We start from the raw sequence: 72,089 nt of genomic DNA on the forward strand, positions 1-72,089 counted from the left end.
GGTTAATTCTAATACCATGCCTGTGGCTCAACAACCAGTGCCTAATCGAATTGTTAGGCCAATGAAACGACAGGGTAATGACCAGGCCTATGAGTCGAGTGCTTCCAATGTTCTTGGCGAGGTTAAGGACATGATGAAGCATTATACCAACATGATTACGGAGCAGTATCGACAAATAGCCGTTGATGTCAACTTCCTTAAAAAACAACAAAATTTGATAGGAAGTAGATACCCAGATGAGGGTGCACCTTCGAGGTTTAGTTGCAAATGGTGTGGTGGGCAGCACTATCCAAGAAATTGCCCAAATGTTAAGTGCGACATTTGTGGAAAATCTGGCCATTTAGCAGCTACTTGCTGGAGTAAGATCAGTTCCCTCCAGCGAGGAAGTCGGCAACCAGGGCCTGTTAATCATCGTGCCCAAGGAAATGATTCCCAGCGAGAGGACGGGCCTAAACAAATACTTCAACGACCAAAGACTACAGTGGAGGAGCTACCAAGTGGTAGTGGGGTTAGTTTGATTGAGTCTATACACGTTAACAATGCTGAAACCTCTAATTTGCGGGCTGTACTTACAAGAGGTCAAAAGGGTAGAGAAGCCGACAAGGATAAGCCTGTCGACGGAAACCCTAAACAAGGCGACAAAGGAACGCAAGTTTTGGATCCTGCCATGGAAGGGGGACCTTTGAAGCCCGTAGAAAGTAAAGCCGATAAGGAACCACCAAAGAAGAAGGTGAAAGTTAAGAAAGAGGCAATAAAGCCAGTTCAGCGACCTAAAGAGCGGATGGTTTGGCGTGAAAAGCGAGCTCTATCAAACTATCATGAATTCAATTTGGCGAGCTCTCTTTGCGAAGTCAAGCCGGATGTGAATCTTTTACAGCTTATTAAGCTTTCCCTAGGAGTACGCAAGGAATTTAGGAAGATTCTACGTACCGGGTATATCGTAGAACCTTTGGGTATTGCGCGAGTTGGTGATGACTGGTTCGAGCATGCTGAGAAGCATTACCCAAGGGTTGCAGCCTATGTCGATGGGATATTAGTAGATTATGCCATTGTCGACACGGGATCATCTGTTAACATTATGAGTTCTGAACTGATGGAAAGGTTGGGTCTTGCGATCCAGAAAGATACCTCCACAATTCTCAGAATGGCAGATGATAGTTTGAGACAGCCAGAAGGCTGCATTACTAAGGTCCATGTCACTGTTGCAAATGTAGAATGCCTGTTGGACTTTAGGGTGATTCGTTTTGCAAGCCGTCCAAGTTACCAAGTATTACTCGGACGACCTTGGATCTTGCAAGCGGATTGCCAAGTGGATATACCTGCCGGTCGACTGATATTCGGCAGAGGTGCCCAGCGTGTGGTAGTTGATGCTTATCTTGAGTCCCCGTAGAGTGAGAGAGCTCCTCTATCTTCTACAGAATTGGAGACATTAGAAGATTTATCTGCCAGTGAGACATCATCGAGTGATGAGTCCAAAGAGGGATCCACCACAGAGGACATCTATCAGATCACTTTGAATGAGCCGATAGAGGGCCAAGATCGTATAAGAGATGCAGATGTTATTGAGCTAGACCTTGGTACGTCTGATGATTCATGGCCAATCAAATTAGGTTCTATGCTCAGTACAGCAGAAAGGGAGGACTATGTGGCCTTGATCCAGGAATTCCGTGATATCTTTGCCTAGAGTTATGATGAGTTGAGAGGCATCCCTCCTAGTCTTGCTGTTCATACAATTCCGTTGAAAGAGGGCAATCATCCTGTACGGCAGAAAGTAAGGTGTATGCCTTTCGAACTGAGGGACGGGTTGTTTGAAGAGTTACAGAAGCTTCGGAAAGCAGGTTTGATTTTTCCTGTGCAACACACGGAATGGTGTTCGCCAGTTGTGATTAGAAAGAAGAAGAATAATCAAATCCGTTTATGTGTAGACTTTAGAGAACTGAATAAGCAGACAGTTAAGGACTACTACCCATTGCCATTTATTGACAAGATTTTGGATCAATTAACGGGTAGGGAGATATATTTGTTTATGGATTGCTTTGCAGGATACAACCAAATGGCAATTGCAAAAGAGGATAAGTTGAAAACAACTTTTATTACTGTATTTGGTACTTTTGCGTACCATGTGATGGCCTTTGGTTTATGCAATGCGCCTGGTTCGTGGCAACGAACAGCAGATAAGACATTCGGTGACATATCCCTTGAAGAGTTGAAGGTGTTTATTGACGACTTAGGGGCTGCCACCGTGAGAGAGAGGCAGTTGAGCATTCTAAGAAAATGCTTTGAGCGCTGTAGACAATTCTGTATCGCCTTAAACCCACGGAAGTGTGTTTTTGGAGTACCTTATGGGCTATTGTTGGGTCATGTGGTCAGTTCGGTAGGAATTGCGACAGACCCCGAGAAGGTCAAAGTTATAGTTGCCATGGGTCCACCACCCACTCCGAAGGAAGTTCATAGCTTTCTGTCTTCGGTTGGTTATTACCGTAGATTCATAAACGCCTTGGCAGAAAGAACGTTGGCGCTTACAAATTTATTGTCCTTTAGCTGTTCGTTTGTATGACCCTTGTAAGGTAGCATTCGAGGATGTGAAACAAGAGCTAGCAAGAGCGCCCGTTTTAAAAGCACCTAAAAGAGGTGAGGTGTTCTATATATTTTCAGCAGCCACCATGTATAGTATCAGCTGCTGTTTAGCCCAAATTTGGGAAGAGAAGTGGTACCACCCGATTGCTTTTGCTAGTCGGAAGCTAGGGGTATTCGAAATCAATTATACCTACATGGAGAAGCTGTGTCTAGCGATGAACTTTGGGACCAAGAAATTTAGGCATTACATTTCTCTATGAGAAAGTCGTGCTTTATACGAAGGTGGAGGGGCTTCGATTATTGATGAATAAGCTACAACCGCCTGATCGTCTTAGCGAAGTGGTTAATCACTTTGCAGGAATTTGATTATGAAATGAGGAGTAAGCCACCAAGGTTGCAAGGCATCGTGGAATGTCTAGTGGACTTTGGGGAGCCGAAAGAATCTGTGGCTGAAGGTAGTGACATGGAGTAGTTATTTAAAATAGATACGGCATCTATTCCCTCCTGGTATGCTGCAATAACGCATTATTTATCAACGGGAGAGGCGGGATCCGAATTATCTAAGGCTGAGAAAAGGAAAATTAAGCAGCAAGCGTTAAAGTTTGCTTTGATCGCAGGTACATTATATCGGCAAGGGGTTGATGACATCTATCGCCGATGCGTGATGCCTGACGAGGTGCCATTCATTTTGGAAGAGTGCCATGATTCTGCTTGCAGTGGCCATTTTGCTAGACAGCTTACAGCACAAAAGGCTTTAAGAGCAGGTTATTGGTGGCCTGCCATCTTCCAGGATGCGTTTGCGTATGTTAAGCGATGCGATATTTGCCAACGACATGATAGTCGAGAGAATAGGAAACGACCACTCACCCCTATTATGGCGATACTTCCATTTGAGAAGTGGGGAATAGACTTTGTGGGTCCTATTACTCCGTCGTCGACTATGCAAAAGAGGTACATCATTATCGCAACTGACTACTTCACAAAGTGGACAGAAGCACGTGCAACAAGGAAAGATGATGCTAAAGAAACTGCTAGTTTCCTTTTAGAGCAGATAATATGCCGGTTTGGTCCGCTGAAAGAGTTAGTGTCGGACTGCGGAACCCATTTCCTGAATAAGGTGATCAAAGGTTTGACAGAGATGTGGCAAAGCAAGTATAACAAGACAACCCCCTATAACCCGCAAGCCAATGGGCAAGTTGAAAGCACCAACAAGCAGCTTGTGGGCATCCTGTCCAAAATTGTGTCGGAAAAGAAACGGGATTGGGAAAAAAAGTTATACGTGGCAGTGTGGGCTTATAATACGACCTTCAAACGAGCCACTGGCCATACCCTATTCAAGTTAGTATATGGGGAGGAGTGTGTCTTGCCTTTAGAGATTGAGCTGCCGACTATTCGGTTTGCCATCAATCATTCTTTGAGCGATGAAGACACACTTTTTGAGCGCTTGACGACACTGGCACATTTAGATGAGCTTAAGTTGCAGAGCTTATTGCACCAAGAAGTGGCGAAGCGCCGAATGAAGCAGTTATACGACATCAAAGCCAAGAAATGCACCTTCAAGAAAGGACAGCTTGTTCTGTATTATGATGCACGACGTGAATTATTTCCAGGCAAGCTAGAGCCCAAATGGGATGGGCCCTATAGGATCGTTAGGATGGGAAAGAATAAATCCACAGTCTTGTTAGCTGACCTTGAGGGGATAGAATTTAAAAATAAGGTTAATCTTAATAATATTAAACCTTATTATTTCTGATTGCACTAAAGCTATGATTGCCTTGTAGGTCTAGGCGAGATCGATCAAACATCTACAAGGAAATCGTGATAGAGGTTGATGGGTCGTCTGATCCCTTATTTAGAACACCCATATTTAGAACAGAGATATCATCAGGGAAAGCTCATTTGGTGGAGCAAAGGATACAAGGTGATTGAGTAAGAAGGCGGGACATTTATTTGGGAAATCAAGGTCTTCTGCCATCACTGCCTACAAATTTTGACGAGCATCCCTGTTGAATTCAATGATGATGGAGGGATGGAGCCTACAGTCCACCCGTTGAATATGCTGAATTTCGATTACCATAATTACGAGTAGAGTTCCGGATGGCGGGATATGTAAACCCTTTATGGACGTACACCTTGTACTTTGATGGGGCGTCCAGGGGTCCATGCAAAAAAGGAAGTGTAGGAGTTGTCATCCGAGACCCCCGCCGACGCATTGTCATGAAGTTAGCTGCTTATCTCGAGGTGAATTTTACCAATAATATGGCAGAATACAAAGCCCTGATTATGGGTTTGAATATTGCGAAGAAGGGTGGTATCCGCCAGTTGTTGGTGAAAGGGGACTCTCAGTTGGTTTTAAATCAACTCAATGGGACATACATGGTACGGAACCCCATCCTTTGTATGTACCATCATACTGCCATAGCCCTGCTAGACGAATTCGATAGAGTGTCTTTTCAGCTGATTCCAAGGAATTGGAATCAGTTTGCCGATTCTTTGGCTAATTTTGCGTATGAAGAAGACCTCTTCTTTAATTGTTGCCCTTGTCCCGATATATCTATTGACGAGGAGACATGACCTGGTCGCTTGTGGGGTATACTTTCTGAACATGCCCTCTTTGGCAAACGATGGTTGATCTGGGTGATACAGAGGGTAAGCGAGACTCATCTGCCTTTATTATCTTGGACCCACAGACTGGTTAGACGACATGTGATGCGAACACCTCTTGCGATATACGCAGGAGGGATAGGTCATAATCTAATGCATCTAGTTTAGGGCTATGAGCCTTTGTTCCCCTGGGAATAGTATGCTTTGATGTCTATCATAGTTGTTTCCAGGAGGATGTTTGCATAGTATTGTTTGATTTCATTAGGCCAAGAGGGCCGATTCAGTTTTGTAGCAAAGTCATGTCTGATTTCATTAGGCCAAGAGGGCCATTTCCCTGTCTAGTGCGGGTGCGTTTAATTGGGTTTTTGTTTTAGTGTTGTGCTGGACAGATTTCGTGGTTAGTGGAATTTGGTGGAGCCTGGAGGAGCCTTTGCTACGATGGAAGCTTCTTGTGGCCAATCCAGGTGATATTTCTCCTTTACGAGTACTTTTCTTTCCTGTTTTATGTGTATTTGTACTTGTCGAGGGGATACATTTTTGTTGGGGACCGGCAACCAAGGCATGAAGTCCCAGGTTTAGGCTAAGTATGTTTGAGGGAGGTCGGAGTAGTCATTGCCTCCTGTAAAGACATTGTCAGGCATTGAAAGATCTGTTTTAGAAGGACATCCTAGTGGCCCTGTTCTGCTAACCTGCTAGGCAGTCGTGCTAGGAGTTCTTGTTAGTAGTGAGGCAGTTAGAGAAGCCTGCCAGAAGATAATAATGATGATGCCATGAAACTCTGTACATCCTAAAAGATGAATATCGATACGAAGGTGTGTAAAAAGGGGTTCTAACCCCTATCAAAGAAAAGAAAAGAAATGGAAATGTATAGGCAGTTGCTAATTGCCTTGCGAAGGCCTGGTTGGTTCCTGGGGACGAGTCAGACCCGGGGCCGATACCTTGTCTTCCTAGGGGTGGCTTCTTGCTGGAAAAAAAATTGACAAAATAAGGACGGTTGGAGCGAAAATAAAAGTGAGCGGTAGAAAAGGATTAAGTGTCGCCTTGCGAGGGCTTGGTAGGTTCTTGGGTGCCGAGACAGGTCCTGAGGCCGATGCCCTGTTCTCCTTGGGTCACTACGCTCAGCTCCCTCCTTTTTACATGCCCAAGTATGTTCATCCAATAACAACCCTAAAAGAAGAAATGTACTGAAAGAAAATACTCTTTGATCAGGCTATAGGAGTCCTCGCCTTGCAGGAGCTCCTAGTGGTGTTGTCTTTAGTTGGTAAGTAGTGCAGACTACCACTTAGGGCAACCTCTTTGATAGGTTTTTTTTAGTTTGGCTGTGTTGGAGCAGCTGGTTAGTGACTCACTTCGGATCTTCTATTAGATAATGCTAGGCCTATTCCTTGTGGATGTCATGCCTTGGTTCTCTCTAGGGGTAGGGGGAGCATTGTGCTGAGTTTTATTATATATTTGTTTTGTATCAGTTTGATGCTTCTTTGGTTGTTTATGTGCAGATATGTTCGTGGATTCGACGGGCTGAGTCGCCCTATCCCGTGGTCGCCAATGAGAGCGGAATTTAGGTGACGAAAAGTGCTTAAAAATAGCAAAAAATTATGAATATCAAGGGAAAAATAATTATGAATATCAAGGGAAAAATATTCACTGTCAAAGGCGGCGGCTCGATCTAGGACGATTTTAAGCGCCAAAGTGCTTTAAAGGTGCCCGAGCAACACTTGTTGATTTTTCATAATTTTTCAGACAGTCGTGCGGGTTGGCAAGAGTTACTGGCCAATGCAGGATGCCAAGCCGGACGCCCAGGATTTTTCAGAGCTCAATTCAGAGTCCGGATGGGGAAATGGCCAAGGAAACGGTCAAGATATGAAAAGGTGGACACTTGGGAGGCCAAATTTGAGCATGCCTTTTGAGTTTGGACCCCCCCCCCCCCCCCCCCCCCCCCAAAAAATTTTATGCACCTTATGAAGCGAAAAACGTGGAGAGAGAATGAAGAGGAATGAAAAAATGTGATCAACAGAGGGCGCCGTTTTTTTCGCCATGAATGGAGAGAGGGCATCATGGATGTTACAAACACCCTGCCTAATGGATTATGGGGCTTCATTCCCTCCTGTTTGTGGATCTTATCGCCGTCCTTCGCTCCTCAATTGATGGCCTGAATGCTGAGATAGAAATCTAGTCTTTCTCTCTCCTCCCTCTCTCTCTTCTAAGGGGGAATTCATGTGGGAAGGAGGAAGAAGAAAGAATGGTGGAGGCTTGTCCAGCATGGATCGGATTGCTCCATGGGCTGGAAATGGTGATTTGTGATTGTGCTGGACATGAAGTGCTGCTGATTTTCAGATTTGCAGCCATGGACATGGAACCCGAAACACGCAAATAAGCGGTAATTCAAAATTTTCAAAGGAAATTTGAGATTTTATGGCTTTGGATTGATAAAATGTTGTTCATGTGGGTTAAAAATTGTGTATGTTGCTATTTTTCATGAGTTCTTGCTGGTCATAATAAGAAAATCAGAAAAATATGCATCTTGTGGTTCAAAATAATACATTAAAACACGTAAAACATGAAAAATCAAGGAAAAATGATGGTTTTTTGGCATAAAAATGGGAAAGTAAATAGGAACACCAACTAAACTTTCACTTTTCTGCAAGAAGGAACTAAGGGCCACAACCCATAACCTGTTTTGAATTTTCAATAATTAAATAACGCAGAAAATAAGGGAAAATACAAGAAAAGGGTGGAAAAATCCTTAAAAATAGGGGAAAAATATATTTTGGGTTTCGAAAAATAAGGATAAATAAGAGCAATGTTTGTGAATGTTTGTGGGGACTGAAGCATGAGGATTTGCCTCAGTTCAACCCCACCTTCTTGTTCTAGTGTGTCTTTTTCCGTTTTTTTTCACATAAAATGATGGTAAAATACCCTATAAATCTATCCAACGATGCAATATTTAAACGGGGAAGGGTAGAGGAGTTGAAATATGTCTAAATGCCGTGTTAGATGATGGGAAATTTACTAATTTCTATGCATAGCATTTAGGACGCATGATAATTAAAATTAAGAGCTTAGTAGCACGAGGATCACCTCGGTGCTAGGCCCATGCAACGAAGCACGAACGGTAGTTGGAAACCATTAAAAAAAATGTTTTTTCACTTGTGCACGATACTGTTTTGCTAAATGTTTGAGCACTAGGCATCCATTAAATGCATAGAGCATGAAAAAGAATTTAAAAATATCAGTGACCAGCTCCTGGACATGCATTGCAATTGGTTTATTAGAACATGACCTACGTTGAGAGGCAGTGAGATACCCATGCTGTAGGTAGACGCAGGTCCAAAAGGGGAGATCAAGTAAGGACAATGGTACATTCCTGGACACGCTTATGTGGTACCTTGAGCGACTTTTGTGCGAAATGTTTAGATGTTGAGCGACGCATCGAGGGGCCAATCCCCAAGGTGTAGGAGAGTCGCAGAGGGTTGACGGCATTTAGCCATAGGAGGAACCCCATGTGTATGTGACTCGAGCCTTTCGGCTATGTGAAAGGGACTCCCTCTGAGGAGTAATATTGGGTTAGGATCAGTTGGACTACAACGTATTACAAACGCAATGTTTAGGAAGGCAGAGATTTTGATAGACGCTCCTGGCCGCGAGGCCGAGGGGTTGTCTTGTGCGTAGTGACGAGGCCCGGCTAGTGCATGAGCCAGTGCCGACCCGTTTTTAGGTCCATCAGTTGGGGACCGGCAACCAAGGCATGAAGTCCCAGGTTTAGGCTAAGTATGATTGAGGGAGGTCGGAGTAGTCATTGCCTCCTGTAAAGACATTGTCAGGCATCGAAAGACCTGTTTTAGAAGGACGTCCTAGTGGCCCTGTTCTGCTAGCCTGCTAGGCAGCCATTCTAGGAGTTCTTGTTAGTAGTGAGGCAGTTAGAGAAGCCTGCCCGAAGATAATAATGATGATGCCCAGAAACTTTGTACATCCTAAAAGATGAATATAAATACGAAGGTGTGTAAAAAGGGGTTCTAACCCCTATCAAAGAAAAGAAAAGAAATGGAAATGTATAGGTAGTTGCTCATTGCCTTGCGACGGCCTGGTAGGTTCCTGGGGACGAGTCAGACCCGGGGCCGATACCTTATCTTCCTAGGGGTGGCTTCTTGCTGGAAAAATAATACCAAAACAAGGACGGTTGGAGCGAAAATAAAAGTGAGCGTTAGAAAAGGATTAAGTGTCGCCTTGCGAGGGCTTGGTAGGTTCTTGGGTACCGAGACAGGTCCTGAGGCCGATGCCCTGTTCTCCTTGGGTCACTACGCTCAGCTCCCTCCTTTTTACATGCCCAAGTATATTGATCAAATAAAAACCCTAAACGAAGACATGTACTGAAAGGAAAATACTCTTCGATCAGGCTATAGGAGTCCTTGCCTAGTAGGAGCTCCTAGTTGTGTTGTCTTTAGTTGGTAAGTAGTGCAGACTACCACTTAGGGCAACCTCTTTGATAGGTCTTTTTAGTTTGGCTGTGTTGGAGCAGCTGGTTAGTGCCTCACTTCGGATCTTCTATTAGATGATGCTAGGCCTACTCCTTGTGGATGTCATGCCTTGGTTCTGTCCAAGGGTAGAGGGAGCATTGTGCTGAGTTTTATTATATATTTGTTTTGTATCAGTTTGATGCTTCTTTGGTTGTTTATGTGCAGATATGTTCGTGGATTCGACGGGCTGAGTCGCCCTATCCCGTGGTCGCCAATGAGAGCGGAATTTAGGTGACGGAAAGTGCTTAAAAATAGCTAAAAATCATGAATATCAAGGGAAAAATATTCACCGTCAAAGGCGGCGGCTCGATCTAGGACGATTTTAACCGCCAAAGTGGTTTAAAGGCGCCCGAGCGACACTCGTTGATTTTTCATAATTTTTCAGACAGTCGTGCGGGTTGACACGAGCTACTGGCCAATGCGGGATGCTAAGCCAGACGCCCAGGATTTTTCAGAGCTCGATTCCGAGACCGGACGGGGGAATAGCCACAAAGTGGTCAAGATTTGAAAAAGGTGGACCAAAGTTTGGCCAAATGGGTAAGTGACCCTTGGGGCCCAAAATGAAATGCCACATGAAATGCAACAACCAAATCGTGGAGAGAGAAGAGATGAGGAAACGTGATCAACATGGCGCCGAAAATTGCGCCCCATTGTTGATCAATGGAGATCCCTGCCTGCAAACAACCCCCCACAATGATTATGGGGCTTCATTTCCCTCTGAACCCTGACTCTATCGCCGCCCTTCGCTCGCGCAATGATGCCCTCTTTGAAGATCTCTGATTTCAGTCTTTCTCTCTCCTCCCTCTCTCTCTTCTAAAGGCAAGTTCATGTGGGAAGAAGAAGGAAGAAGAAAGAATGATGGAGGCTTGTCCGGCATGGATCGGATTGCTCCACGGGCTAGAAATGGTGATTGGTGATTGTGCTGGACATGAAGTGCTGCTGATTTCCAAATTTGCAGCCATGGACATGAAACCCGAAACACGCAAATAAGCGGTAATTTAAAATTTTCAAAGGAAATCTGAGCTTTTATGGCTTTTGATTGATGAAATGCTGTTCATGTGGGGTAAAAATTGTTCATGTTGCTGTTTTCTATGAGTTCTTGCTGGTCATAATCAAAAAATCAGAAAAATATGCATCTTGTGATTCAAAATAATATGCTAAAACACGAAAAACATGGAAAAACAAGGGAAAATGATGGTTTTTGGCATAAAAATGGGAAAGTAAATAGGAACATCAACTAAACTTTCATTTTTCTGCAAGAAGGAACTAAGGGCCATAGCCCATAACCTATCTTGAATTTTCAATAATTAAATAATGCAGGAAAATAAGGAAAAATACAAGAAAAGGGGGAAAAACCCTAAAAAATAGGGGAAAAATACATTTTGGGTTTCGAAAAATAAGGATAAATAAGAGCAATGTTTGTGAATGTTTGTGGGGACTGAAGCATGAGGATTTGCCTCAGTTCAACCCCACCTTCTTGTTCTAGTGTGTCTTTTTCCGGTTTTTTCACATAAAATGATGGTAAAATACCCTATAAATCTATCCAATGATGCAATATTTAAATGGGGAAGGGTAGAGAAGTTGAAATATGTCTAAATGCCGTGTGAGATGATGGGAAAGTTGTTGATTTCTATGCATAGCATTTAGGACGGATGATAATTAAAATTAAGAGCTTAGTAGCACGAGGGTCACCTCGGTGCTAGGCCCATGCAACGAAGCACGAACGGTAGTTGGAAACCATTAAAAGAATGTTTTTGCACTTGTGCACGATACTGTTTTGCTAAATGTTTGAGCACTAGGCATCCACCAAATGCATAGAGCATGGAAAGAATTTAAGAAGTATCAGTGATCAGCTCCTGGACATGCATTGCAATTGGTTTATTGGAACCTGACCTACGATGAGAGGTAGTGAGGTACCCATGCTGTAGGCTAGTCGTGGGGCCAGGGGAAAGAGAAGTAAGGACAATGGTACATTCCTGGACACGTTTATTTGGTACCTTGAGCGGATTTTGTGCGAAATGTCTATATGTTGAGCGACGCATGGAGGGGCCAATCCCCAAGGTGTAGGAGAGTCGCAGAGGGTTGACGGCATTCAGCCGTAGGAGGAACCCCATGTGTATGTGATTCGAGCCTTTTGGCTATGTGAAAGGGACTCCCTCTGAGGAGTAATATTGGGTTAGGATCAGTTGGACTACAACGTATTACAAACGCAATGTTTAGGAAGGCAGAGATTTTGATAGACGCTCCTGGCCGCGAGGCCAAGGGGTTGTCTTGTGCGTAGTGACGAGGCCCGGCTAGTGCATGAGCCAGTGCCGGCATGTTTTTAGGTACATCACACATCATATATCTCATGCTCACATACACATCTCTGTAACATGCCATCTTATCCTAACCTATAGAGTTGTTGATAGGGTTGGATCTTAAGGATAAGGTGCCTTAGCCTAGCCTTCTCAATAGGTCTCTCTAGTAGTCCATACTCTAGGATCTAGACTATGTCGTCTACCCAATAAGGCATCAAGTCACCTATGAATAAATCCTTCTTATTGGACACATTAAAAAGGTGTGCATTGGGTAGGTCATCTATAATGCCATGTCCACCATCGGCCTCTCCTGTGGATATGTGAGACATGTGATTTGCCATGTAATGTTGCTTGCCCTTGTGTAGGACCATGAAAAAGTCAAACTCTAAAAGTAGAAGTCACCATCAAAACACCATATTAGAGAACTTGGGAATCTCCCAAGTCCCACTTTCAATAAGGAGTAAAGATTTGGCCATGTGGCTAAATCTTAACCCATGCTTCAAAGTGGGACTTGGAAAGGCAACCTATATAGTAATAAGGGTATACTCCACTTTCAAGTAAGGGGATAAGATTTTACCATGTGGTCAAATATTAACTATATTGAAAATTCCCAAACTATATGAGAATTTCCAAATTCCCTAATATAGTGTTTCAAGCAGCAATGCATCCAGTAGCACAAGGTTTATTGACAAGATAAAGCAAAGCTTTATGATCAACAAAAAAAAGAAGGTAAATGGCATAGCCAAAAGATAATGCTGAAATTTCTTTACAACAAATACCATTGGCCAAACCTTCCCTCTCTGTTGTGGAGTAGTTCATCTCCCTATCTATGAGTTGTCTGCTAGCAAAGCTCACTAGATAGTCAAGGTTATGTTCACTAGGCTGACACAAACAGCTCCAATGGCAAACTTTGATACATCAATATGCATGTAGAATGTTATGTTCCAGTCTGGGGCTCGTAGAATTGGTGCGATAGTGAGAGCCTTTTTCAACTCATAAGTATGTTGGCACTCCTTGGTCCACTCGAATACAATCAGCAACTTGTAGGGTGGTCTAGTAATCAATGCATAGTTTAGAATAAAGCGTCGATAGTACCCTGTGTATCCTAGGAAGCACTGAACTCCCTTATAGTTAGTTGGTGGTGGTACGTCGACAATAACCCTGATCTTCGAGAAATCAGTGGCAATGCCATTCTTGGACACCGTGTGCCCTAAGATGCATCCATGTTTCACAAAGAATTGGCACTTAAGGGGTTTCAAAGAGAGACTGTAGAGCCTACATCATTTAAAGATTGCATAAAGCTTATCCAAGTGCTCTTTCTAGCTAGAATGCATGCATAGATCATCAACAAATACTTCTAGCTCTTGCCTAAGTATATCCTTTTGAAGGTGGTGCAGATTAGATGCTAAAAGGTAGTAGGAGCATTCATCAACCCAAACGGCATGACTATGTATGCGAATACACCCCACTCCATGGTGAATGTTCTCTTATGCCTATCATCAAGGTGTATTTGGACTTGGTTGTAACCTGAGAAGCTGTCCAGGAAATTATAGACCTCTTTTCTTGCTACTCTCTCAAGCATGTGCTCTGTGGTAAGGTAACAGGCAATTCTCTCTCTCTTAGTCGTAGTGTTGGCTTTCTTGTAGTTCATGCACACTCGGATTTTTCCGTTCTTCTTCAAGACTATCACAATGGGTGACACCTAGTCCATGTGCTCATTCTCATAAATGAATCCTACCTTCAATAGCATATCAATCTCTTCCTTCACGATGTGAGCACGTTTTAGATTCATTGGGTAAGGTTGTTACTTTACTGGTGTCGCATTAGAAGTCATTGGGATGTTATATGTTACGACCATCGAATCAACTCCTTTGAGTTTTTCTAAGAACCAGGTGAACACTTCTATCTAGGGTTTTTAGCCATCATACAAAGTGGTACTGATGGTAGGGTCTTGCCCCTTGGAGTCTGAGGTGTGGTGGCTTTATGGGACTCATTGGCTTTTCTTGCAGCGTGCTTATAATCTTCTTCCTCATCCAAAAATGGCAAGTCGATGGTGGCTAGTATGTGCATCCAGTCCTGCTCATCTTTGGGAAAGGGAATGTACTTCATCAATGGTCCACATGAATTCTTGGCTTGGGTGTCTCCTTTCAAGATAGAGGAGATGGCATCTAAGTTTACTGATGTAGTTGTCTAGGTGTCCATCCCAACTCTCACTATCTTCGATCTATTGCCTAGGAATATGAGGCCATTACCCTAGTCTTCGATTACTCGTGCATTCCTCATCCATGGCCGTGGGCCTAGCAACATGTGGTAGTCTACTCCCTTCATGACAATGAAGTTCACCAAGAACTAGACACTTGCTATCTTTAAGGGCCATTCCTTCAACACTCCAAATGACTTAACTTTCATGCCATTATCCAACATGACATTAAACCTTGCAGTTTCCACTGACGGGTTACCCCAAACTTGCAAAACTACATGGCTAAGTACACTGACTCCCATTCCCATGTCTACAATCCCTTTTCTTATGACATCCCCTAATGCTATCACCACTAGCAGGCCCACATACATCTCCACACCTTCCCAAAAAGCATTCACTTGCAAGGACTTAGGCATCAAGTTTAGTGTGAGGCTAGGTATTTGCATGGCTGCATCATTCTCATGTAAGCCAACTACTTCTGGTTCATTAGATCCCTCTACCAATTGCTTCAATTCTTGCCATAATGAAGGACTTTGCCTAAGTTGATCCCCCATTGACAACGTTATAGGAGCTGATAGCAACATCACAAGTAGGCCATTAGTCGCTTGCCTTTCAAATTGCTCTTCACTCTTTTGCCACTGGTCTTGAGTAGCTTGCCTACCATTGGTGTCTAAGCCTTTTCTTTGTGGTTTTGTGTGAAGTGTGGTGCATCTCTTGAGTTTATGCATGTTGGGGAGATGGGTCTGCTCACAATGGAGAACTCATTGATCTCATCTTCGAAGATGGGCTTGGCATCATTTAGATGCTTTTGGGATTCTCTCACTCACTCCTTAACCTTGTTGACTATTTTCGATTGGTGCTTTGGATCAAGGTGTTCCCCAACCTTGGCACACCCCTTCTCTGCAATTTTAGGTGGTGCTGAAGTCTTAGCCTCTGCATCCATCACTTGCTTCCCTCTCGTTAGTGTGGTTGCAATGTTCATTTTTAGCATCACTTTGGCATTATCCCTCTTCTTCTTCCTTCGACGGGTCTTCTTTCCTATTGAGACCACATCTAGGTTGTTGGGTACTGGCACTGAAATATCGGCCTACTTCATTTGTTCCCTAGTCATAACATTCAACAAGATGGAAGTAGCCTCACTATCAAGCATCTTGACTCCAAATCGCCCCAAGGGTACCAAAGGTACAATGGCCGAGCTAGTAGATGGTTTTCATGTGGGGCATTTGGCATATAAGTGAGTGATTCCACACTCGGGGCACCTCAAGTCAGCCTTTTCTTAGTTGGCTTGTTCTCACTTGGGGAAAAGAGATGAGATATGCCCTAGGTGGCTGCAAGTCCAACATGAGATTGGGTCTTGGCTTTGCTCTTCTAGGCCTCTACCCCTTCCCTGACCTAATTCCATCATCGATACTGGTCTAAAGTCCATTAAGATGGGATTTCCCTCATCATTGTACGAGACATAAGGGTTTATGTATGTCTCTTCCTCATTTGGCTCCTCTACGTAATGTATTGGAGCATCGCTCAGTGGATGGGTTAGGAAGGGTCCAGGTGGCCTTAGTATGTCTGTACAGTTGATGTCCATTCTGGGGGGGCAGCTAACTTTGTATCATTAGGTGGTGGGAGAGCTAATGGAGCTCCCCGTCTAAATTGCAGTGGTCTATTCTGCAAGTAGTATGGTTGGTTGTAAAGTTGTGGATATGGTAATCACTTTGATAATCGGCAATGCATAGCATGATGACTAAACTTACTACAATTGGTACAAGGTCTAGATCTAGGATCCATGCACTCAGCTAAGAGGTGGTTCCCTCCATAATGGACACATTGCATGTGAGGTCACACATGTCTTCTAATCATTTCCTAGAGCTTGGCCAGCTCCAACTTTACATTCAACTTTACATCAACCAATTCTTGGCTCGGGTCAACACTCTTCCCTTTCTCTTGGTTACCTTGATGAATGGATCTCTCGCTTAGCAATGGGTAGCTCTCTAAGAGGTTCTAGAGGCTGCAACATCTTGACTCATGGCTCTAGAGCTCCTCTCCTTGAGCAAGTCATCTACACGTATGGCTTTCTCAAATACCCTAGCTAGCATGTCCCTTTGCAGGTTCGACTTGCCTACCAAGGACTTCTAGAGCTCTTCGCTCCTAATTTCACTTATGAAGATGGTAGAGACCACTTGCTCACTAGGTCACTCTGTAGGTAGCTGGGATTCTCTTAAAGAGACTCTGCACATGGGTCATGTAATCTCTAATATCCTCCTTATCTTTTTGATTGACATTCATCAATCAAACAATAAGGTTATCCGAGTATCCCACCTCAGAGAATTTCTTGATGAACATGCTCTTGACAATATTGAAAGTGTTGTGTTCGGCATCATCTAGACTGTGTACCATGTTCACCCTTTATCTCCAAGATAAAGACCGAAAGCTTGCACATGTTGAGCTAAGTCCGTTAGGCTGTTTGCCTCACATACCTACTCGAATTGCTCTATGAAGATATACGGGTCATTGTCAAATTGGTACTTGTCAAGTTTCTTGGCAACTATGGGTATCTTCTGTTGGCTCCTCGAATTTGGAGTGATTCCTAGTTCTGCTAGCAACGAAGTTGCTAGGGCCGCTCTGCTTTTCTCTACAGCCGTATTGTCTATGAGTCGCTTAGTGAGAAGCTTGCTCAATGTGAGATTGGCTTCTAGTGCTCTCTCCCTCTTTGCATTCGGTCTTGTCTTATTCCGATTTGCAAGCACCAAAACTCGTTGGACCTCTCACATTTCTATTTCCTGCCTTAGCCTTTGAGCTCGTTGCTCCTAGTTGTAAGCAGCTATGCCCTACAGCTCTCTCTTGGCCAATCTTTGCTCTTCCTCAAGGTCAGCTATGATATCCTCAATCGGCCTACCATGGTGCTCCATCTTGGTTTGTAAATAGTATCGATTAATCATTTGCTAGATATTGACTAGGAACTCTCCCAAGTTAAGTTGGTCATTTGGCATGGTTGGAGCTTGGTCGTGACATCTTGTTGGCCTCTCGGTCTACTAGGTCGTCGATCAAACTAATCAACTTAGTTAAGGTTGTGTCCCTAATTGCGCTGGTCTTCTTTCTCTCCAAGGGGATTGCTTTTGGTACCACATATCCTTGGTTGCGGATTTGAGATTTAAAGGTCTTCTCTTATTAGTGGGTTCGTTCAAGTCATTTATCTTACATGTGAGTTCCTTGTAAGTTCAACCAATCCTCAAAATTAAGTGCACTCAAGTGTTTTGTGGGGTGCTTCTTTTCGTGCTTAGTGCAAAATTAGGCTTTTTGCTTTCTGAGTGTACTTCAAGCGATTGTTCAGGCAGTGTATGACTGTGACAAAAACAATGTGATGTAACACACTTTTCTAGTTCACTCCCTCAGGTGGTTACTCAAATAGGTTTAGTTAGGTCCTTTAAGCTAGTTCAGAGGAGTGGTGGTCTAAGAGGGGCTTTGTCCAAGTTCACTTCCTAGATGACTGAGCGATCTTGAAGTCTAGAGGCTATATGAGCCATCCCATGTGTGTCTAGATGCCTACAAGGGTATTGCCTTGCTTCTTCATGTTAAGCTCTACTTGACCTGGGATGTGCTGGATTGGTTAGTTTTTAGGTTATGGTAAGTGTGTTTGATTCTCAAAGGTTCAATTTCTAGAATCAGACTCTTCAATTTTGGGCCTATTCAACTACAAAAGTCAGATGGCCTAAGCTTGGTTATTCGAGTCGGTTGTTCGACTTGGATAGTCTAAGCCTTTATGGCTGTCCAAGTTCAAGTTTGGGCCTATCTGACTTGGACCAGCTAACGATGTTCGATCGGACGAAGTATTATGGGTGTTCAAGTGGACTGCGACTCAGACTAACCAAGTCCAAGCGTTCGGCTTTAGGAATTGGACTCTACAATGGGTGTCCGATTCTAGCAATGCAAATGGCCCAAGGCTTCAACTTGATTGCCTTCTATGGTTGATACCCAGTGCTAGGAACTTCTAGAATCAATGATTTGATGTAGAGAAAGGTTTGTGTGTACCTGGAGTAGCTAAAAACCTTTAAATTAGTGCACTCGATCTCTTCTTTTCCCTAAAGCTCCAACACACACACATACGCACACACATGCACTCTCTCTCTCTCTCTAAGCCCAAAAGACTAAAAATGGGCTCATTTCCCCCTTTCTTAGTGTTTTTGGAACCCCTCTCCAACACTCCTTGGATGTCTTTTCCTCTTCTTTTTCGGATTACAACCCTGCTTTCCTTCGATTTGGCCTACTGTTACACAAAACCCTACTGTGGTTTTCTTTTTCTTTCCCTATTTTTCCTACCTAAATGCTACAAATCACTACACATCACAAGAAAATTCTAATGCTAATCAAACTAACTCATCCAAACTTCAAAAATCCAAAACACTTGCATCAAAGATCATATGCCCTTCCTTCCTACATATCTACTTCAAGTACCCGTTTGGGAAAAACCCTCCAATGCTCAATTAGGAGTGCGTAAGCACTCAAGGCTTGAATCTGTTGGTCCTGGCAATGGAACCAAAATGTGGGAGATTTCACTCAATCACCAAGACCCACGAACCGCTTATTGCTGATGTCTCAAGCCAAATTCTTATGGCTACCTCTCATATAGCCGTACACGCTCTTAAGCCTACAAGTGTAGTGAGATTATCTCAATGTCTAATCAAGTACCCTCCTCTTTCAACCACACCACTATCTTCACGATCCGAGATGTAAGCTCAACCCTCCACCTTCAAGCTCCATGCTCCATCGTCACACACACAAGAGAAGAGAAGAGAAGAGAAGAGAAGAGAAGAAGAGAAGATGGATAACTTCTCTACCATGGTCTCTCACCCTCACACATTCACTCCCTCACACTCTCACACTCCCTCTCTCAAGCACAAGCACAAGCAAGCAAGAAGAAGAAGAAGAAGAAGAGCCAATTTTGCCACACACCAAGGATGAGCATATCCATTCACTTTTTGGCTTTTATACATGCCCTTATCCCTTCGGGCACCCATCCTCTTTTTAATATGACCAACCATCTTGCCGAGGTCCCCTTTTCCTATTCCCTTCTATTTACATTATGCCTTCACCTATGCCCTTCTACTCTTTACAGCCTACACAAGAGGGAGCATGGTGCTCTTTTACAAAAATATGGGGCACCTTTACATTTTAAAATGTGCCTTTGCTTGGACTTTTAAGGTTGCCCTTTAGCTTTTTGCCTTTTCTCCTCTTCATCCTTTTGTCGAGCCACATTTTTCCACCTTTCTCTACATTTTTTAATTTTCTTGATTTCTCTTTTGCTTCCTTTTTCTCTATCTTGCACTAGGGTTAACAATCTGCCCTATCATCATTGCATAAGTAGGCTTAATGCCATATATCTCTTTTAATTGCATACATCTCAAGTGTCATACATGGGTACCATAAGCATTGAAAGGGTGTCCAGAAGGGGTTATTTCATCGGGAGTGGTGACAATGGGAGGGGTATCTACACTTGCATACAAGTATTAGGTTCCGGATCACTAGGAGGTGGGAAAAGTTCCCCTCATGCCGATTGTGCACATCTTTAGGGTCTTAAGTAGTAAGGGAGGGTCACCTTTCTTTTGGCTTACCACCTCTCCTAGCATTGGCCTTTTTCCTCAACTAGAGTATACATGGCAGTCATTTTTATTAAGCAATCAGCATGAGATGCATTGGTTGGAAAGGAAACATTAGAACGTTTCATGAGATGCAAGGATGAACAAGATCTTGGGTAGGACTTACCTTGGCAGTCCAGTAACTCACTAGTTGCTACTTACCTGTTTTACAAAGGCATATTACTCATTTGGGATTAATCCAAAGCATACAAGATCAAGGAAGAGTTAATGTTAGCAAAATCATATGATTTAGGGGTTAATCATGATGCATTGCAAAGCAAAAGGGGCATCGATTTTAGTGGTGGATACATGCACGCAATGCATGATTGAACTAGTAAAGCCTATGTAGTTGTAATCTCTCCAACAACAGGAATTAAGCTCAGTAAAGTGGATACATCCATGCAATGAAGGATTGAACTAGTAAAGCCTATGCAACTATAATCTCTCCAACAACAAGAATTAAGCTTGGCAAGTGGATTAAGATGAGAGATTAGGATCACATTGACATACTTCTTCAATATTTGGGGAAGATAGTTGAAGCATGATTCAACATGATGCCAATTTCTCCATCAAGCAAGCATGATTGATTAGAGCACTCCAATTGATGAAGCATTCAAGCATTCGAATGCTTCCACTAATGAGATGGGGGCTCCCAAGCTTGTACCCAACCTTAACCTTCATTAATAGAAAGCTTGAAAGAGAGCTTTTATGGCTGCCCATAAGAATTCCCTCCATGTTGAGTTCCATGTCTTCAATTTGGGTAAGAGGGGAAAAAGGGACTAAAGGATCTCTTGAGGGATGAGCTTCTAGAGATTGTGGGTTGATTTGTGAGCTTGGGTTGAGCTTTAATGGCTATCTTGGACAATGTACAACATGGTTTTCAACATATGGGAGTTCAAATGTCAGAGGAAGGGGGTCCAAAACTTACTCAAGACTTCAACCAAGGAGGAGAGAAGCTAGGGAAGAGGTTGATTTCAATGGTAGAGGGGCAAGAGGAGAGCAGGACCAATAGATGGAGATGTAGGGGATCAATCCCAGATAGTGGTTGATGTCCTAGAGGGAGCTGGAGCAAGATCTTGGGAAGTATAGGGGCTAGTGGCCATGGTAGCTTGTAGGAGAAGAGAGAGGAGGGACAAGGCAAAAAGTAACTACGATTTTACCCTCCTCTAAACTCCTAAACCTCCAACTTGCCTTGAAATCCCTAAAATTTGCATGAAAAGGAGTGATGTCCTGCTAACTTAGTCATTTTACCGCCAGATATGTCTGAGTCTCCAACCATAGCTCTTGCTTGCTCCATAAAGCTGAAACTAATTGTGGTCCATTCTGTACTTATACATGTGACTTGAGTAACTAGGGTTTTAGATTTGAAAAGGAAACTGGATGGAGAAAGAGGAAATAAGAAAAGGACCAAAGCTTGATGCTTCGATACCACTTATAATGAATGAAGCTAAGAGGAGAGAGGAGAATGAGCTAAAGAGAGAGAATGAGAGAAGGAAGAAGAGAAAGAAAGACTAGAAGAGGAGAGAGAAAGACAAGAAAGAGGGGAGAAAGGAGGGAGGAAGCCATGCAAGCTGAAGATGAAGGTGAAGAGTATGTTCTTAATAATAACTGGATGCCTTAAACTAGGACTCTTACACCTTATATACCCTTCCTTGTCAGTGTGACTAGGTGTCTAATCCCTAATTCCCATGTATCCCACTCGTTACATCTTACATAGGAAAGTTCAAAGGGTTCAATCCCCTCTATGAAGGCAGTGATTTCAAAGGGTTCAATCCCCTTACTTCTGAATACCTGGGCAATCTTTGGGTAGCTAGTTTGACATGCATTGGGGCAGTAATACATAGCTTCAGTTGATACTTACCAACCCACAATTAATAATGTGGGTCTCAAGTTTTTTCTAAGAAAGGAGCATTGGTATGATCATATTACAAAAGTTGCTCAATTTCTTGACTTGATTTCGATGTAATGCACAAACTCTTCATCCTGAGAATTGTTCCCCTCAACTTGAGGGGGAAACCATTGGATGCAGTTGAGATAGGGCAAGTTAAAGTGAAGATTTTTATAATTGGAGTTTCTTGGAATGCCAACAATACAGGTCATGAACCACAGGTGGGAGTGAAAGTGAAGTAAAATATTCTCTTTGTATCTTTTTCATGAACCAATTTTTGTTTGATTGTGGGTAACACTTGTAAAGTTGTGGCCACCCTTATAAAGCTATTGACTAATTTTCTTACTTTTGGCACTTTCATTCTTTGATGGAGAAAAAAAAAAGCACTCATTCATCTCATATAGGCACAAGTCATGCACTTGTAATAGGATGAATAATGTAATAATCTACCTCACCCTTCAATGAATTTTTTATCTAAGGGGGGGAGATGGTGTAAATGGATCTTCAAAGACAGAACAAATACATGTCTCTTCATATCATGCACACAAATGAATTATAAAGATAGATGTATCACCTCAAGATTTATCCATCAATTGTCTTCTCTTGCCTATCTCTAGTGTTGTCTCTTTTTTGTTCATGGCTACTCTCCTCGATGCAGTGCAATCCCCCACGCTTTGCTACTAATAGAGATTGATATTAGCATCTCCTTGCTTAGATCCTAGCACTTCCTGAACTTGCAATGACTTGAGCCCTTCAAGTATAAGTATCTACAAACCTTCCACAACTTACCTAGCCAACTAGAACATGACTCAAGAGTGGGTGTTGTGTAGCCAAGATAATTTCAGGACATGCATAATGGTTGGGGCATGATGGTGGCCATGTTGTGCTAGCAATCGATCAATAAAGAGCACCAACGGGAGGATCTAGTGTTGAAGACACACTGTGATGACAAGGGTATAACTTATGAACATCTTATGAGCACTAGCCAGATGATTTGCGAATATCCTAAGTGCTAGCACCATCACCATCTTTGTGTCACTAATAATTATGTCAAGCCCTTCCCCCCCTCCCTATCTCTCCCCTTGCTTGCATGTTCTAGAACAACACTTAACCAGAATGTCTGTTTGCTACAAATGTATCAGGTGAATGCACATGCACATGTGCACATGCACGCACACACAGAGGGTGAGAGGTGATGTGCATTACAATTTAGGTTTTCAGAAAAAGAAAATTGCATAACTATAGCGTATTAAATGCCACACATTTGAAAGTGGCATTCAAATTTCTTTTTCTAAACATTTTCTAGCTTGCTAATTATTTCCAAAATCGTAGAGGCTACTAGCCTTAACCCTAATTATTTCCTGGAGTACACGTTGCATTAGAGTACCTGCATATTTGGTTTATTGCTTAGAGATTGATTCACCACCAACTTTTTTTTTTGCCAAAGACCTTCATGTAGAGAATGTTGTAGATGCCCTTCCTTCTTGGGAAGATTCGTAAGTAAAACATTGATAATGCATTAAAACATCTAACTTGAATGAGAAGAATTTAAATTCTTGAGAAACACAAGCACGCTTAAAGTATACCTTAAGGAAACCTTTTGTGGTGTTCCCTTCATTATATGCATATAACATTTTTAGCCATGGATATATCATGTTACAAAGGAGAATGATGCAAAGACATAATAGATATGGCAAGAGATAGAAGAGAACCAATGAGAGAATCTTTGATTAGCTTGTGCAACAAGGATGAGAAAGAGAAGGAAGGAAACCAGGGAAGAGAGTGATTTTATTTCCTTGATTCCTATGAATTGTAGTTTTCAATACCAAAAAAGGATTGCCATTCATGAAGCTATCTATTTTTAAGCTTCAAAGGAAACATTATATTTATGCTTGATATTGATATTTTGGGTGTTAGACCTATCAAAATGCTTCATGTCACTTGAAGCTTTTGTCTTGTGCTCTCATCGTGATTTTGTGTATTAGATGTATTCATGGTACATGAACCTTTCAACATTTTCTCTCATTGGCTAGCCCTTATCATTTAGTTGTGTTGCTGTTTTTAGAACCAAAGATTATCTTAATATGATGTGCATATGGAATACCCTATGGCTAAGTGTTTTGATTGATCTTAAGGGTCATGTCCTACAATATACTATATAAGTTGGAATTGTGGTTGTATTGCAAGAAAAACATACTTACTCATGCATTAGTATGCTTTATTATGTCTTTGTTATTAGCAATGCACCTTTTTTAGGATAAAGGTTTCCAATCCATATGTTGAAATATTTTGGTAAGGATTCATCAACCATGAAAAGAAAGGTAATATTGCAATCTTACAAAGAAGGAGTCATGGTGAAAATGATATAGCATGATCTGTGTAGCTCTAGCTCTACTACGTAGAACAAGAATTAATGTAACCACTTAACAAGGGGGCTTAATTTGTCTATTAAGACCAAGAGAAGCATGGATAGCATCTTGATATGTTTGAAATTCATCAACTAAAGGAGTGAATCCATGGAAACTATGCGATTAAACTTTTTAGAAGTACATTTATAGATTGAAGAATCCTACAAGAAAAATTGTTTTGTACCTCGATTAATGGATTTTTTTTCATCAAACTAAACATTCCATATCTATTACTTACTAGAAATGTTTGCCATATCTGAAAGCTATACTCTCTTACATTTTACAAACCAAATCAACAAAAAGGAGGTGCAATTGAGAGGAATAATGTTCATGGTTGTAAAGTGCTACATTTTTGCAAGAGCACTTTAGGTATGAAATACTTGTCTACTTTGCTACTTACAAATGGTGGTGTTTGTGATGCACATGTGCAAGTGATGGTTAATGTAAATGTGTACATTGTGAGAAAAGGCTCACATTTTCTGATGTAATTGCAAATCTCATTGAGAAATGGGATCTTATGAATAGTTAGGAGTCTAGTCATGGAAGGAGAGATTTTGACTAGAGAGCGAAAAAGTTGTTGAATGAAATGATGTTACAAACAAATACAATGTAAATTCTGAATAGCCTTTCCTAAAGGTAGAAAAGGAAGCATTTTTGTCATAAGAAAAGAGAGTTGAATGTGGAAAGGTGCAAGAGAGAAAGACACGTGCACTTGTGACATAGATTGATAACAAATTTGCAAAACACAAATTACTTCCCATGAAAGTATAAGTTAAATGGTTTATATTTATCAATATAGCTAGATGAACCTATGAATCATTAAGGCATGTCAACAATATGTGGCTTTTCTAAGGGGTGCCGTTTGAACAGAAAATATCAATAGCTATCGTCATTAAGAAAATACCCATTGAATCAACAAATACTAATGCCAACCTATAGTAGGCTTTAGAAAATGCTTAGAAAGATTTGGATCTTATGCTATGGTCGACTAGAGAAACACGAAGTTTTAGAAGTTGGAATATTCTATTTTCCTCGGTCGATTGCATCTCAAAGAAATGGGTGAAGATATGTTGCGAGAATCTAAGTTAGGAAGCTTTAATTAGCTATTTCGAGCCTCACATGGATTGCAGATACAAATCCTTTGGAATGGTGCTTCAGGCAATAAAATAAAGCCATTCGGCAGTGCATCACCAAAAACATGGGAATATATGGGAAATTCTCCAAAGGTGAGAGCATAACAAATGGGGACAAGAGAAGTCAAAGGATTATTCAATTACGAAAACATAAATTCGATATATATTGCTTTACTGGTAATAATTCAATTTAATATGTTGTATAAATCATTAGCAATAGTAACATATTTTAAGTTAAACGGAGGATGGCAATTCTTGTGGCATAAGGCTATAATTTAACATAATGAGCTTTCTGAGTAGTCTAAATTCGATTAAGGATGAAAGTTGACGAGGTTGCTTAATTCAGAAGGATTGGTGTCAAATAGTAACAAATGTTTTTGAAGGATTGGTGTCAAATAGTAACAAATGTTTTTAAAGGATTGGTGTCAAATGGTAACAAATGTTTTTAAGAGGAAGATGCAAGGAAGAAAATGGAGGGTGGTTGGTATGTCCTCCTTAATGGGAGTGGAGAGAGGGATGTTGGTTCGAACGAAAGGAGGGAAGGAAGGAAGGGGTTGGCTCACATGTCGCTGAGGAAGCGGGGGCCAGGGGGCGGGCCCCGCCCGGTAGGAGGGAGAGGGAGGGAGGGAGGGCTAGTAGATTGTCCAGGTCAAGGGGTGTTTGCATGTCGATGCGAGGAGCATGTTCCTTCAAGGCTCGTAGTCCATGATGATGATTTGATGGTCGCTCCCAATCATAATAATGCCTCCTCCTCCTCCCCTTCCTCCTCCTCCTCCTCCTTTTTGTAACGTAGGCGCAAGAGCGTGCATGATGAGAAGGCCGCAGCTGCCATATTAGCTGCAAAGGAAGCCACCACCCTCGTGGCTATGGCAGGGTGATCATCTTGCTTATATGTTATAATTCCTGAAGAAGAAGAAGAAGAAAGAAGAAGAAGAAGCGTCTATGGTCGTGGCCTGATCTCCATTATATTACCAGCAAGAAGGAGGATAAGGAGAAGAAGGAAGAAGGAGGAGGAGGAGGAGGAGTAGGGAGTGGCATCACAACATGGATAGCCTCGCCCCTTCTTCCGAATACAACTGCTGCCAGATCTGTGGTGACGATATTGGACTGTCTCCCTCCACCGGCCAGCCGCTGTTCGTCGCCTGCCACCATTGCTACTTCCCCGTCTGCCGAGCTTGCTTCGAGTATGAGAGCAAAGACGGCACTGGAGCTTGCCCTCACTGCAAAATCAAATACCAGCCACGTGATGTTCATCGCCCCATAGGTAGTATAGAGAGAGAGAGAGAGAGAGAGAGAGAGAGAGAGAGAGAGAGAGAGAGAGAGAGAGAGGTTTCCATCTAGCCTCAGTAAACATACTTCTTACAGAAGTTTGCCATTACTGCCCATATTTGTATCTGTAAATGGTTGAACTTTGCTCGAGTGTCTGTCTGATCATTATTCATGGACCTGGCAATTTTGATTCCAGCCGGGGAGCATCATGAGGAGGAGCTGGATGACCCTGAAAATGATTACAACATGAGTGAACACCAAAAGCATGAGATTGCCGATGCAATGTTACATGGCCAAATGAGCTATGGACGCGGTGATGATCATGACATGCCGCAGATGGCTCGGACACTTGATCCACAGGTAATGCCAAGCTCTGTGATGAATGTAAGTTGTTGCGCTGGGTGTACACCTGCAACAGGGAATGGAGTAGCAAATTTTTAAAAAGCCAGCATGCATATCCATTTGTCACAACCAGTAGAAACAATAATGGTCTGCTACATCGCATTATATTGTTATCAAAAACCTGATTTGTTGATCCATATTCCCAGGTTCCTAGTGACACTAAAACAAAGACAGGGGCTGATAACAAGAAAGTTCATCCGTTCCCCTACTCATCAATGAACCAGAGCATCCCTACAGGTACAGGCTCATTACTGGTGCCAGGCCCAGTCTAGAAAGCAGATTCAGTTTTGTCTTGCTGAATTGCATCCTGTTATTTATACAGAAACTGAGTCGGACTTAGCATGGAAGGAGAGGGTTGAGAATTGGAAGCTGAAGCAAGAAAAGCTACAAATGGCAATGCCAGAAGGGAGACCAAATGGTGGGAGGAAAGCCAGTGATGCAGATCAGGACGATGAAGCTGAAGGCGAAGAATCATCGGCCATGTACTCTCAAACTTGGACACGTGCAGCTGTATCAATAGCCACTAGTCTCTTATTATATGCAAGGAAATAAGATTTGTTGCTGAGTTATGGTCAATTTTCTCCTTTCATGGCAGGATGGATGAGGCAAGGCAGCCACTTTCCAGGAAAAAGAGCCTTCCCTCCAGCCGAATCAATCCTTACCGAATGGTCATTGTGCTTCGGCTTGTGATATTGGGGTTCTTTTTCAGATACCGGGTGTTGAATCCTGTCCCACATGCCTATGGTTTATGGTTAACGTCCATTATCTGTGAAATTTGGTTTGCTTTTTCTTGGATTCTGGATCAATTTCCAAAATGGTTTCCTATCGATAGGGAAACTTATCTGGACAGGCTCTCCTTGAGGTACTCTTCAGTACTCTTGCGTTTTCCAATCCTTTAGTATAAATATTTTGGACATATGAAATCAAAGGGTGCAAACTTCATGCTTCAATTAAGAGCCACAAAGTTACATAACAACCCAAATTACTGAGACATTTTATCAGGTACAAAAACTTTGCTATAAGATAACTGAGTGGATTATGGGTGGTGCGTTTAATTTTAGATACGAAAAGGAAGGGGAACCATCTCAATTAGCGGGAGTGGATATCTTTGTGAGTACAGTGGATCCACTGAAAGAGCCTCCTTTGGTGACTGCCAACACTGTGCTATCCATTCTCTCTGCTGATTATCCAGTGGACAAGGTATCATGTTATGTCTCTGATGATGGAGCTGCAATGCTCACATTTGAGGCTTTGTCTGAGACATCAGAATTTGCTAGAAAATGGGTGCCTTTCTGCAAGAGTTTTAACATTGAACCAAGAGCTCCAGAGGTATACTTCGCTCAGAAAATCGATTACTTAAAAGACAAGGTGCAGCCCAACTTCGTCAAAGAAAGGAGAGCCATGAAGGTACAGATGCTGCTTCCTGCAATTGGACTTCAAAGACTAGCTTGTCTGTTTCTATGTGCAGAGCTTGTTAAATTGTTACTTGACCTCATCACTTTCACCTTGCAGAGAGAGTATGAAGAGTTTAAGGTGCGCATAAATGCATTGGTTGCAAAAGCACAGAAGGTTCCAGAGGCAGGATGGGTAATGAAAGATGGCACTCCATGGCCTGGGAATAACACAAAAGATCACCCTGGCATGATTCAGGTGATAGATAGGATGCTGCTCTGATATGCACTCTCATAAAATGATATGCAGATGTACCTTGCACGAGAAAAGCACCCTAACCTTCTGGTTTGCTTCTACATGCAGGTCTTTCTGGGGCACAGTGGAGGCCTAGATACAGACGGCAATGAACTGCCCCGACTGGTGTATGTATCTAGAGAAAAGAGACCAGGATTTAACCATCACAAGAAGGCTGGTGCCATGAATGCTCTGGTAATGTTTGTACTGTTTGTTATTGTGAGGCACGGTGCTTTGTGACTTGCTAGAAAGCTTAACTTCACTATTGTGACTGGCAATGTCCGTGCAGGTACGAGTGTCTGCAGTTCTGACGAATGCACCTTTCTTTCTGAACTTGGATTGTGATCACTACATCAACAATAGCAAGGCCTTGAGAGAAGCAATGTGCTTCTTGATGGATCCAATAGTGGGTCGCAAAGTGTGCTATGTTCAGTTCCCTCAAAGGTTTGACGGCATTGACAAACATGATCGGTATGCCAACCGCAACACTGTGTTTTTTGATGTAAGTAGATGCTCCTGTGGTAACAATGCTACCTTTCTTCCAAAACTGCTATCTTCCTTTAGGAGGTATTTATGTAGCTTCTGATCTTTCATTTGATTTCCAGATAAATATGAAAGGCCTAGATGGGGTCCAGGGCCCTGTATATGTGGGCACAGGATGTGTCTTCAGAAGACAAGCTTTGTATGGGTATGAGCCATCAATCAAGCCCAAGAAAACGAGCATGGCTTGCGACTGCTTGTCCGGTTTCTGCTGCGGTCCTCGCCATAGAAAACCAAAGCCACAAAAGCGCAAAAAGGAAGACAAGAAGAAAAAACCCCTTGCAAAGAGCAGCTCCAATGCCTCTAATTTGGAAGACATTGAAGAAGGCGTCGAAGGTAAGTACAAAGAGTCGTTCAGATTCTTAAGTTGCGTGCAGATGCCTGATTACAGCTAGGGAAGAGAGTTTAAAGGTGCTAATTAACTAAAGCTGGTCCATTCAGGTTTTGATGATGACAAAGCCCTTCTCATGTCCAAACAAAATTTTGAAAAACGGTTTGGGCAATCTATGGTGTTCTTGGGGTCTATTCTGCTCGAAGATGGAGGAGTTCCTCATTCATCCAGTCCTGCTGATCTGTTGAAAGAAGCCATCCATGTGATCAGCTGCGGGTACGAAGATAAGACAGAATGGGGGCAAGAGGTAAATCAACATGCTGTGTCTGCACTCTCGACAATCCACAACTCCATTCATTGTTGCTGGTATTGCATATACTTCAAGGCACCCACCAAATTGAAATCCAAACTCAACTCCTGGCTGAGGTCATAGTTAAGGTTCCATTTTGTATTGGTGACAGGCCGTTAGTACATCTGAAGTCATCATTTTTCTATTCATTAAAAGCCTCATCTCCTGATTCATAAGTTCCCCATAAGTTATAATCTGTTTAGACCCTTCCATGATTATGATGATGGAAAAGAATTCCCTAAATTTTATACATCCATGTTGTTCAGATTGGGTGGATTTATGGGTCAGTGACAGAAGACATCCTCACTGGATTCAAAATGCATGCTCGAGGGTGGAGATCTATTTATTGCATGCCCTCCCGTCCTGCCTTCAAAGGAACTGCGCCCATCAATCTTTCAGACCGTTTGAATCAGGTGTTGCGATGGGCTTTGGGCTCGGTGGAAATCTTTCTCAGCAGGCACTGTCCACTTTGGTATGGCTACAATGGCAAATTAAAATTACTGGAAAGGGTTGCCTATATAAACACCATTGTATACCCTTTCACCTCGCTCCCGTTATTGGTGTACTGCACTCTGCCTGCTATATGCTTACTCACCGGGAAATTCATCATTCCTACGGTATATGACATTTCTCTCTTCTTGCACCTCCTGGTTTTACTCAACACCCACGGGCCACATCTTAAGCACTTAACGGGCTACAAAGAGCAGTACTACATATATAGAGCACACACACACACATATATATATATCCACCACTAAGGAAGCACTAAATTGCTAAATAGATGGTTCATGAAGGAACGAACTTGCTGCATAGACATCTAAATGATGATAATAAAGGAAGAGATGAAAATAGTTGACATGAACATGTAGCAAAGATGATACCTTCTACATGCCATTCTGATCGTTTCATCAATGCCCACAAAATTTATAAAGGGAGAGGTATACATAATTGACATCAAAGGGCCACTAGCAAAGTTGATACCTTCTGCATGCTGTACTAACGGTTTCACTAATGACCAGAATTACCATGATACATCAAGGCACAATATTAGACAATAATGATCATGGTGATGTCTTCTGCATGCTATACTGATGGTTGACTCAAGTTTCTTCGTTTCTTTTTCAAAATTTCAGATCAGTACCTTTGCCAGCCTGTGGTTTATAGGCCTCTTCCTGTCCATATTCGCAACCGGCATTATGGAGATGCGGTGGAGTGGGGTGGGTATAGAGGAATGGTGGAGGAACGAACAGTTCTGGGTGATCGGAGGAGTGTCAGCACATCTGTTCGCAGTCATCCAGGGTTTCTTGAAGGTGCTAGCAGGCATAGACACCAACTTCACTGTCACCGCCAAAGGTTCCGACGAGACAGTCGAGTTCGGGGAGCTGTACTTATTCAAATGGACATCTCTCCTGGTTCCCCCCACAACCTTGCTGGTAATCAACCTAGTTGGGGTCGTGGCAGGAATCTCAGATGCCCTCAACAATGGCTACTCTTCATGGGGTCCTCTGTTCGGGAAGCTCTTCTTTGCATTCTGGGTGATTGTGCATCTGTATCCTTTCCTCAAAGGGCTTATGGGTAGACAAAACAGGACCCCCACAATTGTGGTAGTCTGGTCTGTTCTGCTTGCTTCCATCTTCTCCTTGCTGTGGGTTAGGATAGACCCCTTCCTTGTCAGGGTCACTGGCCCTGACACCAAGCTCTGTGGGATCAACTGCTAGAAGGCCCCTCCAATTTCCCGAGAGCCTGACACATCCAATAGTTTTGCCTATTGAAAGAAGGATAAGGAAACCAGAGCACCCGAATTGCCATTCCTTTGCCCAACGAGAAGATTGATTGTTTCATGATTACCTACCATTCATTAACCAAGGCAATTGTTAAGAGTTGGAGGGATTTTGCTCATACATATCCTAAAGAGAAGGCATTTGCTATAAGCCATGTACCCACTTCACTTGTACGTTGGAAAGAGTGATCATTGACCGGCAAGCTCGGTTCATGATATATGATTCTTTGGGTGAAGCTTTTACTCAAGTTATTATGCCGAGGATTTTGTAATTAATGGTTACTATGTGTTTTATTCTCAAGGATTGAATTTACCATCAAGAATTTTATATTAGTAAAGCTTGATATACACACATTTAAATACTCATCATCTCATAATTGGCTTGATACACACACATTAAATACTCATAATCTCATAATTGTTTTGTATCAAAATCTTCAATTCATTTAAATATGCATGTCCTCAAATGATTTCTTACTTTGTGCAATATCATGCTAGTAAGTATGTCATGAATCATTTATATACCCATATCTTCATCAAAATGTGCAACAGACAAGTTGAAAAGTGAAAATGACATATCAACAAAGTAAAAGAAGACTTAGATGAAATACAGAAAGAAGAGTTTGTACCTATTCAAAACAAACATAGAGAGAAAGAGAGAATGTGTGTATACCTATGTGCAATTATAAACATGTTGGCATGAGGACCGGGAAATTACCATGACACCTTCACTTCCTTGGGAAATGCTAGTATCATAATAGAAAAAAGAGTGAAGAGTATACACAAGTAAAGCACCTTGTATATCAAACTTACATAATTCCTCACAATCATTGATATCACCCCACTCTTTCTTAGGCTCACCAAAATCTACTGAGCATTCAACAATTCCTTGCAACTTTGGTGACTTGCTCCAAATCTCATAATCAAGCTCCTTCAAAGATATTAACAGCTTGGCCAAGCTTATTCAACAACAGATGTAACCCTCGACCTTCGTGAAAAATACCATCCTTTCAAATGCTTGAACTTCTTGGTGGTAAATACCATGGCCAAACAGACTTTCTCTAACTAAATATAATGAAGCTTTGAGACACTTAACTTTTAACTTCCAAAAGTAATTAGATGATATAACTATGCTTCTCAGATCTAGGATAGATAGCACAATTGATGCTATGCATCGTTATAGCTATAAAGGCATAGAAGCTTCACCCCTTTTTGGTGCCTTTAATGCTAGCATTTTAGATAATTCCATCTTGACATCCTCAAATGCCCCCTTGTATGGTTTAATCCACTTAAAAAAAAACATTGTGTGATAAGAGATTCATTTAAGGTAATGAAGGCTAAACTAATGTATTATTGAACCTACGATAATAATGCATGGATGAGATCTCCTTAGAATTGGTGGGTGGGCACATTGCTACAACAACTTCCTTTTCTAGGTGGATAAAAAATTCTAACTATACTTGCAATATGACCCAATAATAACCCATAAGTACATTCCATAGTACACACTTTCAAGGATTTAGTACTATATGCAATACTCATGACAACCCTCAAAGCACTTGCGCAAGACAATAAGTTGTCTATCATGGGTCGTGGTTGACCTTAAGTTGCTCCAGGAGAGATTGGAAAACATCCTATCAACCATCCTTTGCTAAGATCCAGGAGCATTACATAAACCAAAACAATGGCATGTTATGTAAAAAGATTGTAATGAATGTAGTTTTGAGCTTACCTTCTTTAGTTATGGCCATTTGGCTATAGCTTGCAAAATAATCCATGAAAGAATACATTTCTCACCATACCGTAGCTACTATAAAATTTGGTTGATAAAGCGTAAAGGATAGTAGTCATTGACTACCTGTTTGTTTAGCTTCTTAAAATCCATACACAAGTGGATTTGGTTATACTTTTTCTTTCTAATAACAATCAGTGAACAACACTCATTGTATTCCACACGAAAATTAGCCTAGCCTTTCTTAGATACATCAACTCCTCAAAAAGAAGCTCCCTTAGCTACAAATGCATTCATCTAACTTTTTGTCTTAAAGTTTGCTTCAGTTTTTAAACAGGATCCTATATACGGTAACAATAGGGGGAATCATTTAACCTCTAATGGGGGTGTAGTATCCTTCCCTCACCTCGCATGAACTGGGGCTTAAGGGGGGATATTAACTTAATATTTTTAATGTTAAACTTTTTAAAGTTAAAGAAAACTTAACTGCCCATTTGGTTATTCCCTCCCATCATCCACATATTGCCTCCTACTATGATGCGAAGTGCCATCAGATAGTTGCACTCGTATCCACCACTCGATCCCCTAGCTCAATATAGATAAACTTCAACCTTGCTCTATGAGTTAAAAGATGAGCCAAGCCATGAGAGTGACAATAACAACGAGAGTATTCGACGTTAACGAGAGATAGAGACCCCCTACTAAGGCTATAAAAAGCCTTAAAGATGAAGGCTTTGGGATCTCTCTGGGATTGATGGATTATTCGCCCAAGGCATTGTACACACACACACACACACACACACACACACACACACACACACACACACACACACACACACACACACACACACACACACACACACACACACACACACACACACACACACACACACACACACACACACACACACACACACACACACACACACACACACACACACACACACACACACACACACACACACACACACACACACACACACACACACACACACAGGTAGAAGTAGAGACAGAGAAAGAGGTAGAGAAAGATAGAGCTTAGTGTAGAGAGAGATAGGAGAAAGAGATTGAGAAAGAGAGAGAGAAGACGACTCCATCAAAATGATCATGGGACAAAGCTTGGTCATAGATATCGTAGAAAGATTTTAAAAATTGGAGAACCAAACATCATCGCACCCAAAGAGCAATAGGTTGTGAATCTACACAACAAAAGGGAATCCTTTGTCTTCAAGCAATAACTAGGTGCCCTTATATTAAGACAAAGAAAACAGTACAAGGATAAATGATGTTTATAGCATGGTTAGATAAACTTTCTCAAAGTAGAAGTTGATAATATTTAACGAAGGAAATTTTCTTACTAAGGAGGACTATTATTAATTAGAAAGGGAGATACTTGTACTTAGTAAGAGAGAGGCTTAGAATGTTCTTGGAGGAGTACAAAAGGAGCTTGGATAGTATTGTAAACACTTTTTGCTAATTGGACAATCCACTAAAAATTTTCAGCTTAGCTCTAGTTTAGCATTTGTTGTTATCTCGTGTTTTCCTACAGTTACCGTGGCTCCATTGTGTCATGAAATAATGGAAGAACTTCTCCATGGCATGGCCATGTCTGGAATTTCTTGTGTAGTTTCATATTTTCTTCACATTAACGGTTAGTGTAATTTTAATTATTATTGTAGGCCCCTTTTACATTGGTATCAAGGACTTTATTACCAAGGATTTAAGACAAAATTCTATGTTTGGACCTTGCAATCAAAAGCTATTACTCATTTTGTGTCTGGTAGTTACTTAAACAACATAGGTGCCATGGCTAAAAATAGGAAGAAAGATCCTATTTAGGAAACAATTCAAGAGGAGATGATGAATTATAAGCAACATCGTAACCCTACATATGAGGCACTAAACCAATATCTTGAAGGAGAGTTGAGTGCTACAAATGATCAAAGGGTACAAGAGGTTGGTGCTCAAATGGTGCAAGAGGTGAACCATGCTCATGGGACAAATGCCAACCGTGCTTCATTCAATTCAAATAGTTATCAACAAATATCTAGTGATATCAAGGGTCTCAAGGATAGCCTTCTCTATCACACCATGAACCTTGATTCCAAGTGAGATGAGTTTCTTGGAGTTCAATTTGAATCTAGCTAGATTCGAAGTTAGCTAGCCCCAATGTTCAAGATTCTCCTATTCAAGAAAATCTAGCCCCAAAGACTAATGCCCAGAAAATGGGAGTCAATTTTGAGGTTGGAGAGCCCTCCAAAGTCAACAAGGAATTCAGCTAGCCATATCAGTCAAAGTATAAGAAAAAATGTCTCATTAATTCTGGATCTAATGATTAGCATAAAGGACTTCGTGGAAGTCAAATGCAAGATGAGAACTTTCATTGGTGTGACATCTTTTATAAATCTTTTTATGTTCAGCAGTCAAATACCCCTAGAAGAGTCGACTCTAATCATCAATATCCACATGAAGAAAGAAGGTTATCTCATGGACATTCTAATGGATAGCAATGCATGTTTGGATAGGAATACCGTCCTGGCAATGATCATGGAAATGGAGTGAGATCTTATGGATAGCAGCTACCACATGCTAATGTACATCTATATGGGCCACCCCATGCTCAAGGAAATGCATTTAATCATTATGAAGATTAGCCACGTATGCCACACATTCATTTTGGATAGCCACAACCTTATGTTGGAGTTAATCAATAATTGGAAAAACCACCTCATGCTCAAGGATCATGGAGTAATGATATGAATAGGCCACATCATGCAAGATTGTTTAACAATACACCAAATGTGGGACATGATCTGTTGAGAATCAGAGTTTGCAGCAGTAGAATGTGTGCACAAGAGGGAGAAGAGAGCTCAAAGTACAAGAATGAAATCTTGCTTACTAAGTTGCTTAGAGTACAACTTGGGTACACTCTCTCACCCTTTGATAGTGACCCATAGGCTGTTTATATAGCCCTTTGCCAGCTAGGGTTAGGATTTCCCTTGCCCCTAGGGCTATTCACACTCATCTGCCCTTATACTCCCTTGCTTACAGTGGGTTTCTATGCCCATCTTCTAACACCCCCCCTCAATGCCAGGGTGGCATTGGATTACAAGACACGTAAGAGATTCCCCCCCTTTTTGGGATGCCTTTATAAATCAGGCTTACAAGGTTGTTTTAGGTAGATGATTTAAATAGTCAAAACAATCGATCTTTAGATGAATTGGAGACATAGTTGGCCACCAATTCTTTGGGTATTTCAGGAGTGTTGGGGCATTTACTAGTGATATGCCCTGTCTTCTTGCATTTGTTACATTTCATCTTCTCGGGATACTTCTTCCAGCAGTTGTTTACAAGATGTCCTTTTTTCTTACAGAAAGAACATTTAGTGAGAACTGTATGAACCAATACTTGTTCACGAGAATTTGAAGTTGCCTGACTGTTGCTGCTTTCTTTGTGGTTCCTCTTTTCTTCATCCAAATAGGATTGAATGGTACTTGCCAAAGTAGGATCTGGAATGTTGGTGAGAGTGGTTACAAGAGTAGGAAACACCTGTTTTACAGCTTTTAGGAGAATAGCAATAGCATCTTCTTCAAGTATTGGAGCTTGTACAGAAGCAAGCTGTGCCATAAGTCCCTTCATATGAGAAATGAATTTTCCCAAATCTTCTCCTGAACGATATTCCAAGCTAAAGAATTCAATTTTAAGGAAGATTTTAGTATTTTTGCTAGTGGCTCCATAGAGCTTTTCAAGCTCATCCCATTTTTCTTTAGCAGTGTTTAGCTGATCAACATGATGAATCAGGGATTCATCTAAGTGTAGCATTATGATTGCTTGAGCACGTTGGTCATCCTCTATATCAATCATATTTGCAGAGTTTACAACTCTACTGCCTTGAATAAGAGGCCAATACCCTCTCTCCATCATTTTGTATTTTATGAGTACTTGCCATGGATGGAAATCCTTACCATCAAACTTTCGAATTTGAGGACGGACATCAGCATATGTTGTGGTCATTGGGAAGATCTTACCACTTGTTAGGACAAGGGCAGTGTCTAGTCCCTTACAAACTTTTCACTGAATGAGGAAGCAAATTAGACAAAGTGAAGTCAAAGTTGCAATGAAGAGAAAGGCTGAAAATCATATAAGTGTAATATTTCAAAGTATGACTTTGGTGGTCCTTTCTTATGTGCAAGCTTCTTCCGTGGTTTAATAGTCTTTTTAGGTTTTAATGAAGTAAACCTAGACTGGACTTCAGGCTCCTCCTTGTGGTACGGCTTAGTGGATGAAGCTTGTGTTGGACACGGTTTGTCTATGATCTCAATGCTTGTTGCTGATGATTCCGAGGAGAGTATGATGACACTCATGCTATTGATTTCACTGACCAATGTACTTGAGACAAAGTCACTCACGGTATGCAATACACTTCTTGTGCATGATGGTCTATGTGTTAATTTTACACATAGCCTTACAACAATATATGAAGAGGAATAAAAAACTCACTGGGTTTTAATGAATGCCCAGCAAGCAATTAACCTGGTGATTTATGATTAGTGTTAAAAAAAAACAATATTGTCAAGCTTAGTGAAGTGCTTGAATGGAACCCGGTTGGAAGTCGGCTTCCCGATGCTTGGTGATGTCCATTGAGCATGCCCAAGAGCTTTAGACTCTAGAATAGGCTTCAGAGACTCTGCTTAAGTGATTAGAATCACTGTTAATGAAGCTCAGAGTGTAAAAATGACAAAATGTCAAGCTTGGAGCTTGTTGGCTATGGCTGCCCAAAAAAACACAGTTAAGGTTTGGCTTGTAGCAGCCAGCAGAGGTTGAATTTCTTAGAGCCCTCTTAGCTGAGGATAGCCCACTTAGGGGGCTATCAAAGCCCTATGGTGGTGGCTGAGATTGTGTTGCCTGCTGCCCGCGTTTCAGCACGAGGTAGTCGCCTGCCCAGAACTGCGCCGTTTTTGAAATCCACGCAATGCTGTCCTTCTGCGCGCCTTATTTCACGGTCCAGGGTAATAGGCAGCTGCACCCTGAGATGAGGAAGAGTTCCTCAGAAGAAAGCAGAGGGAGATATGGCCTCCTTTGTCCTCCCCAAGTCCTCCAATGGAGGTATGTTGCAGGCAGCTATGGAGGAAAGAAGGATAGGATGAAGAAAATGATAGCTCATGTGCACTTAGTGATAATTGATGCTGAGGGAAGCTGAGGAGATCAGAGATGGCTCTGATACCATGTTGAGAATCAGAGTTTGCAGCAGTAGAATGTATGCACAAGAGGGAGAAGAGAGCTCAAAGTACAAGAATGAAATCTTGCTTACTAAGTTGCTTAGAGTACAACTTGGGTACACTCTCTCACCCTTTGATAGTGACCCATAGGCTGTTTATATAGCCCTTTGCCAGCTAGGGTTAGGGTTTCCCCTGCCCCTAGGGCTATTTACACTCATCTGCCCTTATACTCCCTTGCTTACAGTGGGTTTCTATGCCCATCTTCTAACATGATCAACCCCCTCATTATGACAAGAAATATAAAGAGAAGATTAACATCCCCAACTTCAAAGGACATAATCCATCACCTATGGAGCTTGAAGAGTGGTTTGATAAGTTAGATATGTACTTTACTCTTTATTTACGGGGTGAAGAAGCAAAGGCATGGTGGCGGTATATGACAAAGATAGGGCAAGTATTTTTGAAACTCTTCATTTGGAGGGGTATGCTCATATGTGGTGACGGTATATGACAAAGATAGGGCAAGTATTTTTGAAATGGGATGCGTTGTCATCATTGGAGAAGGACAAGTTAGAAAGGAATTGGTACTCTTTACAACAAAGGGGCCAATCTGTTAGAGAGTATTCCAACAAATTTCTCGATTGTCAATGTATGTAGATGGAATTTCAAATGGAGCCACATGCTATTATCAAATCCAAGTGTATGGCAAAGAATGCAAGAGTTGGTATAATCATTGAGGATGATTCAGAAGAAGAGCCACATGCTATTACCATGCAAAATGAGGACGAGACCAATTGTGAAGTAGTGGATGGGAATGATGCGGATAGCAATGATGAGTATTATGATCCTATGGATGGATTCCCATTTGGTGGTTAGGACATATATGATTTTCGGACTGATTATTCTTCTCCAAGTTTATGTTCTATCTCTTATGATGCATGGACTAGCTCTAAGGGAGACAATACAATTAGACTAAAAGGGGTTTATCAATGGGAAATTTGCTCATATCCTTGTCAATATAGGAAGCACTCATATTTTTCTGAATTCTAAATTCCTTAAAGGGTTGAAATTATTTCCTCTTGAGATAGACTCTTCCTTGCATATTCAAGTAGCTAATGGATCTCATAAGATTAGCCATAAAATTAGTCCACATATTCCTATTGTTTTGTATTCAACATATACCACTCATATCAATTTCATTGCTTTGAAAATGGGTCCAATTGATATATTACTTGGTTGTGACCAGCTTATACATCTTGGAAAGTTTTTCATGGACCTAGAGAAGAAATATATCAAATTTATGTGGAAAGCACCGTAAGCCTGGGGAGGTTAGTCATATATATATGTATATCACATGAGTTCAACATAATGGATTTTAAAAATATCATATTTACACATTTTTAACATTTAGAAGGGTCCCATATAAAGGGGTTACTTACAGATTGAATAGAAAAGGGTTATGTTTTATTAAGGAAAAATTCACAGATAAGGATATTAATAAATAAGCATTGAATGCATGTGATATAGAGTGTATACATATAGTGAATCACTTGGGACAATAAGTGATATTGTATGGAATTGAAAAGAAAAGCATGGAGCTCATTATCCTAAAGAAGATTTGGAAGGAAATCAATGCAAAGTTATGTATCTTTGCACTTTTGTTGTCAAAAGTGGATGAAGAATAGTCTTCTAGCTCTTCCAAAGAAATGGATCCTTACCTTTGTAAGCTAGTGAAAGAGGATAAATATATTTTTTAGCCTCCTTTTTCTTTGCCATCAAAGCATGAAGTAGATCATCCAATTGACTTGGCTCTTGAAACTAAAGCCTATCAAAAATCCACCTTATAGGTTATCCAAGTGTGAAAGGGAAGAGGTGGAAAGGTAGGTGAAAGAGATTTTGGAAATGGGTTTCATTCAACCTAGTCAATCTCCATTTGCTTCACCACAATGCTATTAGTTAAGAAAGGCTAGCCACCCTTTAGTGTTATGATTTTGAGATCTCTTACATGGCTAGAAAGGATAATGTTGTTGTGGATACTCGTTGATGTATGTGGGTATGTTCGTTATCAACCATCTCCACTATTTACAAAGAATGGATTGATGACATTCAGGAAGAGCATATGTTGGACCAACATGTAGCCACTATTATATATAGAAATTACAGCAAGGAGATGATGGAGAATTTCCTAATTATAAGTGTTGTAATGGTCTTCTATGGTTCAAAGGTTGGGTATACTTGATTCCTATGCCTAACTTCAAGCAAAAGATTCTTCAAGAGATGCACTCTTCTGCTATGGTAGGACATTTGGGAATTTTCAAGACATTTGATAAGATTCATAAGAGTTTTTATTGGAAAGGACTTTGGACGGATGCAAAAGTATTTTTTTTCTCTCACTACTTGGAGTGCCAACGAAACAAGGATTCTTCTCTCTTGAACAGTGGATTATTAGAGCCATTACTTATTCCTACTAGAAAATTGACCAATATATCCATGAATTTCATTATAGGACCTCCAACTACTAGACTTGATTGAAATAGTATCTTTGTTATTATTGATCAACTTACAAAATGTGCTCGCTTTCTTTCAACTAAGATTCAATAATATTCAGTCAAGTGAGTGGTAGAGCAATTTATGGTGGGGGTTATTTAATTGCATCATATGCCCATGAATATTGTTTCTCATAGAGATTCCAAGTTTGTGGGTAGTTTTTGGAAGAGTTTGTTTAACTCTATGGGCACTACACTCACTCCTAGTACCACCTACTTTCCACAAAGAGAGAGAGAGAGAGAGAGAGAGAGAGAGAGAGAGAGAGAGAGAATATAAATGGCATGAAGTTTATTTGAGACACTATTGCCATGATACACAGTCTAGTTGCGACCATTGGCTTCACCTTGCTAAGTTTTTCTATAATAATACTCATCAGTTGAGTATTGGGATGTCACCCTTTGAGGCTTTATATTGATACAAGGTCCAAGTACCTTTAACACTCTTCCATGATGATGTTAATCCTCAAGCTAAAGATAAACTTGTATGCGTGGAGTCTTATGAAGCAATGTTAAGAGAATATTAGAAATGCCCAAGGCATAATGAACTCTTATGCAGATGATAAGAGAAGGCATGTGGAGTTCCAAGTTCGAGATTGGGTATTTTTTTAAGTGCATAAGTCTCATTATGAATCACTCAAAGGATGTCACAATAAATTGGCCCATCGCTTCTATGGTCCATACCAAGTGCTTCAAAAGGTTGAAGATCTTTCTTATAGACTTCAACTACCTTTCACTATACACATGCATGATGCTTTTCATGTTTCTCAATTCAAGCCTTATGTTGGGCTTGAAATTTAAGTGCTTGAGAAATTACCACTGATTGATGAGGATGGGTTAATAATTTATGAACTCTCAAATATTATTGGCAAGCATGAGAAGGTTCTTCACAACCGTTCTCTCATTGAATATCTCATCAAATGGAAGGGATTACTAGCAGAGGTGTCTACTTGGCAACCATCCACTTATTTGGAAAATTTTTCATGGCTTCTTCAAGAGGAATTTTAACTATAGGATAGGCGACACCTTGCTATATCTATCTTCTATAGTGAAATTAATTGGCATAACTTCATCAAATTTGGATTTTTAAGGTCAAAATGAGTCCTATGCATTGCCTTCTATCTATAGACACCTCATTTGTCTTATTCAGAAATGTATATCCATGATTATGGCTAATTTTCTCTTACAATCCTATTCTAGGAAACACTTGGATTTCTAACAAATTGTTATATTTGTGACTCTTCAACTCTTGAAGAATACTTCACCATCTTTGGTTACATTCAACAAACTTATTTATTTCATATTTGATAAGACTCTTTTACTTCTATTAATTCTTTCATCAAAGCTTTGAGGACAAAGCTACTTCATGAGGGGATGGTTAATAATGAGGGAAAATTGCTTGCAAAGGAGGGCCATTATTAATCAAAAAGGGAGATAATTTTACTTAGAGAGAGAGAGAGAGAGAGAGAGAGAGAGAGAGAGAGAGAGAGAGAGAGAGAGAGAGAGAGAGAGAGAGAGAGAGAGAGAGAGGCTAAAAACATTCTTGGAGGAGTATAAAAGGAGCTTGGATGGCATTGTAAACACTTTTTGCTCATTGGACAATCCACTAAATTTTTTTAGCTTAGCTCTAGTTTAGCAAATTTAGCTATTATCTTGTATCTTCATGTAGCTACCATGGCTCATTATGTCATGGAATAATGAAAAAACTTCTCCATGGCATGGCCATGTCTGGCATTTCTTGTGTAATTTCATGTTTTAATTCAGTTACTGTAGGTTCCTTTTACATAATAGTTGTAGAACCACCATTTGTGTATAGTTTTAGTATTCATTCAAAGTATTGGAACTCCTAAGAAGTGTACTTGTGAGCAGGGCATTAAGTTGTAAAATATCTCTTATAGAAGCATGATTAGATTGTTGGGTAAAAGAGTTACTAAACTATGTCTCAAATTTTAATTAGAAACACATGGAAAGGCCTAGTGATAAAGACTTAGATTCTAATTTTGTTAAGGTGATGTCCTAAAAGCTTAGGAGGAATCTATGAGGGACCTAGTAACCCCTAGGTCAAATTAGGTGCAAAGGTAGATGTTTTTGATGTCATAAGGAACCGAGTGTACATGATAGTGTTGAATCAGTTAGGAAAAAAAAGCTTATGATGTAAAGAAAAGGCTAGTGATGTGTTATCTTAACATGTGACCTAAGTATTAGGGAGAGTGGCATGTATCACTTTTTGTGATTGCACTCTAAGGAAGAATAAGTTGTTGTGGATTGCATCTTTTTTTTGCAAAGTATCCAAAGGATATTTTTTTGGGTTGTTGACCTTGTCTTTTTAAGAAAAGACTTATTGTTTTAGAGAAGGGATGGCCTTCCTAGTAGCCAATACAAGTCGGTTGATTCTTATGGAATATTTAGAGCTATTGTTTGAATTGATGTCATGAAAAAGGGAATGCTTTCCTAGCTAGATGATAGATTGATTTCCATGGACGAGGTATATTCTTAAAAGGTTAAAAGGAAGGATTGCACTAGACCTCCCCCAAGGCTAGTTTTGGGGGTCTATACCAAGGGGGTTGATTTTATTGCTTCAAAGAGCTTGGACCCCGGCCTTGATAGCGAGAGGTCACTCCGTAGGGAGGGCATTAGGTAGGAGGCGATGGGGTGACATGGGGGCTCTGGCTAGTAAATCTCTTATATACCTAGGAACTTTCTAAATCCTACCTAATCAAAGACGATATTCCTAGGAAGCCGTGATACTAGTTTAGGATGGAATCTTGGTGGGATTGAACCTTCACGTTGTTACTTCTATATGAATGAATGGAGAATTTGTAATACTCCTATATGAGTAGTAGAATTAATTGCAATAAGAAGAATAATAATGAAACTGCTTGACAAAGGATCGTTTTATTATGTTTGAGTGTTGTGACATAAATAAGGTGAATGAACCTAGTGACCTAAAAGGTTAATTAAGAAAGCTTCCTTTGTGTGTTGAAATATAAACGTGGTAAGTAATTAGATAGCTAAAGCTCATCTATAGAGAGAAGTGAGAGGTTGAGATCCTTGACAGGTTCATCCTAAGGGTCTGGGTGGTTTCAATCAGCTAAGAGTCTTCTTTCAACAAATGATAGAGAGTAATCTATATGATGATCCACTAGATAATCAAGTAGAACCCCAACTTGTGTCATTCTAGGAGATGAAAATGAGACTATGTCCTTGGATAGAAGGGTTGAGATGTTGTACTCCCCTTGATTTCTCATTCTCCTTAAACCAAGTGTGACACGATCTGCTTCAATTTAGGTGATCTAGCACAAAGCGACACTAAAAATTTGATGCTAGATTAACCAATAAGTGACCTGACTCACAAATTCAGATTGATCCTTGTGGGTTATGTTCAAAACCTTTCATTTGTGAAGTGGACTCGAGTGAACCTAAGTGACTAACCTCATGTTATTTTGAGTACTGAGTGGCATCACTTAACAATATCTCTTGATGGGTTGGTAAATCATATAATTCAGGGCTTCTCAATTTGATATGTTACATGTGGTATCAAAGTGAAATATTATGAGTGGAGAAACAAAAAACTTTGCATATATTTGCATAATGATTTGTTTTACGAAGTTGAGAAAAAAGAGAGCCAAGGACACCCTAAAGAGATGTTCTAAATATTGTGGACTTGGTTTCCAACAAGTACTTTCTACAACCATAAATGTTGATCTCTAAGAAAATAAATTTCTATTGAAACAAATCAAGCTGCTTGAGCTCATGGAAAAGGATCCAAAATTGATATTGATATTGAAGTCTAGATCAAAACCCTTGAAGATTATTTTGACGTGACAAGAATAGGTGCAGTTAACAAGGCTATGATTTCCAAGCTTAAGTTGATGGGTGAGGCGGCATACTTGTGGTGGAATTAGTAGTGGTGAGACAACACTACCACCAAAACCCTTGTAAGCTAGGAGGATATCAAGAAGGTCTTAAGATAGAGATACTTGTTGCCTTCCTATTGTACCATCAAGATAAACGAGTTCTTTTCCTTGCACCAGTTAAGACAAAGTCCAGAGGCCCATTATTCTTAATTCATGACCCTTCAAAAATATATATTACCTATGTATACTACCTAATAGGTTGCTAAATTCTGTCATGGACTAAATCAACCATTAGATACTCTTCTAGAGTCCTTACGCCCAAATGACTTGCAAGATGCTCTCATACAAGCCAAGGCTTCGATGGGACCTAATGGAGATCAACTTCTTGAAGATAATAGCTTCTTAACGAATACCAAATAAGACTATGATGACTCAAAGGACCAAGGAAAGAAGTGTCATGAGTGTGGTAAGATAGGGGACATTCAAAAGAGATACCGCAATCGTCAATGCTTCCTTTGTAATAAGCTATGATATATCTAAGTTGATTGCCCTTAGTTGGATTAAGAAGAGCAAGTCCTCAAAAGCTCTTCATGAGATGTAATAATCCCTATACTTGTAACAATTCTTGAAGTTTTAGCACTTGTGCATAATCAAAGTAGTGTAGCAGAAGCATGGTGGGTCATAACTACAAGTTTTACCAACTTACGCTAGAATCAACCACCCCAAAGTTATCCTGAGATGAGGACATATTGATTTTTTAAAGACGGAGAGGATGTAATATCGTCACCTTGCTACGTATAGACATGGACTTGAGGGGGGAAAATTAACTTTAGCTTTTTTATTAAGGTTTTTAAACTTTAAATTTTTTAAAGTTAAAGAAAATTTATTTGCCCATCCGATCATGCCATCCTATCATCCACATCTTGTCTCTCACCACCATACAAAGTGCTATCAACTAGCTCACCTTTGTCTCCACCACTTGATTCCCTGGCTCATTGTCTGCCATGATCATAGATCAACTGGAAACCCACCATGTGAACTAAAATATGAGTCAAGTCTTGAGAGTGATGATAACGTAGAGACAGAGAGAAATATAGAGCTCAATGTAGAGAGAGCGAGAGAGAGAGAGAGAGAGGAGAAAGAGATTGAGAAAGAGAGACAGAAGACGACTCCATCAAAGTGATCATGGAATAAAGCTTGGTCATAGATATCATAGAAGGATTTGAAGCCTTGGAGAACCAAACATCATGGCACCCAAAGAGCAATTGTATTAAGACAAAGAAAACAGTACGAGGATAAATTATGTTTATAGCATGGTTAGATAAACTTTCTCAAATTAGAAGTTGATAATATGTAACGAAGGAAAATTTCTTACTAAGGAGGACTATTAAGAGAGAGGCTAACAACGTTCTTGGAGGAGTATAAAAGGAGCTTTGATAGTATTGTAAACACTTTTTGCTCATTGGACAATCCACTAAAAAATTTCAGCTTAGCTCTAGTTTAGCATTAGTTGCTATCTCGTGTTTTCCTGCAGCTACCATGGCTCCATTGTGTCATGGAATAATGGAAGAACTTCTCCATGGAATGGCCATCTCTGGCATTTCTTGTCTAGTTGCATATTTTCTTTGCATTAACTATTAGTGTAATTTTAATTATTATTGTAGGCCCCTTTTACATTGGTATTAGGGACTTTATTACCAAGGATTCAATACAAAATTCACTATGTTTGGACCTTGCAATCAAAAGCTTTTACTCATTTTGTGTCTATTGGTTACTTGAACAACATAGGTACCATGGCTAAAAATAGGAAGAAATATCCTATTTAGGAAACAATTCAAGAGGAGATGATGAATTATAAGCAACATCGTAACCCTACACATGAGGCACTAAACCAATATCTTGAAGGAGAGTTGAGTGCTACAAATGATCAAAGGGTACAAGAGGTTGATGCTCAAATGGTGCAAGAGGTGAACCATGCTAATGGGACAAATGCCAACTGTAATTCATTCAATTCAAATAGTTATCAACAAATATCTAGTGATATCAAGGGTCTAAAGGATAGCCTTCTCTACCACACCATGAACCTCGATTCCAAGTGAGATGAGTTTCTTGGAGTTCAATCTAAAGCTAGCTAGATTCCAAGTTACCTAACCCTAATGTTCAAGATTCTCCTATTCAAGAAAATCTAGCCCCAAAGACTAATGCCCAGAAAATGGGAGTCAATTTTGAGGTTGGAGAGCGCTCCAAAGTCAACAAGGAATTCAGCTAGCCATATCAGTCAAAGTATAAGAAAAAATGTCTCATTAATTTTGGATCTAATGATTAGCATGAAGGACTTCGTGGAAGTCAAATGCAAGATGAGAACTTTCATTGGTGTGACATATTTTATAAATCTTTTTATGTTCAACAGTCAAATACCCCTAGAAGAGTTGACTCTAATCATCAATATCCACATGAAGAAAGAAGGTTATCTCATGCACATTCTAATGGATAGCAACACATGTTTGGACAGGAATGCCCTCTTGGCAGCGATCATGGAAATGGAGTGAGCTCTTATGGATAGTAGCTACCACATGCTAATGTACATCTATATGGGCCACCCCAAGCTCAAGGAAATGTATTTAATCATTATGGAGATTAGTTGCCTATGTCACACATTCATTTTGGATAGCCACAACCTTATGTTGGTGTTAATCAATAATGGGAACAACCACCTCATGATCGAGGATCATGGAGCAATGATATGAATAGGCCACATAATACAAGATTGGTTAACAATACACCAAATGTGGGACATTATCAACCCCCTTATTATGACAAGAAATATAAAGAGAAGATTAACATCCCCAACTTCAAAGGAGATAATACATCACCTATGGAGCTTGAAGAGTGGTTTGATAAGTTAGATATGTACTTTAATCTTTACTTACGGGGTGAAAAAGCAAAGGCGTGTTATGAAACTCTTCATTTGGAGGGTATGCTCATACATGGTGGCGGTATATGAGAAAGATAGGAAAGTATTTTTAAAATGGGATGCATTGTCATCATTGGAGAAGGACAAGTTAGAAGGGCATTGGTAGACTTTACAACAAAGGGGGCAATCTGTTAGAGAGTATTCCAACGAATTTCTTGATTTGTCACTGTATGTAGATGGAATTTCAAATGAAGCGATTATCAAATCCAAGTGTATGGCAAAGAATGCAAGAGTTGATATAATCATTGAGGATGATTCAGAAGAAGAGCCACATGCTATTACCATGCGAAATGAGCATGAGACCAATTGTGAAGTAGTGGATGGGAATGATGAGAATATCAATGATGAGTATTATGATCCTATGAATGGATTCCCATTTGGTGTTTAGTACATAGATGATTTTTGGACTGATAATTCTTCTCCGATTTTATGTTCTATCTCTTATGATGCATGGACTGTCAAGATTGTGGGAGAGAAGGAAGGAGTCTCACTTGTAGCTTTCTCACTTGCACAATGGGGGAATACACACAAAGGTGGAGGCTGAAAACAGTTTTCCTCTTCTTAGTTGTGTAAGCCAAAAAGAACACTAGTACAGAGAAATAAAAGAACCCTATATATAGGTCTAAAACCAAACTCAACTAACTAAGGTGGCATACTAACTGAGCCACAAACTAGAGTAGATAAGGATAGCTGTCATCTAGCTATTATTCATGGGCGGTGTACCAACCGCATCTGCAGCTAATAAGTCAGTGACATAAATGTACAACGGTCACCTTGGCATATCACGAGTGGAGCTCGATATCTCAACACTCCCCCTCGAGCTCAATCCCAATTCTTGCACACCAAGCAAGTCTCTGAACTTGCGCAACTTCTCTATGCCCAATGCCTTCATGAATATGTCAGGTACCTGATCCTCTGTGCTGACATAAACTAGATCAATAAGACCTAGTAAAACCCTCTCCCGCACATAGTGATAATGCACCTCAATGTGCTTTGTTCTAGCATGATAGACTGGGTTATTTGCCAAGTATATACTGCTCATGTTGTCACAATAAATGACAACTGGCCCATTTGTAGGTTGATGCATATCATAAAGTAGCTTATGCAACCAAGCTACCTCACATGCAGCCATTGCTGCACCCCTGTACTCAGCCTCTGTGCTCGACAAGGCAACTGTAGGCTGTTTCTTGCTGCTCCAAGTGACTGTAGCACTCCCAAAAGAGAACACATATCCACTGGTAGATCTTCTATCAGAAATAGTACTAGCCCAATCAGCATCAGTGTATCCATGCAGCTGTATCTGAACCCCAGTCTCATAAAATAGTCCATACTGCAATGTGGACTTCATATACCTGAGTATGCATCTAGCCGCATCCAAATGCGGTTTCCTTGGAGCCTGCATAAACTGACTTACCAAATCCAACGGCATAGCTCAAATCTGGCCTGGTAATAGTCATATAAATCAAACTTCCTACTATGCGTCTGTACATAGTAGGGTCTTCCAAAAGCTCACCTGCGTTTGCGCTTAGCTTCACATTCTGCTCCAAAGAAACTGAAGTAGGCTTATAGCCTGTCATCCCATATTTGGACAGCATGTCCAATCCATATTGCCTCTGCAAGAGCCGTATCCCACTTGGTGATCTAATCATCTCAATACCCAAGAAATAACGCAGCTCTCCCAAATCCTTCGTCTCAAACTTCTGCTTCAATAGCATTTTCACATGAAGGATATCTTCATCACTATCACTTGTCATAATCAAATCATTAACATAAATGACAAGTAGCATAATACCTTTCTTTGTTTTTCTCACATAAAGTGAGAAATCTGCCTTGGAAATCTGAAAGCCAATAGTGACAAGATACTATTCTATATTGTCAGACCATGCTCTAGGTGATTGCTTCAAGCCATACAAGGCTTTCTTCAACCTACAAACAAACTCAAGATGAATAGCATGCACATAACCTGGTGGCTGCTCCATATAGACCTCTTCTTGCAAATCACCATGCAAGAAGGCAATCTTTACATCCATCTGATGTAAAGACCATCCCTTTGATGTAGCCGTAGCAATGACTGCTCTTACGATTGCCATCCTTGCAACCGGACTGAATGTTTCTTCATAATCAATGCCATATGTTTGTGCATACCCCTTGACTACTAATCTTGCCTTGTATCTGTTCACAGAACCATCTGCATTGTGGTTCACCTTATAAACCCACTTATAACCAATTGCATTATTATCTTTAGGCAAAGGTACCAATTCCCATGTAGCATTTGCTTCCAAGGCATCCATTTCTTCATCCATGGCTTTCTTCCATTTTTCTTTTTCCATGGCTTGCTCAAAAGAAGTGGGTTCTGGTTCCTGTATCATTTTGACCATATAGGCATAGTGAATGGCTGTAAATCCATCATATTTCAGCCTATCCACAGGATACCTGGCTCTGGTAGACCTGCGCAAAGTAGGTTCACTCCCGGGTGCTTTCAAAACATCCCTGCTCTTCCTTACTCTAGGTGTAACAATAGAAGGAATACCCAACTCATCATCAATGCTCTGTTCTGAGCCACTAGATTCACCATCCACATAAGAGTGACATGCATTCACATCAAACATGGGCTGATCTACCTTCTCTTTTCCTTTTCGTGAAACTTGCATATCACTATCTGCATTGTTTTGAGGAGATTCTCCTGATCTCAATCTGCCTATCCATGGTGAAGAATGTGAACCACTGCTAGAGGATACTCCAGGTCTACTAATATTTTGTGACTGCTGCTGTGAATTCTGTGCAGCATTACCATTTTGTGCATCTACATTATCAATCACATTTACTGGTTTATACCAGCTACTCATCTCATTAAAAAAAACATCTCTGCTCACTGTAAACTTAGGAGTAGAAGGGCTATAGCATCTATACCCTTTCTGCTTTGCAGAGAGTAACCAATAAAGATGCAGTTATCAGCTTTTGGATACAACTTGGATCTCAACTCATCTGGCACATGAACATAGGAAATGCAACAAAAAATTTTCAAATGAGAAATATTTGATTTTCTACTAGTATACCTCTCCTCTAGAGTCATGCCATGTATTGCTGCAGTGGGAGTCCTGTTCATTATGTAGACTGCTGTAGCAACTGTCTCAGCCCAGTAAAAATCTGGTAGGTCTTTTTCATTGAGCATGGCACGAGATACCTCTCCAATATGCCTGTTTTTTCTTTCTGCAATTCCATTTTGCTGTGGGGTATGACTACATGAATATTGCTGCTTTATGCCATGCTCCTGCAAGAACCTTGCAAACTTATTTGAGAGGTACTCTCTCCCTCCATCTGACCTTAGGCATTTTATTTGCAGGCCTATTTCTTTTTCAACCATAGCTTTAAGAGTTTTGAAATGCCCAAAAACTTGACTTTTCTTTTTCATAAAATACACCCAAACTTTTTTGCTATAGTCATCAATAAAAGTGACAAAATAATGACAGCCTCCAAGAGATGCAGCTTTAGTAGTCCACACATCAGAGTGGATTAATTCCAATGGCTTCTTACTCTCTTGAACATGTCTAGGAAATGGTTTCCTTGCCTGTTTTCCAAATTGACAGGCTTCACATACCTTATGCATTTCTGTAACCTTGAATTTAGGCAATCCTACAACAATATTTTGGGCTTGCATTGATCCAATGCGTTTATGCCAGATATCAATATCTGCAACTACACCGGTCCCATGTGCAAACATTGCTACACTCAATTCAGGCATGTCTACATTCAACGTAAACATTCTGCCCTTCTTATTTTCTTTTGCTATCAAGCGACTTTTATTTTTCATATTCTCAACAAAGCATCCATGAGGATTAAATATGACCTGCAAGCCCTGATCAACCATTTGACCAATAGAAACCAGGTTTTTTGTGATATTCCGGACATGAAATACATCCGATAGGTATTTCTTTTGCCCATCCTGCATAGACAAAGGAATTTTTCCAATCTGCACAATAGGATGTGCAGTATCATCACCAGTTGGTTTTTCCATTTTCCTTGCATCCTGCGTCCATTCTGCATGACCTATCATGTGGTTTGATGCACCTGAGTCAACATACCACACATCGTTGCTTTCTTCTGCACTTGTCACAGAATTGGTCATGTGCTGCACCATAAACAAATGCTCATTTCTGTCATCACCCTGTCTACTAGAAGATGCATAATTCCCTTATTGCAATTTTCCATTCATGATGTCATTCTACTTTTTATAGCAGTCTTTAGCCATATGACCCATTTTACCACAGTAGTAGCATTCAACATTGCTGTTTGCATTTTGGCCTCTTTGCCATCCACCACGACCTCTTTGGCTCCCCCTACCTCTAGAGTTACCACGTCCTCCTCCATAGGACTGGTTTTCTTGAGTTTGCTGCATATTCTGATTTCTACCATGGCCTCCAAATCGGCCTCCTCTACCTCTATCCCTACCTCTTCTAGCATTTGAGTAGAAGACAGTTTCTTTGGAAGTTCCTCCTGAAGAAGATGCACCACCATTTCTCTGCTCCTCAGAAATTAGAAGAGCAATCAACTCCTCAAAATCAGGAAATCTTTCACGGACGGAAATGGATGTTCGAAACTGTGCATAATCCTTTCCTAGACCATTCAAGGTCACAGAAACTAAATCATTATCTTCCACTGGCGACCCAATGGAAGCAAGTGCATCTGCAATCTTCTTCACCTTCATGTGGTAGTCATTGATGCTCATACTTTCTCTTTGCACATTGTGCAACTCTTGCTTGAGCTGCATTTTCTTGGCTTGCGTATTTGTGCTATACATTTTTGACAAAGTATCCCATGCCTCCTTTGGCGTACTTGCATCCTGAATATGCACAATCATAGAGTCTGAAATACTGATATACAGCCAGTACATAACTTTTCTGGCTCTCTCATGCCATCCTTTAAATGCATGCATTTACTGTTGATTGGGAACATCAGGAAGAATTGGTTCTTCTTCATTTCCTACAACGAATTCCCAATATCCTTTTCCCATAAGGAAATTCGTCATTCTAAACTTCCATGCTTGGAAGTTGTTCTTGTCAAGCTTTTCAGTGACAATCTGTGAAAGAGAATCAGACGCCATTACAGAACACTGCAAAAAATTCTGTCACTGCAAAAAACACAGCTTCAGCCTCACAAGGGCAAATCTGCAAAACTGACGAAAGTGGTATTTGACCACACAGTCACTTCCTAGTGACGATTTTGCATCAACAGGCAACAAGGATGATTCTGTAACTCCCAATGTCTCTGCGCATAGGCATACGAAGCAATTTCTACGGTAACTTTTCACCGGCCTGTAGAACAGTGGTCGCATAGCAAAAAACAGGGCCTTTTCCTGAGTGCGTGCGGAAAACTTCCGCCTCCAAAACAAGCCTCGAAATGGCCTCAAATAAAAAAAATAGGGCAACCAAAGGCTAAAGCCCTCTCCTGCAGCATATAGTGTCCTCTTGCTACACATCAAAAGGCGTCTCAATCTGAGACAATGCACTCTTGCACTTTCCGGCTGTGCTACCTGCTGCAGAGACTTGCTCCCAAACTCGAAAAATGAAAGCAACACTGGTCCTCTTACTAGAACACCGCGAACTTGGTTTGCTTTCTTGAGCTCCTTACCACGAACTAGGCTCTAATACCATGTCAAGATTGTGGGAGAGAAGGAAGGAGTCTCACTTGTAGCTTTCTCACTTGCACAATGGGGGAATACATACAAAGCTGGAGGCTGAAAACAGTTTTCTTCTTCTTAGTTGTGTAAGCCAAAAAGAACATTAGTACAGAGAAATAAAAGAACCCTATATATATGTCTCAAACCAAACTCAACTAACTAAGGTGGCATACTAACTGAGCCACGAACTAGAATAGATAAGGATAGCTATCATCTAGCTATTATTCATGGGCGGTGTACCAACCGCATCTGCAGCTAATAAGTTGGTGACATAAATGCACAACGGTCACCCTGGCATATCACGAGTGGAGCTCGATATCTCAACATGGACTAGCTCTAAGGGAGACAATACAATTAGACTAAAAGGGGTTTATCAATGGGAAAGTTGCTCATATCCTTGTCAATATAGGAAGGACTCATAGTTTTTTGAATTCTAAATCCCTTAAAGGGTTGAAATTGTTTTCTCTTGAGATAGACTCTTCCTTACATATTCAAGTAGCTAATGGATCTCATAAGATTAGCCATAAAATTAGTCCACATATTCCTATTGTTTTGTATTCAACATATACCACTCATATCAATTTCATTGCTTTGAAAATGGGTCCAATTGATATATTACTTGGTTGTGACTAGCTTATACATCTTGGAAATTTTTCCATGGACCTAGAGAAGAAACATATCAAATTTATGTGGAAAGCACAATAAGCCTGGGGAGGTTAGTCATAAATATATGTATATATCACATGGGTTCAATATAAGGGATTTTAAAAATATCATATTTACACATTTTTAACATTTAGAAGGGTCCCATATAAAGGGGTTACTTACAAATTGAATAGAAAAGGGTTATGTTTTATTAAGAAAAAATTGACAAATAAGGATATTTATAAATAAGCATTGAACGCATGTGATATAGAGGGTATACATATATTGAATCACTTGGGACAATAAGTGGTATTGTATGGAATTGAAAAGAAAAGCATGGAGCTAATTATCCTAAAGAAGATTTGGAAGGAAATCAATGCAAAGTTATGTATCTTTGCACTTTTGTTGTCAAAAGTGGATGAAGAATAGTCTTCTAGCTCTTCCAAAGAAATGGATCCTTACCTTTGTAAGCTAGTGGAAGAGTATAAATGTGTTTTTTAGCCTCCTTTTTCTTTGCCATCAAAGCATGAAGTAGATCATCCAATTGACTTGGCTCTTGAAACTAAAGCCTATCAAAAAGCCACCTTACAGGTTATCCAAGTGTGAAAGGGAAGAGGTAGAAAGGCAGGTGAAAGAGATTTTGGAAATGGGTTTCATTAAGCCTAGTCAATCTCCATTTGCTTCACCACCATGCTATTAGTTAAGGAGGGCTAGCCACCCTTTAGTGTTATGATTTTGAGATCTCTTACATGGCTAGAAAGGATAATGTTGTTGTGGATGCTCTTTGATGTATGTGGGTATGTTCATTATCAACCATCTCCACTATTTACAAAGAATGGATTGATGACATTCAGGAAGAGTATCTGTTGGACCAACATGTAGCCACTATTATATGTAGAAATTACAGCAAGGAGATGATGGAGAATTTCCTAATTATAAGTGTTGTAATGGTCTTCTATGGTTCAAAGGTTGGGTATACTTGACTCCTATTCCTAACTTCAAGCAAAAGATTCTTCAAGAGATGCACTCTTCTGCTATGGTAGGAGATTTGGCATTTTCAAGACATTTGATAAGATTCATAAGAGTTTTTATTGGAAAGGACTTTGGAAGGATGTAAAGTATTTTGTTTCTCTCATTACTTGGAGTGCCAACAAAACAAGGATTCTTCTCTCTTGCATGGTGGATTATTATAGCCATTACTTATTCCTACTAGAAAATTGACCAATATATCCATGGATTTCATTATAGGACCTCCAACTTCTAAACATGATTGAAATAGTATCTTTGTTATTATTGATCAACTTACAAAATGTGCTCACTTTCTTTCAACTAAGATTCAATAATATTCAGTCAAGTAAGTGGTAGAGCAATTTATGGTGGGGGTTTTTTAATTGCATCGTATGCCCATGAAGATTGTTTCTAATAGAGATTCCAAGTTTGTGGGTAGTTTTTGGAAGAGTTTGTTTAACTCTATGGGCACTATACTCACTCATAGTACCACACACACACACACACACACACACACACACACACACACACAGAAAGAGAGAGAGAGAGAGAAGGGAAACGTTGAGAAAGAAAGAGAGAAGGGGACTCTATCGAAGTGATCATGGGACAAGGCTTGGTTGTAGAGATTGTAGAAGAATTTGAAGCCTTGGAGGAGCAGTCATTATGGCATCGAAGAGGAATAGGTAATGAAGTTGCATAGCAAGAAAGAATCCTCCATCTCTAAGCACTAACTAGGTGCATTTGAATTAAACCAAGGAAAACATTATAGGGATAAATGATGTTTGTAGCATGGTTAGAGGAACTTGCTCAAAGTTGGAGTTGATAATTGTAGAAACATCATTTGTGAGTGTACCCTCAAGGCAAGACCCTAGAAACTCTAAATATTGATTCAAAGTATTGGATATTGTGAGAAGTATACTCTTGAGAAGGGTGTTAAGCTTTGAGATATATCTTATAGAAGGATGATTTGATTGCTTGATAAAAGAGTTACTAAACTATGTCTTAAATTATTACTAGAAATACATGAAAATTTCTAGCGATAAAAACTTAGATTGTAATTCTGTTAAGGTTATGTCCTACAAACATAGGAGGAATCTACAAGGAACCTAGTGACCCCTAGATTGACTTAGATATAAAGGTAGATGCTCCATGATGTCATAAGAAATGGAGTGTGCATGATTAAGTGTTGAAATAGTTAGGGAAAAAAGCTTGTCATGTAAAGATAAGTCTAGAGATGTGTTATTTTAACATGTGACCTAGGTTCCGGGGAGAGTGGCATATAAGACTTTGTGATTCAACTCTAAGGAAGAATAAGTTATTGATGTGGATTGCATCTTTTTTTGCAAAGTATCCAAAGAATTATTTTTGATTGTTAACATTGTCATTTTAAGCAAAGGCTTATTGTTTTGGGCAAGGGGGGATGTCCTTCCTAGCCAATATAAGTTGGTTGATTGTTATGAAATATTTAGAGCTATTGTTTGGATTGATATTATGGATAATGGAATGTTTTCCTAGTTGGATGATAGGCTGATTGCCATGGAGGTGTGTTCTTAAAAGGTTAAAAGAAAGGATTGCACTAAACCTCCCCTAACGTTAGTTGCAAGGACCTACACCAAGGGGGTTGATTTTATCACTTTGGAGAGCGTGAATCGGCCTCAATAACAAGAGGTCACTCTCTAGGGAGGAAAATATTCCTAAGAATCCCTGATACTAGTTAAGGGTGGAATTTTGGTGGGATTGAACCTTAGTACTTCTAGATTGGTAAAAGGAGCATTGTAATACTCCTGTATGGGCATGAGAAGAAACCATAATAGAATATGAATAATGAAAGTGCTTGATAAATAATTTTTTAATCATGTTTGAGCATTGTGATATAGATAACGTGAACAAACCTAGAAATGTAAAATGTTAATTAAAGAAGTTGCCTTATGTGTTGAAATATAAATGTGGTAGGTTATTAGATAACTAAAGCTGATCCATAAAGGGAAGCAGGAGGGTGAGATCCTCGATGGGTTTGTCCTAAGGTTGTTGGGTGGTCTCAGTTAGTGGTGATATTTCTTTCAAGTAATGTTAGATAGGGATATATACAATAATCCACTAGATAATCAAGTAGAACATTGACTTATGGAATTTTAGGGGATAGAAATGAGACTATGTCCTATGGATAAAAGGGTTGACATTTTACACTCCCCTTAATTTCTCATTCTCCTTGAACCAAGTTTGACACAATCTACTTCAGTTCAAGAGATCTAGCAGAAAGCGACACTTGAAGACCCAACACTAGGTGACACTAGTCTACTACTCTGAGAACTTGGACTCAAGTCGATCCTTATGGATCATGGCTAGAACCTTCCATTGGGATGTGAACTCAAGTAAACATAAGTGACAAACCATTTGTTAATTTAAGGAGTACTGGGTAGTACCACTTAGAAATATCTCTTGATGAGCCACCAAATTGTGTCATTAAGGGCTTCTTAGTTGGACACATTACAAGGAGTTTCAAATAGTTATTATGCTCAACATTGAATAACATAGTCCCAAGTTTAATTGGACGAGGATCATTGGGAGTCCCAAGATCCAACTCTACTGCATTAGCATTATGGATTTGATATTTCTCTCATATTAGCTCATTTAAACATGCTTAATAGATTTTCTCCATGGTAGAGCCTGTTGAGATGTCAAGCTCCACATGAGTTTCCATTATAGCCCTTAGTAATGTGATAGGACTTTACTCACATGTGTTAAATATATGACATGGAGGATACACCAACGATTTTACAGTTAGACTATACCCATGTTTTAATACTTTCATATTATTCTTTTATCACATTTTAAACTAAGTTCATTTGTGTGGAAGAAGAAGAAAAGAAGAAGATTTCAATCTTACTTCTCTATGTGCATCAAGTCTCCATTGTGTGTGTGCACTCTTGGTTACTTCTCATCTCTTTCTCTTTTTTGTTTCCATGGTATAAGATTAGTCACATGGTTGCATGGAGCTCAATCTAAGGTTGAGATGAAGGCAATAGAGCATGAAAACAAGAAAGTAACCAATGGGTAAGAAGCTCTTCCATCTTATTTGATTCGCCTTGAAGTATGAAAGCAACCAATGGGTATGAAACTCTTGAGGTTGGCAGGGATGTAGTCTTTGATTGAAGTGAAACTTGGTGTGCAAGAAAGGTAATATAGATATTTCAAATAGGCTTTATAGGGCTTTGCCGTAGTGATTTTTGCCATCTGAGATTATGTTGGCCTCCATTTTGGTCCTACAAGTTGGTAAAAAACCGTTTTTTGCTATATTGGAGATTTTCTATGTTTACCATTTATAGGTGCAAAGGTTACAAATTTTGGATTTCTAAGGATTCAAGTGTTTGCTAGGTTGTAGACATAGAGAACATTTGCATATACAGTTCGGATTGTAGTTGTTATTGTGCAACCAGTGAGAAAAAGGCTGCATACTTTGATTGTAGTGCACCTAGTATTGGCTTGGTTGCAACTTGTAGGTTTTTCAAGGTTTCTTGTCTTCTTAAAATGTTTGATAATTTTAACTAAATTGTCAATGAGAGGCTTTATAAGAATAATTATCATACTTGGAAGTTCAAGATGACAAAGTCCTTGAAGAAAAAAGGTATTTGGAACTACATTTTGGAAGAGACATGGTAGTGGCACCTAAAGTCTCTCAACAAAATGCTATTGCAAAACAAATAAATGTTAAGAAAGATTGGGAGTAGACACAGATTAAAATAATTTATTGGCTATCTGTGAGTGTCATAGACAATATGATGGGCTACTTTCAAGAATTTGAAATCACATCTATTGTATGGAAGAGCCTAGTAAGGTTGTTTGAGATAAACACAAAATCTAGAAAGTTGTAACTCAACTTATAGCTGAATTAAGTTAAAAGTAGGAATCTTTCCATCAATGATTATGCATTAAGGATAAAGAGTATTATGGAAGATCTTGAATTTATCAATGTTGCAATTGATGATGATGATATTGTGGGAGCATGTTTAGATGGACTTAGAGATAAGTACAAGAGCTTTAGGTCATCTATGAATACCAAAAGGATGATATACCTAACTTTGTAGATCTATTTTCTATGCTAATACTTGAGGATAAGAACCTTGGATTATATTCCTCTACTTCTCGAAGTAAGAGTAAGTATGAACATGTGTTTTACTGTACTAGTAGAGATAGAGGTCCTAGCCAAGGCCAAGGTTGTGATTGTGGTCAAAGTTATGTTACACAACAAAATAGGTGAGGACAATCCTAAGAAAGGGAAACCCAAAATGGGTAAGTTGTAGGTTGTAATCAACAACAGCAACAATTTGGTGATAATGGGGAATGATGGCATTGTGGTGAGAAATGCCATACTGCTAGTAAGATAGGCTATATATCTAGTAATTGTTTTAGAAAAAAGATAAAAAATAAAAATAAAAAAGTAGCAAGGTAAATATATTTTCACTAGCAAAAACAATGATGACAGAAGTAAATAGCTCTTTGTCATGCAACATTTTATGAATATTATAATTGTTCACATTCGATGGTTGTTATGTAGAGGACCCTAGAAATGGTTGCAAGTTGATTGAAAAAGGTAAGCATGCAAGAAAATTGTTTTCTCTTGATGTGGGTTTGCCTCAAATAGATGTTGCCACATTTACACAAGGTTCAAGTATTGTGGTTGACATTGAAATTTGGCATAAGTAGATTGGTTATGCAATGTGTAACATTTGAAAAATAGTGGAAATAGATTGTGGATCGCTTACCAGAGTTCATAGTTGATGGGATGCATAAAGTATGTGCAACATAGGCCAGCACTTCAAGTGCTGCCAAAAAGAACATGAGCTCATGTTAAGCTCAATGAGAAGTATTGAGATGTTGAGCTCCACATGATCTAGTATCCACTACATAATAAAACTTCAAATAGAGGAAGACAAAGATGGAACAAGCACAGGTTAGGAGCTCAATGTCAACTTCTTCTCCATTATTCTCCAACCATATCTCCAACCATCCACACACACTAAAATGGTATCCTCTAAAGATAGATACCCCCAAACTTAAGGACACTTTACATACAACCACAGGATAGGACATATTTATCAACACTCCCCCTCAAGCTCAGAATGAGCTTGCACACATAAGACTCCAAGTGCACTCCTGAAGTACTCAAACTTATCTTTACCTAATGCTTCGGTAAAGATATTAGCAACTTGGTCACATTGGTTTTCACATGGACCAAGTCAATCTCTCCATCAATGACTTTTTCTCTAATGAAATGATAGTGCACTTCTATGTGTTTTGTTCTTGCATGGTAGATTGGGTTCTTTGCCAACATAATGCTGCTAACATTGTCACAATACATAATAACTCCACCATCAATCTCTATCCCCATGTCATATAGGATCAATCTCAGCCATGTCTGCTCACATGCTGCCAATGCAATGCCTCTATACTCTGCTTCAGTGCTTGATAAAGCAACTGTAGGTTGCTTCTTACTGCTCCAACTTACCATGGCTGATCCAAATGAGAATGCATAGCCACTAGTAGATCTTCTATCCATAGAGCTACCTGCCCAGTCTGCATCTGAGTATCCAAATAATGTAGGTTTGATTCCTTTTTCATAAAACAGCCCAAATCCAGCTGTCTTCTTCACATATCTAAGAACTCTTCTCACTACATCCAAATGTGATTTTCATGGTTTCTGCATAAACTGACTTATCAATCCAACAACGTAACTCAAGTCTGGTCTTGTAATGGTCAAGTAGATAAGACTACCAACCATCTTTCTGAACATAGTAACATCCTCAACATAAGATCCATCATCCATCAACTTAGCATTTTGATCCAATGGTGTATCAACTGGTTTGCATCCTGTCATGCCATATTTTTCCAACATCTCCAATGCATATTGCCTTTGTATCAGCCATATACCATGAGGTGTGTCAATAACCTCAATACCCAAGAAGTATCTCAACAAACCAAGGTCCTTTATATCAAACTCTTTATGTAACCCATGCTTGACTTCAGTAATCTCCTTCTCAAGTGTACTTGTAATAATGAGATCATCAACATAGATGACCACAACAACCATACCATCTTCTGTATGCCTCACATAAAGTGAATAATCAGCTTTGCTTTGCTAAAATCCCATACTGCATAAGATTTTGTTGATTCTATCACACCATGCTCTTGGTGCTTGCTTCAGTCCATATAAAGCCTTCTTCAACTTGAATACATAATGTGGGTATTTTGAATCCACATAGCCCTCTGGTTGATCCATGTACACTTCTTCTAAGTTGCCATTCAAAAATGCATTTTTCACATCCATTTGATAAAGCCTCCAACCATAGATAGAAGCCAAAGCAATTACCGATCTCGTTGTCATCATTTTAGCTACTGGACTGAATGTTTCTTCATAGTCCAAACCATAAGTTTGTGCATATCCTTTTGCAACTAGCCTTGCTGTATACCTTTCAAGAGAACCATCCGACTTACATTTGACCTTGTAAACCCATTTACATCCAATGGACTTCTTGCCATAAGGTAGTTTCACCAAATCCCAAGTCTTGTTTTTCCTTAGTGCATTCATCTCTTCATCCATTGCTTGTCTCCACTCTTTGCTCTCTACTGCTTCTTCAAAGCAAGTAGGCTCCACATGTTGTACATAAGAAACCATGTATGCATCTTCATGAACCCATTATAAGTCAATCTATCAAATGGATACCTTACCCTTTCTGACCTTCTCAATTGAGGTGCACTACCGTGTGTCTCATCTGATCTAGCATGTGGTGGCACATACTTTCCTGCACTTCTAGTGCTAGGTGTTTTAACATGCGGAATGCCATACTCATCATCTATAGATTCATCTTTTGAACTTTCAGTCATTGGTCTCTTACCTTTTGCAACTTCTGTACTCCTTTGTGCATTTCTCAATCTACCACTCCATGGACTGAAGCTACCACTGCTTTCCACATTCTCTTGAGGTCCTGAAGCATCTTCCACATGTTGATTTTCAGCCTTGCTGTTTGCTGAAATTTTCCTTCCATAGCCATTATCATCATCGCTTTCATAGGAATCAACATCCACTGCAATTTTGGGCTTGTACCATGATTCATTTTCACTAAATTTGACATCCCTGCTTATGTATACTTCCTTACTCACTGGATCATAGCATTTGTATCCCTTCTTCTCATCAGGATATCCAAGGAAAATGCATTTTACAGCATTAGGTTCCATCTTCTTTCTCAAATCATCCGGAAATAACAGACACATCCAAAGACTCTAAGGTATGCAACAGTGGGTTTCATGCCATACATTCTCTCATATGGTGACATATTATGAATCAAGGCTGTAGGTGTTCTATTCATAATGTGAACTGTAGTATGCACTGCTTCTGCCCAATATGACAATGGCATGTTCATTTGGTTCATCATTGCCCTTACAACCTCTGCAATAATCCAATTCTTCCTTTCAGCCACACCATTTTGCTGAGGTGTATACCTGCATGTCAATTTCCTTTTGATACCATGATCTCTCAAGAAGTCACAAAACTCATATGACATGTACTCTCCACCATTATCTGACCTCAAACATTTTATGTAGCATCCAAACTGCTTTTTAGCCACCATAGATTTAAATTCCAAGAACTGTTCAAATGCTTCACTTTTATGCTGCATAAAGTACACCCAAGTCATCCTGCTGAAATCATCAATGAAACTGATATAGAATCTACATTTTCCGCTCATGGAAACATTCTGACATGGGCCCCAAATATCTGAGTGTATTATTTCCAAAGGATAGCTGCTTATTCTCCCCCTCTTTGGAAATGGCAATCTGGACTGCTTGCCAAATTGACAAGCCTCACATACATGATCAAAATTCACATATCCTAAATGCGGTAGACCACGGACTATCTGTTTTCATTGCATTTGCTTAAATCTTTGCAAATTAACATGACCAATCCATCTATGCCATAATTCCACATCCTTATCTGGCCCATGTCCTCTCTCAACATACATAGAGTTTTGAATCACTGGGGTACCTACATCCAAAGCAAACAATCTCCCTTTCTTTCTACCATGAGCAATCACCTTGCCAGTTCTCTCATTATGGAACTCTTCAATGAAACATCCAAACTTATTGAATCTCACCTGCAATCCTTGATCTGTCATTTGACCAACCGATGCTAGGTTCTTAGTTATTGTGGGCACATAAACTACATCACCAAGCTTGTTCTCAATCCCATCTTTAGTAACAAGTGGCACACTACCAATATGAGTAATTTTGTGTAAAGTATCATCACCAGTGGCAACATATTCATCATTTTGCATTTGCTCCTTGCTATCAAACCACTCAGCATGATGAGTCATGTGGTTTGTAGCTCCTGAATCCAAAAACTAGTCATTCTCACAAGGAGGATGAGTCATGCTCCCAAGCACATGCTCCATAGCAAATAGGTGACCTCTAGGCAATCCACCTCTAGGTCCATAACCTGTACCACCATAAGTGCCTGCATAGTGGCCATATTGGGTCCTTCCACGACCCCTAGACATGGCATTCTATTTTTGATAACAATCCCTCTCAAAGTGACCAAACTGCCCACAATAATGACAAGTGCCATCTCTTTGTGAAGAAGAACTAGACCGTCCTCTACCTCTAGGGAAAGATCTCCCCCTGCCTCTATGCATGAAGTCGCCACGACCAAAGTTACCTCTTCCACGAGAAAAACCATAATTACTACGACCAGGTGAAGAGCCTCTAGCTCTAAATGAGCTGCCACAACCTCTCTGGTGATAGAAAACACTATCTCCACCTGCATTTTTGCCACTGCTAGATGCATTCAATCCCAACTTGATTTCTTCTGTAAGTAGCAATCCAATAAGCTCCTCAAAGTCAGGCATAGAGCCTCCCCTAACGGCAATAGAGGTATCCAAAGATTTGAAAGCTAGTCCAAGCCCATTTAGTGTCACTGACACTAAATCATCATCATCAACAGGTGCATTAATGGATGCAAGGTCTTCTGAAATTTGCTTGATTTCTGCCACATAGTCACTGATACTGCGATTGCCTCTCCATGCACCATGTAATCTCTACTTAAGTTGTATCTTACGAGCCTCTGTACATGTTCAATACATTTTTTCTATGATTTCCCATGCCTCCTTACAAGTACTTGCCTTTTTGATATGAGGAATCAACGTTTCTGAAATACATATGGAGATCCAATGCAAAACCTTCCTGTTCTTCCCGGTCCAATCCTTGTACGCTTTCTTTTGCTCTTCAGTTGGATGTTCGGGAACTTCTGGACATTCATCATCACTTGTTATGAGGTCCCATAGACCTCTACCCATAAAAAAATTCTTCATCCTGTAAGACCAAACACTATAGTTTTCTTTGGTCAATTTGTCTCCCACGATCTGAGTGATCTGTGCCATGTCAGACATTATGACTGCTGCAAATTCAGAAGAAAACAACAATACAATCTGTTCAGAAATGGTATTCAGCAATATGACTGTTATACATGTGTCCAAAAACTATCATATACATCCATCCATGATGCCAACATGTCATACATTCAGTTCCCAGCAAGAAACATCCAAATCGGATTCCACACAATGTCTATATGACCCAAAATGCATTAAAACATGGGTCTAAAGTTGACCACTTTTCTTGCAATTTTTAACTTTCTTTTGGCTCAAGTCTGTCAAGCAAGGTATTTGGTTTTTCCTGTAGATTGTGGCATAGTCTGGAGTCCTGGACTGTATTTATGGCACTTGAAGCACACTATCTCTTTAATAACTCTTGCACTCTACAGGAATTTGAGCTGTAAAGCCTCTAACATTGCCTGTCTCTCTGATTCACATGCCTTGGAATAGAGAGTGCCTTCGCTAACTCTGTAGGCTAAGTTTCGATGGCTATGGATGCAGCTAGCTGCACAATGTGGCTGCCCCTGCTTCTCTGTTTGCCACTTCTCGCTGCGGCTCAGAATGCCACCACTGACCACATTGCTCTGCTAGCATTCAAGTCCTTTGTTGATGCATCTCAGAAGCTTGGAAGCTAGACTGGCATGGACCACTGCTTTGGGGCTTGTTAAGGAGTGAAATGCGCGAATGGCAGGGTGACCCACATTGTTCTGGAGGGCCTGCATCTTAGGGGTAGCATATATTGCTGTCTCTGTCATACACTATTATGTGGTTGCAAAGAAGATGCATACATTGTTATAGGCAGCAGCAGCCAACAATCAGTCCAGAAATTGAGCATCCGGGATGCACAGGAGGCGACTTCAATTAGACACCAATTAAGTTACCAAATGCAAAACGAATACCAAGAGGTATAAGAAAGAAATCTGAAATTGCATTCAATTATGCAAACCAGAAAGTTGGTTTCATATATAACTTCAGATCTGGATGCATCTCTTTTGCGGACATGGTAACAAGCTCTCACAATGAGACGTTCTATGTTTGTCAACTCGATGGACTGTGGGTCTTGAGCTTGGACAACAATGCATTCAATGGCTCTCTGCCTAATTTCGCCACTTGGAAATACATGAAGACTCTCTATTTGTCGAAAAATCACTTCACAGGTTGAAGAATATATGCGAGTGCTTTTGGAAGAAGGACCCAATCTTGGTTCAGTCTCTTTGTCAAATGCTCCCTTCAGCCACCTTATGGCATATGTCTTTGACACACAGCACAGGCTTCTACAGCTTTTCAATGTTGACAAGAGTCAGTACTCTGTCATATTTACGACGGGCTTCACAGCTGGCTACTGGCTTTTTGGTGACATATATCCTGTGCAGAGGGAAAGTCTCATGCTAGTCTTGGCAGACAATCATGAATCTATGAAACATGTTATATCCTGTTTTACTCTGCGGGGAGCCAAATGCACTCTGGCTCCTGTAAAAGAGCCCGATCTTCAAATTGTCACAGCAGAGCTAAGAAGGCTGCTGCTGAAGAGGCAAGGCTGGCATGGCGGGGGAAAAGGCTTGTTTGTTTACCCTGCTCAGTCTTGCTTGTCTGGTGTACGACATTCTTTGAATTGGATACCTGAAGCACAGCAGAATGGGTGGCAGGTGCTACTTGATGTCTCTACACACCTGCCAACGGGTTCCTTGGATTTGTCAATCAATAACCCAGAATTTGTTCTTGGCTCTGATACCATAATAAAACTTCAAATAGAGGAAGACAAAGATGGAACAAGCACAGGTTAGGAGCTCAATGTCAACTTCTCCTCCATTATTCTCCAACCATATCTCCAACCGTCCACACACACTAAAATGGTATCCTCTAAAGATAGATACCCCCAAACTTAAGGACACTTTACATACAACCACAAGATAGGACATATTTATCAACACTACATACCTTGGTGAAGTAACTTGATCTTACTCACTAGTGTGTTAGGTGACCAACATGGAGGATATGCTAGTGATTATAGCTAGACTACATCCATGTAATCTACTCTTAGTTTTGGCACATTCATTGTGCCACCTCATCTATACTTAGTGGGGTCACACTTAGTGACCACATGTACATATGTTTTAGTATTTTCATATTAGTATTTTATCATACTATAGACTAAGTTCTTTTGTATGGAAGAATAAGAAAGAAAAAGAAAAAATTTCAGCCCCACTCTATGCAAAATCTCCATTGTATATATGTACTTGTGGTTGCTTCCCCTCTCTTTCTCTTGTTTGTTTACAAAACCCTTGTCAAATCACGGTAAGAATTTTAAATCATCCTCTTTAACCAACATACAAAGATTAGCGGATAATTAGAGCATAAGATCCATAGCCATTCAACTAAATAGAATCATGCAAAAATGAAGAATGCACTCAATGTGAGCTACTGTCACATACAGTTGGGATACATTCCTTTTGGTTATCAACCATTTTTAGAATAGTTGTGGCATCCTTTTGAATAGGTGGATCTAGCCTCTCTAATAAATCCATGCCCATTATACTTACAAATGATGCATATGTCTACCATCACACTTTCATTCAAAATTCTATCCACATAATCTTGCACCCTAAGAGAGTGTTTCTCCCCATGTTTCCACCATTCACTGCCCACTTGATTAAAATCTACATACTCCAAAACATAACTTGTTTGTAGGATTTTCTTGAATTTCTTGCAAACTTTTGGTGATGATTAAATTAATTGTAGAAGATTAATGTTTGGCTTGACCTCACACAAGGCATTCACTAAGTCAAACTCCCAAAAGTTTGCTACAACTTTCTTTCTTTCCAAGCCATTCTCTCCCTTGGTTTTCTACCTATCTCACACTTTTTTTGAGCTCCACTCCTAATTCATTTTGGTTAATGTACTCATATTCTATTTCAAAGTCATGCTTCTATTCCAATGTATGTTATAGAGAATATATGCCTTCACAAATGATTCCATCATGTCACAACAATGAAATCAAAATGTTGGAACTTTCACAAGCTCGATTGCCAGACTTCATGGAATGCTTATTGTTTCAAGTACTTCATTTGATTTGATAATAACTACCTCTCACAAAGTCTATACATCCTTTGGACTCATGATCTATCCATTATTTTTCAAATGGCATGAAAGGAAAAATGAATGAACTAACAAGGGCGTAGTGAAGTCACCGCCTTACCTTATCCTCCATATCACAAACTAAAGGCTCAATGGTGGCTCCCACAATCCTTGCAATGCAACTCAAAAAATCTCCATTTTAGTTACCTCAATCACCACATAAGCTTCACAGAGAAGAAGAAGCAAAAGCTTCTCCACACCAATTCCTTACTCTACCTCTATCTGACTCTCTCCCCCCTCTCTCTCTCAATCTTTCCCTCTCTCATATAAACAAGAAGTGTGCAAGAAGCAAGAAGAGATCTCTCAAGATTTCACACCACAAGAATGAGCTTATCCATTCACTTTTAAGTTTTTATATATGGGGTTTTGAGTTTTGGCTTTCTCTCAAGTTGGGTGTCCATCTATCCTATTTGGCTCTTGGCCAGTCATTTCTAGTTCATGCATACACATTTAGATTATGCTGGGCCTCATGAAAGTAAATGAAAGCTAGTGCATATATCCGTGTCAACTTATGGGTCTTTCTTGCTAATGAAAAATATTACAACTGGCAAGCGTGCTACACTAGCTTTCAAAATAATATTACAACTAAATGTATGGCTACAGATTTTGACAAAAAATTATTGTATTCCTTGGACCCTTTGCTTGATTTGCATAGCCCTTTCTTTTGCCACCTTTGTTATCCTCTTCTGTTTTGCCACTTTTCATCTTACAATTAATATTATGTGAAGAAGGGAATGGAGAGGAGAGAGAAAGAGGAGAGTGAAGATTGCACAAGAGAGATAAATATAGTTTAGAGAGAGAGAGAGAGGGGGACTAAAATGAGAGAAAAACACATGAAGAGAAGAGAGAGATGACTACTAGCCAAGAATGGAAGCCTAGTAAGGTGAAAAGAAAAGTTGTGTTATTCAAATTTGGTGTTTGTACAAGTGTCCTTCACATCTTTTATACATGTAAGGAATTGAATCAGGGGTATCTTTGAATAAATATTTAGTGTCATATTGACCTAAGTATAAAAGGTGTGAAGAACAATTGTATAGACAAAAATTTTGAATCATACATTTTGTCCTTTCATATTCTCAAGCTTCTATCATGTCCTTTCACAGCTGCTAACCATCTCTTTATTTAGTTCCTATCATTGTTATCTTCTCTCTCCTTTGTACTCTATTTCTCTCTCTTCTATAGTCTTCAATATCCTCTTTCTCTCTCCTTTTAGGTCCCTTCTTTACTAGTGGTATCAGAGTATAGGTATTTGATCCTTTTTTATTTCCCTTTCTTCATACCTAGCTTCATTTTAAAAATTGGAAAACCCTATCTCAGATAGGTATCATAAGCATAAGACATGGACTATGACTAGCAGTGACTATCATATAACTATAGTTAGAAGATTCCATATCTAAGGCTTACATAAGAGATTGTGAAACATTTTGTGGTAATCATACCAAAATAGTAGCTCATCATTAAATTTCATGCAAATTTTGGAGGTATTTGGTCAAAGCTAGGGCTATAGGATTTAGAGTAAAAGTTAATCGCAATTACTTTCATAAAAGAGGCTTCTCTTCTCTCTTTTCAATATCTCTTTAGATCTTTCATGGAGTCTATAGCCATGGATCTCTATCTCTCTCTTTAGGCTTCAATATTCAGCAACAATGAACTCTATAATGACTCTTCTTGCTTCCTAATCTTCACAACAAGCATCATTTGATTGTGTTTTGAGCATCATATGATCAACAACCATCAGTGTAGTTTAGGCTATCCTCAAGGACTAGGAAATAAAAAAATAACACTACAAATGGCCTATGGCTCCAATCTACTAAGCTTCTATGCTTAGCTATCATTCTTGGAAGCTTTCTTGACCTATATTGAAGGAATTCTCTTACTCATATTACTATTTCATCATTTCTTCAAACCCTAACTATGGGTGACATTGTCTTGTTCATATTTCTATCTCATCCATTCTTCAAACCTTACAATGGGCAGCATGGACAACCATTAAAGCTTGACTTCAAGCTTACAAATACTTCAAGAAAACATCATTCTTCATCTCTGGGTTCTATCTACATTAGAGATTTGTCAATATTGCTTCGAGAATCAAGGCTTCAAATAAATCATCTAGCTCCAAATGCTTATAAAGCATGTGGCATAAGGATGCAATGGCAATACTCAACCACAAAGTAATGCATATGGTATTCAAATGATGAATCTTTTGAGGCCTTTTCATACTTACCATCTTGCAAGAATCTTTCACCCTAGTAATACTAGCTCCATTTTCAAAGTCTAAATTGAGTAGAGGAGGTTTTGTTGTGTAAATAATGAAAGCCAAGGACTCAATGGAAGAGTGTGTTATATATACTTCACATTTCTCAAGCTCATCAAGCTACATCGTTTGGAATTCAAGGAAGATCATACTTAGCCCATTGGAAATGAATCAAGTCATCTATTTGAGTCTCCTCACAATACACTTGATCTATAACCTCAATAAGGAATGATGCTTGGTAAGTCTTAGTTGAGATTGGAAGAAAGGTTCTCAATGTGGCTAAGACAAGTCTAAAGGGAATCTAGATAGTTTTGCTTCAAGTTGTGCTAATTAGATGGAATATGACTATTCACATGTTATTTCCTTTTTGTGATTTTCTTGAGAGCCTGCACTTTGATTCTAGACCTTCATAGCTTGACATTGATTCAAGCTTTTGAACTTTGTATGACCCTTTAAGATACCACAAATAGGCATATGCTTTGAGATAACATGTGGTTTGAAAATAGATTTTATTAGCTTTAGGTCTTTAGGTAGCTCTAGAGTATGAAGATCATGTTGAAGTGAAGTATGCATCAACATCATGAATAAAACCTACAAAAAGAGAAGAAAATATATGAACTAGCCTGCAACTTCTTTCTCTTTCCTCTATTTCATGATTGTTGGAACTTTCTTGTCATCTACAAAAGATATAGTTTTTGAACTTTGTATGACCCTTTAAGATACCACAAATAGGCATATGCTTTGAGATAACATGTGGTTTGAAAATAGATTTTATCAGCTTTAGGACTTTAGGTAACTCTAGAGTATGAAGATCATGTTGAAGTGAAGTATGCATCAACATCATGAATAAAACCTACAAAAAGAGAAGAAAATATATGAACTAGCCTGCAACTTCTTTCTCTTTCCTCTATTTCACGATTGTTGGAACTTTCTTGTCATCTACAAAAGATATAGTGGCAATAGCCATAGATTGAATGTGGTGAACTAATTGAACAAATTTGAAAGATGAAGTAGATGTGGAAGCAAGAGCTATAGAGGTTTAAGCCAAGAAGAGAGAGACCAATGTATGGGAACTCCAATAGTCACAATGTGTGATCTATCTTTACTTACTCTATTTCCATTGAAAGAAGAAAGAATAAAGTGACAATGATGGGTGCCCGCCACTTGCAGAGCATAGATCTGTGGGCATAATGTACAAGTAAATGTTGTTGGCTAAGCATATATAGCTTTCAACCCCCATGAACCTCCCATTAAAATTTGTGTTAACCCTTGGAAGACCAAGATGGAAAAAATACAAAAACGTGGAAGTGGAATGCAGTCCTAAGGCAAGAGAGGAAGTCAAAGGATAAAGGTGCACTCAAAAAAATAAAAAAACACGAAGCATAGGAAAAATTCTAAATGTAGGAGGAAATGCACAAGAATAAGCACACCTCAATATTTTAGCAAGAAGAGCACTGGGCACCTAGTAATTTATTTTGTAAAAGAGTGTCGACCTCCCTCCCATGCAAATTGTAAAGAATGAGAGGCACAAGTTAATATCAATGCTAATAGGAAGGAGGAGGAAAGAGAGAAGAGGAACGTAAAAAGGCCAGACTATAAAGGGGATGGTCGCCCATGGAGGGGATAGGGCATGTATAAAAGTCAAAAAGTGAATGAAGAAGCTCATTCTTGGTGTGTGGCCAAACTTGTTCTCTTCTTGCTTCTTGATCTTGCTTCCTTCTTGTGCATGAGAGAGGGAGAGAGGGAGTGTGAGAGATGAGAGTGTGTGTGTGAGTGAGGGACCGCAGATAAGCTCTTCTTCTCCTCTTTTCATCATCATCATCATCTTCTATTCTTTCTTGTGCACATGGCTATGGAGGTCATATCTTGGAGCTTGGAGATGGAGCTTGTTTGAGAGTGCATCTTGGATCATGGAGCTATTGATGGATTCATGGGAGAAGAAAACTCGATTGGATTTAAAGGTAAGTTCACTACATTTGGGTGTATGGGAGAGTGTGCACGACTATGTGAAAGATAGC

The 72,089-nt window shown here is 40.0% G+C and overlaps 2 protein-coding genes across 2 annotated transcripts; both read left to right on the forward strand.

Moving 5' to 3' along the window:
- The first annotated feature begins 25,976 nt into the window (after positions 1-25,976).
- LOC148042106 (putative cellulose synthase A catalytic subunit 8 [UDP-forming]) lies at positions 25,977-31,909 on the forward strand. Its single transcript, XM_087685567.1, has 13 exons — positions 25,977-26,515; positions 26,717-26,880; positions 27,069-27,159; positions 27,245-27,404; positions 27,518-27,784; positions 27,984-28,329; positions 28,435-28,572; positions 28,678-28,803; positions 28,898-29,110; positions 29,214-29,484; positions 29,590-29,786; positions 30,095-30,445; positions 30,962-31,909. The coding sequence occupies exons 1-13, from the start codon at positions 26,296-26,298 to the stop codon at positions 31,544-31,546; spliced, it is 3,129 nt and encodes a 1,042-aa protein (XP_087541693.1). The 5' UTR covers positions 25,977-26,295; the 3' UTR covers positions 31,547-31,909.
- Positions 31,910-65,682: 33,773 nt separating this feature from the next.
- On the forward strand, positions 65,683-66,466 carry LOC148042107 (uncharacterized). Its single transcript, XM_087663325.1, has 2 exons — positions 65,683-65,715; positions 65,840-66,466. Exons 1-2 carry the CDS (start codon positions 65,683-65,685, stop codon positions 66,464-66,466), a joined length of 660 nt encoding a protein of 219 aa, XP_087519451.1.
- Positions 66,467-72,089: the final 5,623 nt, after the last annotated feature.

This window comes from Lygodium microphyllum, chromosome 1, assembly GCF_053477565.2.
Source record: "Lygodium microphyllum isolate KBCC chromosome 1, Lygodium_microphyllum_v1.1.10, whole genome shotgun sequence".
Classification (NCBI taxonomy): domain Eukaryota; kingdom Viridiplantae; phylum Streptophyta; class Polypodiopsida; order Schizaeales; family Lygodiaceae; genus Lygodium; species Lygodium microphyllum.

Bases quoted from the DNA above. Each gene is read 5' to 3' on its own strand.
- LOC148042106 (XM_087685567.1), top strand. From the start codon at position 26,296: ATGGATAGCCTCGCCCCTTCTTCCGAATACAACTGCTGCCAGATCTGT. The intron at 26,516-26,716 runs GTAGTATAGAGA...TTTTGATTCCAG, and splicing joins TGATGTTCATCGCCCCATAG to CCGGGGAGCATCATGAGGAG. The intron at 28,804-28,897 runs GTAATGTTTGTA...ATGTCCGTGCAG, and splicing joins CTGGTGCCATGAATGCTCTG to GTACGAGTGTCTGCAGTTCT.
- LOC148042107 (XM_087663325.1), top strand. From the start codon at position 65,683: ATGGTAACAAGCTCTCACAATGAGACGTTCTAT. The intron at 65,716-65,839 runs GTTTGTCAACTC...ATCACTTCACAG, and splicing joins CTCACAATGAGACGTTCTAT to GTTGAAGAATATATGCGAGT.